This window comes from Capsicum annuum, chromosome 1 (genome assembly GCF_002878395.1).
Source record: "Capsicum annuum cultivar UCD-10X-F1 chromosome 1, UCD10Xv1.1, whole genome shotgun sequence".
Lineage (NCBI taxonomy): Eukaryota > Viridiplantae > Streptophyta > Magnoliopsida > Solanales > Solanaceae > Capsicum > Capsicum annuum.
In genome coordinates, this window is record NC_061111.1 from 173,800,508 (window position 1) to 173,872,596 (window position 72,089).

General features: G+C 35.1%; 1 protein-coding gene and 1 long non-coding RNA gene across 2 annotated transcripts; both read right to left on the reverse strand.

Annotated features, from left to right (window-relative positions):
- Positions 1 to 34,282: 34,282 nt before the first annotated feature.
- LOC107841636 (DUF21 domain-containing protein At4g14240) lies at positions 34,283 to 52,542 on the reverse strand. Its single transcript, XM_047407826.1, has 13 exons — positions 52,177 to 52,542; positions 45,277 to 45,353; positions 44,661 to 44,744; positions 44,458 to 44,571; positions 37,995 to 38,078; positions 37,807 to 37,878; positions 37,590 to 37,657; positions 35,817 to 35,904; positions 35,654 to 35,727; positions 35,230 to 35,575; positions 35,087 to 35,133; positions 34,924 to 35,005; positions 34,283 to 34,675 (listed from the first exon to the last, which is right to left on the reverse strand). The coding sequence occupies exons 1-13, from the start codon at positions 52,409 to 52,411 to the stop codon at positions 34,565 to 34,567; spliced, it is 1,482 nt and encodes a 493-aa protein (XP_047263782.1). The 5' UTR covers positions 52,412 to 52,542; the 3' UTR covers positions 34,283 to 34,564.
- LOC124896282 lies at positions 46,363 to 52,166 on the reverse strand. Its single transcript, XR_007052660.1, has 2 exons — positions 46,607 to 52,166; positions 46,363 to 46,467 (listed from the first exon to the last, which is right to left on the reverse strand). It is a non-coding gene; the product is annotated as an uncharacterized LOC124896282 (long non-coding RNA).
- Positions 52,543 to 72,089: the final 19,547 nt, after the last annotated feature.

Consider the following 72,089-nt stretch of genomic DNA (forward strand, 5'->3'; position numbering starts at 1 on the left):
CATTTCTAGGGGATTATGAACATGTAATACCTATGTATTTTTACATGATTTCATTTTCAAGTAATAAGTCCGTCAGACCATGGTTTTATTATCATATTTAGAATATCATGTTCATGTTGAGGACTTACAAGTACATTACCATGTCAAGTTAAACAAATTATAACACCAGTGTTCTTCAGTTGAGAGTAACTTAGCACCGAGTGAACACAAGGATGGTGGCTCCCCCGTTAGTTAGGCATGAGTCATTAGTAGCAGTCCCTAAGTTCCAGACCTATGGTGCAACCATAAATTATGATGGGTCCCTTGTTAGTAGAGGCGTGACACCCTCATCCCTTGGGACATCATCCTTATGGATCAACATTGTCAGTCATGTATTGGTACCTCTGGGAAGGTACCAGCACCCTTCCAACTGGGGTTACAGGTTGGACCCTAATAGCTCAAGTTAGGGCATATCGGTTGTAGTCAACTTCCACAGTTTCAGTCAGTATTCATGTTATGGGGAGGGTATTTAAGTCATTTTACCCTTACTTTGCCTCACCCATAACACGAGATTAAGGTCCCAAAAGGACAAAACCACTCATCTTTTCACAAACTCTCTCAAGAACAAAACCCTAGCTTCTTCAAATTCAAGTTCAAGATTCAAGAAATCACCAAGAACTTACAAAAATTCATCAGTTAAGGTATGTTAGATGTTCATTCATGGGTCCTTTTCATCCATCGAGTCCAAGAATCCATTTTAAAGTTTAAAATCATGATTACATGTTTTCATGAATTTTATCCATGAACTTCTATGAAATTTTGATTTTTATATCATGTTTACATGTGTTTTTGTTGGAATTAGCCTTTGACCCATTTGAAGGATGATATATGCATATTAAATCCTTAACCCATGATTTTTTATTGAAATTATGTTATTATGCAATATTTAACTAATCCCATGCTTTAACTTTATGACCCCCATGTGTTTGATGAAATTCCTAAGAGGTGAATTTTAAACAATGACTACTTATCATGCTTTTGAAGTTTTAGTATGTTTCTACTGGTAATGTTATCGAGTCTTGGGGGATATGAATACCTAAAAACTTAGTTATTTACTTAGTCTCAGTATTTTTAGAATAATTTCGAATATATTAGAGTATTATCAGTTCAGTCAATTATCATATTAGTAAGCTTAGTTCAGTCCAGTAATTAGAGTTAGTCTAGGTAGGAGTAGGAGTTAGCACTGAGCAAACCCAGGGACAGGGACTTACCTTCCAGTTGAGGGTGTGACCTTTAGTAACAGTCCCTGCATTCCAGAACTACGTAGCCAACATAGGTTGAGATGTTAACCTGCCAATTGAGGGTTGACATATATATCACTAGAGCACCTGCCAGTAGAGAGTAACTCTTTAGTCCTTCAAGACTTTACTTTAGTGGATCCACACAGCCAGTATTAGTACCCATGGCATGGAATTGACACCCTTCCAACTAGGGTCACAGGTTGGACCCCAATTAGCTCATATTAGGGCATGTCAATTAGATGATAGCTCCTACAATTTTAATCCAGACTCAGTTCAGAAGTTAGTTCAGGTTTGCTTGATTATAGCATACAGTTTATCAGTTAAATTAGTATTCAAATTTCAATATTTCAGTTTACAGACTATTCTAGTATCATGTTATAAGCTTGTTCATGGATCCTCAGATTTTATAGCTTTCATGCATCCCATGTATCAGTTATCTCATGATATTTATTCAGCCAGTTATTATTCATGTACATGAGCCCATACATATCAGCCTAACCCTATCTAGCTTACTAGTACATTCAAAGTACTAACTACATACTCGTTTCTTGTTCTATGATGTATCATATCATAAGTTTAGATGCTCAAGTTCCCGACTACACCTAGACCTCCCAGCATATCAGTAGCAGTAGCAGTGGTGAGTCCTCATAGTCCGAGGATGGATTACGATATTTTAGTAGTTCAGTTCCGTATTCAGTTAGAGTTAGTTAGGGTCTATCCCGTCAACACTTATTCAGTTAGTTTTAAAGACTTTCAGACATTTCAGACAATTAGTTAGTTGTCAGTTTTATCAGTCAGTTTTTAGCATTTTTGCTTATATTTTAGACTTGTGGATTTTAGTTGTATTGTTTTCAGTATTGAAACCTTATGGCATATTTAATTGTTTCCTCACATGTTCATTATCAGTATATTATTCACTTCTCACAGTATGTACCAACTCATAGGTTAGCTTGTGGTCTCTCAGGACTGTAAGCACCGTGTGGCATCCAGGGTATACTCCCAGAGTGTTACAAACTTGGTATCAGAGCCTAAGGTTTCAAAGTTTCCTAGGGAGTCTGAAAGCCATGTTGAGTAGATTTTTGTACATGGGTATGAAGCGCACCACACTTATAGACAAAAGGCTACAAGATGTCTTAAGAAAAGTTCCCCTTCTTTCAGTAGTCATATCATGCAAATAAGCATAATCTTAATTTTAACTCTCTTTCTAATTCAATCATCTTTCCATTTGTAGAACGTGCCTCCCAAAAAGAATAACAGAAGGAGAAATGGAAATCAGTCTGCACCTCCACCTGTTCAGGAATATCCCCTGAATGAGCATGTCTCTCTCATGCCAAATTTAGAGTTGTATTCACTACTTTATCTCACTCAGTACCAGCTCAGAATAATTAGCTAGCTACTATCCTAGTCTTTCCAGTGGCTAATACTGTTGTAGCTAGGATTCAAGACTTCACCCGAATGAACCCTCCTTTGTTTATGGGGTCCAAGTCTGATGAGGATCAGCAGGAGTTCCTTGACATGGTTCAGAAGGTAACTAACATTATGGGTGTGACTTCTAGTGATAGTGCAGAATTGGTTGCTTACCTATTGCAAGATATTGCTCATGCCTAGTATAAGTAGTGGAAGAGAGATAGAGGCACAAATGAAGGGTATGTTGAATGGGAAGAGTTTGCTACAGCCTTTATAGATAGGTTCTTTCCCTTGGATTTAAGGTAAGCTAAGGTGCAGGAGTTTATAAATTTGAATCAGGCGAACATGAGTGTGAAAGAGTATCCTCTTAAATTTACTCAGCTAGCCAGGTATGCTCATAATATGGTGTCTGATGACAGGTCTAGGATGAGTAAGTTTGTTTTTGGGGTAGCTAATATCATGGTCAAGAAGTGTAAGACCATGATGTTGATTAAGAAAGTTGACTTGTCTAGGTTAATGGTCCATGCTCAATAAATTGAGGAGCAAAAATTTAAGAAAAGAGAGACAGAATAAGAAAGCCAGAACAGATAGCTTTAGTTTTTCTCCATCGAGGTCAGAGGGTGGTAACCATCCTCAATCCCATCAGAAATCTTCATCCCCAACTCCGTCTTCAGCTAGTGCACCAGTGTCGAAGTTCAAAAGTGATAATCAGGATAGGGCGCCAGGCTTTAAGTCCCAGGACAGTATGAATAGTGGTCATACAAATCCTCTTTGCCAGAAATATGGTAGAAACCATCAAGGTGTGTGTAGAACTGGAAGTGAAGTATGCTTTGGGTATGGTAAGCTAGGCCATAGAGTCAGGGATTACCCAAATAGTTGACAATAGGGTCATTCCATTCATCCCCCAGTTCCATTCGGTCGCCTGACTTAGTAGGGTATCTCTTCCAGCGCAACCAATGGTTAGGGTCCAAATAGATTGTATGCACTTTAGTCCCGACATGATCAGGAAAGCTCTCCAGATATTGTTACTGGTACGTTATAGGTTTTTTATTTACATGTTTTAGGTTTGTTAGATCTCAAAACTTCTCTTTCTTTTGTAACTCCCTACATAACAATTAATTTTGGTGTCAGTCCTGAGACTTTAGCTAAACCATTCTTAGTGTCCACCCTAGTAGGTGTCTCTATTGTATCCAGGTAGGTATACAAGAACTTTTTGGTCACAATATCCCAGTAAGTCACCTCAGTTGATCTTGTGGAGTTAGAAAAGACTAATTTTAATGTCATTCACAACATGGATTGGCTCCACTCATGTTATGCTTCAGTTGATTATAGAAATAGAGTTGTTCATTTTTAGTTTCCAAATGAACCCGTCCTTAAATGGAGGGGTAGTACTTCAGCACTTAAGGGTCATCTTGTTTCGCACCTTAAAGTGAGAAAATGATATCCAATGGGTTTGTCTACCACCTTGTTTGAGTTAAAGAATCTAGTTTAGAGATTCAAAATCATGAATCAGTTTCTATAGTGAGGGAATTTCCAGATTTATTTCTCAAAGATCTTCTCGGAGTTCCTCCCAAAAGGGAAATTGACTTTAGAATAGACCTTCTTCCAGATACCCAGCCTATCTATATTCTGCCTGACAGAATGGCTCTCGAAGAGCTTAGGGAGTTAAAATAATAGTTGAAAAAACTCTTAGATAAGAGATTCATCATGCCCCATGTTTCCCCATGGGGCGCTCCAGTCCTTTTCGTGCATAAGAAAGATGGTTCACTTAGAATATGCATCGATTAGCGTCAGTTGAACAAAGTTACAATCAAGAATAAGTATCCACTCCCCAATATTGATGACTTGTTCGATCAACTTTAGGGTGCAAGTTATTTCTTTAAGATAGATCGCAGATTTGGCTATCATCAGCTCAGAGTTAGAGAATATGACATTCCAAAAATAGCATTCATAACTCGGTATGGTCACTTTGAATTTCTAGTCATATATTTTAGTCTAACAAATGCCTCAGTAGCTTTCATGGACGTGATGAACAGAGTGTTCAAGCAGTACTTGGACATGTTCATCATAGTCTTCATAGATGATATCCTTGTCTATTCCCATAATGAAAATGATCATGCCGACTAACTCAGAAGTGTATTGCAGACTCTTTGAGCCCATCAGTTGTTTACCAAATTCAATAAGTGAAAATTTTGGCTAAGTTCAGTAGCTTTCCTTAGCCATATTATTTTCGATGATGGCATTAGAGTTGACCCTCAAAAGACCAAAGTAGTGAGAAACTGGCCCTGACCAATTTCTCTATCAGATATCAGGAGCTTCTTAGGTTTGGCTAGCTATTATTGATGGTTTGTTGAAAAGTTTTAATATATTGCATCCTCTATGTCTAGATTGACTCATAATAAAGTCAAGTTTCAATGGTCAAATTTTGTGAGAAGAGTTTTCAGGAGTTGAAGATGTGACTCACCTCAACCCTAGTTTTAACCTTGCCAGATGGTACAGATGGGTTTGTTGTTTACTGTGATGCTTCCAAAGTTCATTTGGGTTGTGTTTTGAAAAAGAGAGGTAAGGTCATATCCTATTCCTCTAGATAGCTTAAACCTCATGAGAAAAATTATCCTACCCATGATCTTGAGATAGCAGCTGTTGTGTTTGCCTTACAAATTTGGAAGCATTATCTATATAGAGTGAATGTTGATATGTTCATGGACCATAAAAGTTTATAGTATGTTTTTTTACTGGGAGAGTTAAATCTCTATCGAATAAGGTGGTTATAATTATTGAAGGACTATGACATAAGTGTTTTGTATCATCCGAACAAGGCCAATGTAGTGGCAGATACCTTTAGTAGATTATCTATGGGTAGCGTGGCTCATATTGAGAATGATAAGAAAAAGTTGGTTTAGGAGGTTCATCAGTTGGCTAGGTTAGGCGTTCATTTGGTTGACTCAGCTGAGGATAGTATTTGGGTTCAGAATAGTTTGGAATCTTCTTTGGTTTTTGAAGTAAAAGTAAAGCAAGATAGGGACCCCAGTCTAGTGAAGTTGAAGGAGTCGGTCAAAGATCGAAAATTAAAGGTTTTCTCCCAAGGGGGAGATGGCTTGTTGCATTGCCAGGATAGACTGTGTGTCGTGTGTAGATGGTTTGAGACAGCGAATTCTCTCAGAAGCGCATGGTACGCGTTACTCTATTCACCCAGGAGCTACTAAGATGTATCGTGATTTTTAAGGAAATTTATTGGTAGAGTGGCATAAAAAGGGATATTGCAGACTATTTAACTAAGTGTGCTAATTATTATTAGGTTAAGGTTGGGCACCAAAGACCTAGTGGCATTATACAGGAGTTCAGCATCCCCACTTGGAAATGGAAAGAGGTAAACATGGACTTTGTGATATGGTTGCCTCATTCACGTCATCAACATGATTTGATTTGGGTTATTGTAGATAGAATGACCAAATCAGCCCATTTCTTTCCAGTCCATACTTCTTATTTAGCCAAAGATTATGCCAAGCTCTATATTAGAGAGTGGGTTAGGTTGCATGGAGTCCTGCTATCCATCATTTCAAATAGAGGTACTCGATTTACCTCTCGCTTTTAGAAAGGTTTTTATAAATATCTTATTACTCAAGTTCATCTCAGTACAGCCTTTCATCCTCAGACAGATGGTTAGGTAGAGAGGACCATTTAGATCTTACAGGATATGTTGAGATCTTATGTTATCAACTTTAAGAGCAGTTGGGATGATCATTTGCCATTGATTGAGTTTCCTACAATAATAGCTATCATTCCACTATTTAGATGGCTTTATTTGAGGGTCTGTATGGGAGGAGATATAGATATTCTATTGGTTTGTTTGAGGTAGGTGAGACTATATTGACAGGTCTAGATTTAGTATTTGATGCATTGGAGAAAGTTTAGGGAATCAGAGAAAGGCTTAAGACAGTCCAAAGTCGCTGGAAATCCTATGCGAATGTGCGTAGGAGTGATCACAAGTTCACAGTTGGAGATTTAGTTTATCTAAAAATCTCTCCCATAAAGGGAGTGAAGAGAATTGGCAAGAAGAGGAAGCTTAATCCTCTATACGTTGGCCCTTATAGGATCTTAACCGGCTTTGGAAAAGTAGCACACGAGCTTGAGTTGCTTATAGATTTAGCATCAGGGCACCCAGTGTTTCATATTTCTTTGTTGAAAAAGTGTATTGGTGATCAAGCTGTCAATGTTCCTTTATAAAGCTTAGATGTTTAGGTTAACCTTTCTTACAAAAAAGACCCAATCGAAATCTTAGATCACCAAATTTGTAGACTAATGAGAAAAAAAGTTCCCTTGGTCAAAGTTCTTTGGCGGAATTAGTCCGTTAAGGGAGCCACTGTAACGCCCTAAATCTGGTACTTGAAATGCCACATGGTGCTCATGACCCCAAAGGACCACAAGCTAACCCATGACTGATATCTGTAACTGAGCACTACATAACATACTGTATAAATATGAAAAAAAAGGCTGAAAGGCCATAAGGTTCAAAAATCTAATAAAACATAACATCTGGAGATATGGTATATCAATACTAAAACAACTGAAAAACTATCTGAACATGCTAGTCTAAAAGCCTCAAAACTGTCTAAATAAGGAGTTGATGGGACATATTCCCAACTAACTCCAACTGCTGAAATAAGCTAAGTACTAAAAGAATGAAATAGTCAAAAAAATAACATCCTCGAATGATAAGGACTCACTACTAGTCTGTTTGCTGAATGGCTGATCTACTAAGGATTCTCTAGAGCTCGTGCTTATGAAACTATGGCATAAAACACTATAGCATAATTGTGTCAGTACGATTAAATGTACTGGTGTGCAAATGAGGTAGGCTGAATGTAAGGGGTTTATATGCATGAACAATACTAACAGACTGAATAACATGAGCGCGATAATACATGCATGAATACGTGAACTGTGACTGAGATCATAACATCACTGAATCTGAATACTGATAACATAAGTTCCATATAACTGATTTACTATTATCGGAATGATAGTGTTTTACAGTCCTATTACTAATGGAACTAGCTGAGTTTCGTACTGAACTGGGCAATTGTATCTGACAGTCTTGAATTCTATAGAACTATCTGAGTTCTATTACTGAGACTAAGATTGTAACTGTGGGAAGTAGCCATCTAACCAACATGCCCCAAATAAGATAATAAAATTGAGTTGGGGTCCAATCTGTAACACCAATTGGAAGGGTGTTAATACCGCGCCACTGGTAAGGACAAGCTGTGAGTAATCCCTCATCTAACAGGTACTCTAAGGAGATTGATGGGACCCTTATATAACAAGTTAATCCACCTCATCTACTCTTAACTAGCAGGTTTGATGTCTAAACCTACGCTGGCTACGTAGTTCTGGAGGCAAGGATTTCTTCTAAGAATCACACCCTCTAATAACAGGTGAGTTCCTATCCTTGGGCTCACTCAGTGCTGAATCTTACTCCCATCTGAGTAGACACTGAACATAATTAACAGAACTGACTAGACTAAGTTCACTGAGTTCTATTGACTGATGGAATATTACTGAGATCTGATAATCGACTGAGATTACTAAGATTACTGAGTTTTCCGGAGTCATGAGACTGACTGAATTCTACAGAACATGGCTTGACTGAGAGTATCTTGAAAACTGAAACTGGCTCTAGGCACACAACTAAATTTTCAAGTACAAGTAACCCAGGACTCAATAGCACAAAACTGATAAGACATGACACTTCTTGACACATGACCATAGTTAACAATTCATAGTACAATCATTGTGGATTTTCATAAGGCACTTGATTATCATGGTTTGGTATATGAATGGGAATGCATATAAACATGTCATAATTTTATAGGCTAATCTCAAGAATAATCCATCAGATAATTTCAATGTACCACAATAACATAGAAGTCATTTTCAACATAAGGGTACAACATGGGTTCATCAATTTGGTCATAATTGAGTCTTAAAGCATGAATCTTGTTCTCTTGGGCATTTTATCAAACATATTGCATGAATAACCTTAGGCTTAGGCATATACACTAGTTCATACATCATGGTTGCTTTAATCAACTCCATTTAAGAGTTTCCAACCCACATACTAGCATAATTTCATGAAAAGTACATAAAGACTCCAATTTGGGATTCATACAACCACATCAACATAATTAAAATCAACCCACCATATGGAAATCACAATTTATGAGTTTAAAATGGGATTCTTGAGCTTAATGGGTGAAATAAACCTATGAATCAACACTTTACATACCTTAAAAACTTGAATCTTGAAGGAGGTTAACTTTTCTTGAAGGTTCTTGAATAGTGACATTTTGATTCTTGAGTTTCCTTGAAGAAGGGTTTGAATCTTGTTCTTAGGTTTTGATCTTGAAATAAACCCTAATTTTGATGTTATAGAAGAATGAGGAGTTATGTGCTTTGATTTTATGTAATTTGGAGTTAAAAAGGGTGGGAAAAGACCCAAAAAGCCCTTTAAAACATCGTTTCAACACTGTTCCAGACAAAGTTGACGGTCTGGGTGATGGACCATCACTCTAGTGATTGACCATCACTCCAACCATCAGTTTTAGGCCAAAAAAAATCCTTAATACCTTAGTTACAATGGCCAAAGTGATGGTCCATCCCTGACTTTATGGCCCGTCAGCTTGCCCATCCCTCTTGGGCAGCTCGGATAGCTCTCAATAAAATGGCCATAACATTTTACTCCGATACCAAATTTTTGAAAAATTGGTATCATTAGAAAACTAATTCAATTATCTATATGATATTGATCATGAGCTCAAAAATTCAAAGTATAACAAAAGATATTCCCATTTGAAGTTGACTATGACAATATCCTTCTCAAGAGTTCAATCGGTAAGGGATATTTTGATTTGTCTAATAGCTAGGACGTATTTGAGGCCTTAATATACATCAAACTTTATCATAAAACTACCAAACCACTATAATTTATTTCTCATGAGATTGAATCATGGTTTTACTATCGGTTGGGATTCTCGGGGTATTACAGCTACTTGGGAAGCAGAAGTAGATATATGAACTAAGTTCCCTCACTTTTTCTTTGCAAACTCAAATTCAGTTCAAGGTAACAGTTTTCCCTTAGATTATCTCTTTTCCATTCTTAATCCTAGTCATATGATCATATTCATGTCATTGCAAGTGTTCATAAATCAGTTTAGTCAGTCACCATGTTCTGACTCAATCATGTAATCGTGTTTTAGTTGTGCTTATTTAGTATGTAATCTTAGTACCTCCATAATTCTCAACTTAACCAGTCTTATTCAAGGATGAATATTTCCAGGGGGGAGATATTATAAGACCCCATAAGATCCAAGCTTATTTTAGCTCACTCTTGCATGCTAAAGAGGTACAAGACTTAGAAATTTCATGAAGTGTTAAGAATTAGTCATTTCTAAAGCCTCTTAAACTTTGATGATTTTAGTTCTGACCTTTTCGGCCTTAGAACATCAATTTTTAAATTAATTCATGATTGGGGTGGTTGATACCATGTCTTGGGTAAGTTTCAGATTTTTTGGACAAGGTTCAAACCAGTGAGTTAGCGCGATATGGCCGCAGAACACCACTTATTGCATTGGTGGGGCAGCACATCGCCTAACGCATCAACTGAGTGATGCGATGCATCACTTACTGCATCACTAGCCATATTTAGATTAATTAATTTTGGGTATGCGGGGGTATTTGAGTCATTTTCTCCTTACTTTGCCTCACCCATAACACGAGATTAAGGTCCCAAAAGGGAAAAATCACTCATCTTTTCACAAACTCACTCAAGAAAAAAGCCCTAGCTTCTTCAAATCCAAGTTCTAAATTTAAAAAATCACCAAGAACTTACAAAAATTCATTAGTTAAGGTAGGTTAGATGTTTATTCATGGGTCTTTTTCACCCATGGAGTCCAAGAATACATTTTAAAGTTTAAAATTGTGACCTTAACATGTTTTCATGAATTTCATCCATGAACTTCCATGAAATTTTCATTTTTATATCATGTTTACATGTGTATTTGTTGGAATTAGACTTTAACCTATTTGAAGGATTATATCTGCATGTTAAATCCTTAACCCATGATTTTGTATTAAATTATGTTATTATTCCGTGATTTAACTATTCTCGTGCTTTAAATTTATGACCCCCATGTGTTTAATGAAATGCCTAAGAGATGAATTTTGAACAATGACTACTTAAAGCTTTTGAAGCTTTAGTATGTTTCTACTGGTAATGTTATCGAGTCCTGGGGGTTGTGAATACCCAAAAACTTAGTTGTTTACTTAGTCTCAGTATTTTCAGAATGGTTTTGGATATATTAGAGTAGTATTGGTTCAGTCAGTTATCATATCAGTAAGCTTAGTTCAGTCTAGTAATCAAAGTTAGTCCAGTTGGGAGTAGGATTTAGCACCGAACGAACCCAAGGATGAGGGCTCACCTGTCAGTTAAGGATGTAACCTTTAGTAGCAGTCTCTGTGTTCTAGAACTATATATCCAATGTAGGTTGAGATGTTAACCTGCTAGTTGAGGGTTGACATATATCTCACTGAAGCACCTGCTAGTAGAGGGTGACTCTTTAGTCCTTCGGGACTTTACTTTAATGGATCCACACAGCCAGTGTTATTACCCGTGGCATGATAATGACACCTTTCCAACTTAGGTCACAGGTTTGACCCCAGTTACCTCATATTGAGGTATTTTGGTTAGTTGATAGCTCCTACTATTTCAGTCTAGACTCAGTTCAGATATCAATTCAGGTTTCCTTGATCATAGCATACAGTTTATCAGTTAAATTAGTATTCATATTTTAGCATTTTAGTTTACAGATTATTCCAGTATCATGTTATATGCTTTGTCATACATTCTTATATTTTACAGTTTTCATGCATCCCATGTATCAGTTATCTCATGTTATTCATTCAGTCAGTTATTATTAATGTACATGATCCCATGCAGATCATCCTAACCACATCTAGCATATCAGTACATTTAACGTACTAACTACATACTCAATTCTTGTGCTATGATGTACTATATCATAGGTTCGGATGCTCAGGTTTGTGATCGTACCTATACCTCCCAGCGCATCAGCAGCAGTAGCAGTGGTGAGTCGTCATAGTTTGAGGACCGATTATGGTATTTCAGTATTTCAGTTCCGTTGTCAGTTGGAGTTAGTTGGGGCCTGTCCCATTAACTCTCATTCAGTCAGTTTTAGAGGCTTTCAAACATTTCAGACAATCAGTTAGTTGTCAGTTTTATCAGTCAATTTTCAGCATTTTCACTTATGTTTCAGACTTGTGGATTTCTGTTGTATTATTTTCAGTATTGAAACCTTAAGGAATATTTATTTATTTCTGCACATGTTTGATATCAGTATATTATTCAGTGCTCACAGCAGGTACCAGCTCATAGGTTAGCTTATGGTCTCTCAGGACTGTAAGAACCGTGTGGCATCCAGGGTGTACTCCTAGGGCACTACACTTATGTCCTCAGTTTTAAAGCATGTTTTAAATATTTCCATGATTTAGTGCATGTCCTCATATACTCAGTACATTCCAAAGTAATGACTATATATATGCATTTGTGGATACATTCCATCATGATGTAGGTACCAGATATAGTCCATACACCAGGGTCAGATAGTTCTCAACATTTAGCCATCAGGTGATGAGTTCTTTTATTTCAAGAACTCAATTATAGTTAATATACTTTATTCTTATCATTCTTATGTATTGATTAGTGGTAGTTGGAGACATGTCTCAACTGCCTATAGTCGGTATGATAGAGGATTTATAGATAGTCAGTTAAAGTCCTGATATGCAATTTAAGTTCTTTCTTTAGTTTTATCATGTTGTAAACTTTATCAGTATTATATTTATTTCAGTTATGTCATGATTATGTTTCTGCTCAGCAAATTTAGTTTTTATATAATTTAAATCAGTAGCTTAAGAAGTATGCCAGTTTGTGGGTTAGTTTGGGATCACTTGTCGTTCTAAGAAATGTGTTACGACTAGGGGTAGCCTTGGTTCATGAAAAAATTTATATAAGAGCACAAAGTTCAAGTGTCCTAGGGTGTCTATAAAGCTATGTCTATTAGAGTCTTGCGGAATGGCACAGAGATATTTGTACTTTTCTTCAAGAGGCTACAGGGCATTTAAAAAATATTTTACACCTTTTAGAAACTTACATGGATTCATGCATTGCTCCATTCATGCCAACTCTGCCTTATTTCCAAAGTAATAAAAATAGTCAAGTTTAAATTTCTACCAATAGAGCTTTCTCAAACAGTCCCCATAGACAGTTATGAGGTTCCTTGTTGGCATAAAAATCATCCCACCAGTGCCTTTGTGTTCCAAAGTATGAAAGATTTCAGTCAAGATCATGAAAAATCGTGCACTAAATCAAAGACATATGTGCCCTCAGATCCCTTTTCAGATTCCTATGATAGAATATAACCTAGAGTTAGAAGCATAAACCTAAAAGTTTAATAGCAGTAAAGTGAGGATAGCATTTTCCGGATTTAGTAGATTATGTATCCATGGGGCTAGTTGTATGAAAGGTGAACTAGTAGGCTTTAAATAGTGCATTCAAGAATTTAAGTTTGTTGATTCAAAATTTAATATGATGATGTGGGTATGATCTATAGGTGTACCTAAGGTGATATGGGATTGTATTATTTCTATGTTTTTAAATTATATGTGCTTAAACGGTACCCTTGAGTTGCTAAGTGCAAATGAGGCTAGTTATGTAGTATATGGTGTTCCTACTATCTAAGTTATGGGTTATAGGTTGTGATGTTGGGGCATGTTAGTGTAATGGTAATTCTCATGGTTTAGGGAAAAATATAAGTTTAGAGATGTGATGTTAGTAAGCTATGAAAGAAAAGAGGTAGATTATGTATTTAGTGAGGCAAGTATGTTGTCGAGAAGGGTATAAGTATGTGATAATTACTAAAGCTAAAGAAAGTTAATGATAGTATATATTAAGGGAGTTTTCAAGAATGAAGTTAGTATAGTTCATTAAAAGATTGGGAATATCCATGTTAAGTGTTAGAATCTAAGTTTGAATCTTGGATGATTGAGCAAATAGAGAGAAGAGTTGAAATTCTAGATGGTGTGAACTCATGGTATGGTGATACTCCTGAAAATTTAAAGTAGTAAGTGTTTAAATTATAGAATAATGACTATTGAGGCTATAGAAAGTTTAGAGTTCTACTTTAGAAGGAAGTACTAGCTGCGGGTTTTACACTTTTAGGTATAATCTTTCAAGATGAGTTTCTTCTTTATGTGTGTTGTTATATTTCACACTCTAGAGTAGAGTGATTGTAGTTCAACTTAGAATTTACTAAAATGGTCAACGGACTTATATTGATGGTTTAAATCTAAGGGGGAGATGATAGAACAAGTAACCAAGTTAGGCTCTCAAATTCTAGTAGTGATGCCAGTGTGTTGAAGGGCATCATTAAGGGAGGAAGATGCCCGAATCATTCTTATTTTGGTACAAATTTTGTACTTTAGTTATCACGATATCTACTCAAGCCTTACAAGTCAGCTCTGTGATCGTAGCTCATCTTTATGCACTTTCTATAGAGTCATGTACGCTTCTAGTTCCTCGAATAAGAAGTTCCAGTTCACTCAGGAGTCCAAATCATATTCCATAAATTAATGAACTCTAAACTCAGGTCATGCAGATCATGACTCATGTACTCATGTTTTACAGTATGCTCAGTTCCCATAACTCATGGTGCACTCTTAATGATTAGCGAAATTCAGATTATGGCATGTATGTCCTCAGTTTTGATCTCTTTAATGAATCCACTATCGTTGATACTCTATTACTGAAGCCTTAGTTAAGTGGCAAAGTTATGTATAGTATTTTTTCATTCTTCAGGTCCTCAAGTTCTAACCTTTAAGTGACCTCTCCTTATGTAAAGTAGTGGTGATAAAAATTGATGAACAATGGTTTAGATAGTTGAGAGTAAATATTCCGTATTATGAAAAAATTGTTGTATTCTTGTTTTATCTAAGGCTACAAAGTTAAAGGATGATTGAAGCAGAACTTTAGATATATGTCATGGTTAGTTGAGAATTCCATATGTGTTTTATTGGGGATAGTGCATGGGAGTTGTTGTTGACAAGAGATATTTGATAATATAGTAAAAGTTCCAAGGTGGGTTGGTTGACCAGAAATTTATATATGGTTATAATGATAGGCTTGAATGTCATATTGGAATATAAGTGGACGGATGTGTTGTGCGCTAGTAAATTCCTGGAAAGAGGTTGAATTTATTAGTTGAAGTGGTAAGAAGAATTATGCTTGAGATGAGAGCTGTGAAACATATATAGGGTATCGAATTCATGGTTTAGACTAGTAATATGGTGTTATGCGTTGCACTTTGTAATTTCGAGTAGGCTTGAACATGGTGAGAGAATTTAGTTTAGCTCAGACTTTAGTAGATGGAGTTATCCATGCCCATGTGAGAATTATAATTTGAATGAAATGAGCATGGTATATAAAGGGAATAGTATAGTCGAGGGAGTATTTGTGAAGTGTGGCTAAACTTGAAAGTTAGCAGTTGCATTGCATAAGACATAGTAATCCTATTCTATCTTATGTTTCATAGTCCTATATTCCATAGTATAGAGTTATAGCCATATTGCGATTCCTTATTCAGATTTCTTACTCAGATCATGCCCAAGATTCTTTGCTCCCTAATGTTATTAGAACTTCTTAGCAAAAGTGTTAAGAAAATACTCCAGTTTAGTATAAAATTTATGTAGGATTAGTCTATATATCCAACAATTTAGTTTAGCAATCAAATAGATAAGATCATATGGTTTTCCATCTTTCCATCTAGTCTTACAATCCAAAGTTTCATGAGTATAGCTATTCCATGAGGTAATTCATTCACGTCCATTTAATTTGTGTATTCAGTTTAGTCTATGCATCATGTCATCGATTTAGATATTTATTCATGATTAAGTTCATAAGTTTTCAGTGAATTATCTCAGTTTTCCAAGTATTTCAGCCCAGCTATTGTAAGACCCCTTGTACGACCTCAGACTCATTGTCTCATGATTCGTGCTTACATAATGTACTTGGCGATGCCATGAAGCCCTTTTTTTTTATTCCTACTCATGTTTCATTGAGACAGAATCCTTAATGTGAAGTTACATACATTATTTCATACTTCTAATGTTTCAATAAGTTCCTACCCATCATTCAAGGATGAATAATTCAAAGAGGGAGATAATGTAACACCCGTACTTTTGGGCTAGAATTCGAACCATCGTTCTATTTGTATAAGCTCTAAACCAATGATTCCCATGTTAACATAAGTTTCATGATCATTATCCTAGTGTTAAGAGTGCTTATTAAGTGAAAAATGTTTATAGGAAACATTTAGAGTAAAGTTGAGCTAGGAGCCTTTGATTCGGCCAAATTTTGGTATTCGATCCTACAAGGGTAAACTTTGAATGTGTATAACTTTTGAAATATGTGTAATTTTCAGATCAACAACAACCAAATTATAGATAATTAAGTCCTTTTTCCAACGCATCCGATTTTTCCTTAATCCGACACCCGGACGAAAAGTTATGAGCATTTTCATGAGAAAAACTAAGAGTCCATGATAGCTCCGCGATGCGGACATTAGGCTGTGTATTATCCTCCGCATCACAGAGGATATATTTCCTTAATACATAATTACAATCCCAAAGGGAGTTTTAGTCATTCCCCCTTTCCCCCAAGCACCCAAGTGATGGATTAAAACTCCAAAAGGGCATTATTTGCCTACTTTTCATGAGATCAACTCACGTAAATCCTTACCTTCTTCCCAAGAACAATAAAGTCAAGCTTTCTTCCCCAAAAATCAAGAATTCAAATTCCACTTTCAAGCTTTCTTTAAGAAGTCATCTAATTAAGGTATGTAGGGTATTCATCAATAGGTTCCTCACACAAATTGAGTCCCAAAATCCCTTTTTTGTTCAAGTATGAATTTTTAATCTTCTTTTGTGAAATTATCCATGTAAATCATGAATTTAATCTATGTCTTCTTCAAAATTTCAATTCAAGTCATGTCAACATGTTTTCCGTGTAAATTAGGTTATTTCATGTTTTAAATTTCAATTACCCATGTCGTATTCAAGTGATTTCATGCTAAATCATCAAGTTATGTATTAAACCACATAAATATGTTGTCCTCTCACGTTTACACATTCTCATGTTCAAAATTCATGTTTCTCACTTATTTATTGAAATGTCTTATATTTTGGATCTTTGAACTATGATTTCATACCACTGTTTTAAGCGTTGTTATTGTATTTTTGTGATCGCTCAGTGTTGGAGGGTTATGAACACCTGATACCTATGTGTTTTTACATGATTCCATTTTCAAGTAATATGTCAGTCAGACCATGGCTTTATTATCATATTCAAAATATTAGGTTCATGCTGAGCACTTGCAAGTATAGTACCATGTCTTGTTAAACAAATAATAACACTAGTGTCACTCAGTTGGGAGTAACACTTAGCACCTAGTGAACGTAGGAATAGCGGCTCCCCCGTCAGTAAAGAGTGAGTTATTAGTATCACTTCCTAAGTTTCAGACCTACGACACCATCATAGATTATGAGGGGTCCCCTATCAGTAGAGGCATGACACCCTCGTACTTTGGGACATCATCCTTGTGGATTCACATCGTCAGTCATATTGGTTCCCCTGACAAGGTACCAACACCCTTTCAGCTGGGGTTACAGGTTGACCCTGATAGCTCATATTGAAGTATGTCAGTTGTACTCAGCTCCCACAGTTTCAGTCAGTATTCAAGTTATTTCAGTTCAGGTTTGCTTGACCAAGTAGACATATTTTAGTATTTATTCAGTCAATTTTATAATTTCAGATATTCATATATTAGTTATTCAGTCATTCAGATCATTTCAGTATATGTTTTTCTTGGTCTTGCATTCTCAATTCTACATGTTCAGGTTTTCATGCTCAGTATCCATACATGATCCTCATTATGGTTTTATAGTCTGTTCAGCTTTACATGAGATTTACATACCATATTCATATTTTACCACTTCCTAGCTTATAGAATTATTTGCAGCTCATGATTTATAAATCTCTCTATGACTTATAGTTTTCACGTATAGCCATATTTTAAATGCATGTTCAGAAAATAACTTATGTCCTAAGTTTTAAAGCATGTTTTAAATATTTTCATGATCTAGTGCATTTCCCCATATACTCAATACATTCCAAAGTACTAATCGCATATGTGTTTGTGGCTACATTTCTTCATGATGTAGTTACTAGATGTAGTCCATACACCAGGGTCAGACACTTCTCAACATTCAGCCAGCAGGTGATGAGTTTTCTTATTTTGGGAACTCCAATCAGTTGTAGTTCATGTATTGTATAGTTATCATTCTTATGTATTGATTAGTGTTTGTTGGAGGCATGTCCCAACTACCTATAGTCAGTATAGTAAAGGCTTCATAGATAGTCAATCAGAGTCCTGATATGTAATTCAAGTTCTTTCTTCAGTTTTATCATGTTGTAAACTTTATCAGTACTATATTTATTCAGATTATGTCATGATTATGTTTCCACTCAGCAAATTTAGTTTTTATGCAATTTAAATCAGTTGCTCAAGAGTATGCTAGTTCATGGGTTAGCTTGGGATCACTTGTGGTACTAAGCACCGTGTTACGACTAGGAGACAGCCTCAGGTCATGACAAATATAATCCAATCTTATTCTTGAAAATAGGTTCTCAAATCCCATTTCAAGGAGCAAATCTATAAGGTTGCCTTTTGTTCAGTTTTTCCAACGGCTAGTAGTATTCCAACCACTACTATTTAAGCAATAAAGAATAAGGAAGAGACATACTTTTGTATAAACCTTCCATATTTCTTTTCTGTACTTTACTCAAGCATTGTATTCTCTTGAGGTTTATTCTATATTCAAAATAAGAGGAGAGAAACTCATTAGTTGGTGAAGCATTTTATCAAAAAGTGAGAAAGAAGAAAAGAGTGTGAGTTATAGCCAAAAAGCTTAACTCAATTGTTGTAATTTGATTTGATAAACAAAATAACTAGTATAATTCCTTGCAGCCCAAGGGGACTGGAGTAATACCTATTAGAGGCCCCAACCAATATAAAATATCTGGTGTTATTCTTTTTTAGCACTTTATTTCTGCACTTTACACTACTGCTTTAATTGTCGACTATCTGTCTAAGCGAGTCAACAATCAAATTGAAAAAGAGTAGTTCAACCCCCCCTAAATTAGTATCAGAGCAACGACTCATTCTTATTTGCTTAAAACCAAAGTGAGAAAAGATCATGGCTCTCTACTCTCAAAAAAAACCTCTCAAACCAGACCTTCTTACTTCAACGAAATATTTTTCTCATTGAAAGATAAGGATGGAAACCTTCATCAAATCCTATGATGTCAAAGTATGGAATGTGATCAAACTCAGTGATCTTCACTTATCTACCAATAAATACATAAATATAAAGATTAAAAGAAACCTACGAATAGTGAAGCATCTGTGATAACATTCCAACTCTGGAGGACTATAATGATGAACAAATGGAAATTTTACAGATTAACTCAAAGGCCAATAATATGCTATACAATGCTATCAGTGGTAAGAATATTAAAAGATCTCATGTTGTGAAACTACTAAGAAAATGTAAGATAAATTAGAAGTGACCTATGAAAGAACTGAGAAGGTCAAACAAACACTTGTAAGTTTATTGGCATATGACTATGAACTTTTCAAGATGAAAGATAGAAAGTCCATTGAAGAAATATTTTCCAGATTTGGCAAAGTTATTAGAGAACTCAAAGTTGCAGGAAAAACTTATCTTGCAGCAGATCGGATCACCAAGATTCTCAGAAGCTTACCTACTTAATTGATTTCTAAGGTTGTGTCTCTTAAAAGTATGAATTTAAACAAGATGACCTATGATGAAATTAGATGAGATCTCATTGTCTTTTCAAAGGCTCACTTGAATAAAAAGTAAGAGTATCAATTGCAAAATGATAAAAAGAAAATTATGGATTTTAAAGCTACGGATGAGGAGGAAGATGATACCTTGTATGGAGATGAACTTGATCTCATCACTAAGACAGTTGTTGACAATTACAGAAGATCCAAAAATTAAAGAAGGGAAAAACCAAATACTCAAAAAGAAAGCAAAATGTTAACTACAACAGGAATGAAATAAGTGTTATAATTGTAGTAAGTATGGCCATATTGATTATGATTGTCCAAAAGCTAGAATTGGACCCTCCAAAAAAAGTTTGTCACGACTCGAACCAGGGGCTCTGGCCGTGACAGACATCCCAAGCTAACAAAGGCCCGAGATGGCCCCGTAGACTTTTATCATAAGCATAGTAATATTAAAATAAAGGAATACAGAAGTCAACTCATAAAATGAAAGAGTATGATAAGTAACAAAAGGGCTATTTAAAAGTCAAATCCAAATCCAAGAACCACAACCCAATACTGTTTATATGCCTCTATCCAAACATCTACTAAGTCGATACATGATCCCGACTATGCTAGAAGAAAAAAACCAAAAGTGCTAAAACTAGCACTAAAACCAAAAGGCTAAAAGGAAGAAAGGCCTTACATATTATAGAGGGTCTACCACTTTGCCAGTTGTCCAAAAATAAACATCGAACCATCTAGCACTGCACGGGTCACAAGTAAAGGCCTCCAAACCTATATTATGAAATAATATAGAGTCCAAGGATGATTAGTACGACGAGTACTAGCATGCAACCCAGGAGAAGGATAAAATATGTCATTTTCCAAAATCATTCATAAAACATATGCTCGATAACCATCAAGATAATAGGATATCAGCGTAGGTGCAAAGGACATAATGCATGACCATTTAAAATTTAATCTTGAACTATATAGCTTTCACCATCATCTAGTAACCACAGGCTATAAGGGTCTGGCACTCCCCAACCAGCAGAACCCCAAGCTATGTTGGTCACACATACTGAGGTTAGGCAAAATTCACCAATAGACTAGACTACCATAAATGTTGTCCTCATGTTAAGGACTATCCTCATGTTAAGGATACTATCTGGTCGTCCAGTTAAGGTACGACATCCCTATGTTAGAAAATATAGGTTTTGGGCATTGGTCATGAGGATTTACACCTTCATGGTGAATGTATATAATTCTCTTTAAAGCTCAATTAAAAAACTTTCCTCATGATATTATCATAGAGTCGTTCATTAAGGCATATTCATGTTGGTATCATCATACCAAGACTTGCAAGTTGTCATATCATGTCAAGAAAATATTATCATAAAACATTAAAGACTCCTTAACCCCATCATTCAAAATCATCATCATATTCATCATTAAAGTGCATAAAAATCTCAAAACAAGTCATAATTCTCAACACATTTGATAATTCAAAAGATGGTGTATCATCTTCGTTCATCATCTTAATTCAAAGCTTTTTCAAAGGACTTGAAAGTCATAACTTCAATCATTCATAATAATCAATACTTCAAGATTCAAGTAATGAAAGGCATCCTTTCAATCATTATGTTCAAATAATCAAAACCCTTCACAAGTGGTTAGAAATAACATGTAAAAAGAAGAAAAATCAATATTTAATATGTGTAATGAAAATTCCAAAACCAACTTTAGAACATCAATAAAATAAGTAAAAATGTTGCACACTTTAGAATAATAATTTAAGTAGGGAGTGTTCAACATGCCCATGTGATTGAGGAATTTTGAGGACGAATTTAAAGTACTGAGAGTGGAATTCTTGGGAAGAACCAAAATTGTTGAGTGTTGAGTATGGTGTTAATCCTAGATAACTAATGGAAAATAAAGGTTAAAAGATGTTTAAGGTCATTTAAAAGAGTAAAGAACCAAAAAGCCCTCATCACAAACCCAAAAAAAAAATTATGTTTTGGACCCTTGGGCGTGGCACACCCTTATCATATCGGACCAAGGGTGTGGCACACCCTTATCACCGAGCACCAAGAGTGTTGTACGCTCTTATTATGGACCTTCACTAGTTTTACGTAAGAGTGTGCCACCCTACTGTGGCATGCCCTTAACATGAACCGTTACTGTTATGGCCCTAATATGACCCAAAACGCAATCCAAAAATTCCAAAAATCTTCCTAAGGGTCCAGTTACCTACCCATATCATAATTCCCTTCAAAAATCATCATTAAACACTAAGGAGGTACCAAATTAAATTATTTGAAAAATCTAGGGGTTGACATAGTTATGTTCATTTTCTTGTTCCTTAGACCCCGTAACACCTGGGGTGTTACATTATTCCCCCCTTAGGATCATTCATCCCCGAATAAGAGATTAGGACACACTTAGCATGATATATGAAAGGACATAGAGGAACTTAATAGCAAATTTTAAATGCCCTAAGAGAAAGAATAATATTCATACCTCATGCACTCTCGCCCAATATTGGAAACAAGAATGGGTATTTAGCTTTCATATCCTCTTCTGATTCCCATGTAGCCTCATAAACCTTTTGGTTTCTCCACAACATCTTTACCAAAGCTATTTCTTTAGTTTGCAATTTTTGAACTTGTCTATCCAAGATTTCTATTAGAATTTCCTCATAGGACAACGAATCTTTAACACCTAAATCCTCAATGGCCACCACTAAGGAAGGATCACCCACACACTTTTTGAGCATAGACACATGAAAAATAGGGTGAACCAAGGCCAAGTTCAATGGTAAGTCCAATTTGTAATCAACCTCTCCAACTCTACTCAAAATTTTATATGGTCCAATGTAACGGGGACTGAGATTTCCCCTTTTCCTAAATCTCATAACCCCTTTTAAAAGAGAAACCTTCAAGAACATCCAATCGTCGACTTCAAACTCCAAACACTTTGCCTTACATACACACAAGACTTTTGGCTACTCTAAGCAGTATTAAGTCTTTCTCAAATTACCTTTACTTTCTCCATCGCTTAATATACCAAGTCGGGCCCAAACAACCTAGTCTCACCCACCTCAAACCATCCAATAGGAGACCTACACCTCCTACCATAAAAATCCTCAAAAAGGGTCATTTGAATGCTAGAATGATAGTTATTATTATATATGAACTCAATCAGTAATAAATGATCAACAAAACTTTCCTTAAAGACAATTACGCAGACCCTTAGCATATCCACTAAGGTCTAAATAGTATGCTTCGCTTGTCCATCCGTCTGATGGTGGAAAGCAGTACTGAGGTTCACTTGAGTAGTCAAATACTTTTGAAAAGAATGCCAAAAATGAGAAGAAAATTGCGTACCTCGGTTAGTCATAATAGACACCAAGGCTCCATGCAACCGAACTACCTCCTGAATGAATAACCTTGTATAATCCTCTTCTGAGTAATTAGTCCTTATAGGAAAGAAGTGAGTGGACTTGGTCATTCTATACACAATGAACCAAATGGAATCGTATTAATTCCATGACTACAAAAGCCAATAATAAAATCCATATATATCATTTCCCACTTTAACATTGGTAGAACTATCTCTTGAGAAGTGCTACCTGGTCTAAAATGTTCAACTTTGACTTGTTGACAAACCATACACTTGGCAACAAAATTTACCACATCTCTCTTCAAATTATTCCATCAATAAATTTCTTTCATATCATGATACATATTTGACAAACCCGAATGAACCATATACTTGGACATATGAGCTTAGGTCAAAATCCACTCCCGCAGCCTATCTATATTAAGAACACATAACCTCCCTTGGTATCTTAAAATGCCATCTCCCTCAATTATGAAAGCCATAACCTTCTGCTGACCCACATCATCCTTGATTTGCGTAAGTATATCCAGAACCTGCTTCTCCTTAATTCTTTCCCTAAAGGGTGACTTAGCCACTTCTTGGACAATAACTCTCCCATCATTAGAGTCTAAAAGGTGAACCCCCCAAGTTGGCTAGCTGGTGAATATCCTTTACCACTCCTCTTTTCTCCGTCTCAACATGAGATAAGTTTCCCATGGACAACCTTCTAAGAGCATTAGCAACAACATTAGCTTTACTTGGGCAATAGTACAGGCTTATGTCATAATCCTTAAATAATTCAAGACACCGCCTCTACCTAAGGTTCAATTCCTTTTATATGAACACATACTACAAACTTTTATGGTCTAAGTAAATATCCATATGCACCCCATACAAGTTATGGGCCAAATCTTTAATGCAAACACCATATCCTCCAACTCTAAATCATGAATTAGGTAATTCCTCTCGTTCACCTTAAGTTGCCTAGAATCATAAGCTACAACCTTTTCTTATTACACCAACACATAACCCAACTCCACACAGGATGCATCACAATACACCACAAACCCTTCAGTACCCTCAGGTAGGGTTAAAATAGGAGGAAAAGTCAATTTATCCTTTAATTTCACAAAACTACCCTTGCATACATCAGACCATAAAAAGTTTACCTTTTTCTGAGTCAACCTCGTGAGCGGAGCAGCAATAGACAAGAAACTCTCCACAAACCTCCTATAGTAACCTGCCAAGCCCAAAAAGCTCCTAATGTTTACTGGAGTCATGGGTTTATTCCACCTCTTAACTTCCTCTATCTTTTGTGGATCTACTTGAATTCCTTCACTAGATACAACTACCCTAGAAAAGTTATAGCATTTAGCTAAATTCACACTTAAGAAAATTTTGCATACAATTTTTTATCCTTAAGGGTTTGCAACACAATTCGGGGATGATTTGGATGATCCTCCCCACCTTTGGAATATACAAAGATGTCATCAATGAAAACTATAATGAACAAATCCAAAAACTATCTGAATACTCAGTTCATAAGGTCTATAAAAGCAGTTGGGGCATTAGTCAATCCAATAAACATGACCAAGAACTCATAATGTCCACAACAAGTTCAAAAAGCAGTCTTGGTATTATCATTCTCTCTAATCTACAATTAATGGTAACCTAAGCAAAGATCTATTTTGGAGAAACACTCGGCACCCTGAAGTTGATCAAAGAGGTCATTAATTCTAGGAAAAGGATACTTATTTTTCATAATAACCTTATTCAAATGATGATAGTCTATGCACATTAAGAGAGACCCATCTTTCTTTCGCATGGAAAGTATAGGAGAACCCCAAGGAGAAACACTAGGACGGATGAGACTATTATAAAGGATATCCTTTAATTCCTCCATTAGTTCTTCCATCTATATCGAAGCCATCCTATAAGGAGAAATGTAAATAGGGTGAGCATCTGATAGAAGATTAATCCCAAAGTCCATTTTTCTATTTGGAGGGATCCTAGGAAGATCATTAGGAAAAACATTAGGAAACTCATTAACCATATGGACAGATTGCAAGTAGGGGATTTTAGAGTTAGAATCCTTGACCCAAACTAGATTCTACAAACATCATTTGGATATCAACTTTTGAGCTCTAAGATAAGATATAAACCTCTCTTTCAGCACTAGGGAACTTCCCTCCCATTATATAACTGGTTCATTAGGAAAATAAAAAACGACCTTTCAGTAACTACAATCCAGAGAAGCATAGCACGAATGAAGCTAATCCATCCCTAATATTAAATCAAAATCTACCATATCAAGTTCTATTCAGTCTACCAATATTTACCTATGAAATATGGACAAAACACAACCCCTATAGACTTTTCTAGTAACAATAGACCCATCCACTGGGTAGAAAATAAAAAGGGATCAAAAATACTTTCAGGACCAAAACTAAAGTGTACAACCACATAAAGAGTCACATAAGATAGGTTGAACCAGGATCCAACAAGACATAAATTCATGAGAGAAAAGTTGCAACATATCGGTGATGACATCGGGGGATGCCTCAGATTTTTGATGAGTAGAAAGTGCATAAAGGAAATTTCAGCGATTTTTTGTCCCTAAAGTGGCGCCCTTAACTACAGAAGCCTGGGTAGTGGCAATAGAAACCTTATTAACCCCAGTCGTCACCTTAGCTAAAGGGAAATCTTGCTAAATATGCCTTGGCTGACCGCATCCATAGGACACGCTACTTCTGAAATAACAGAAACCACAATAAAGCTTTCTATAAGTGTGAAAAGGTGATTAAGGTTGGGCCAACTGTGCTACACTAGCTTAATATTGGGCACCTTGTGCCCTAGGATAATTTGTAAACTAAAAATATTGATAATTTTTAGGCTTAGGAGCAGAAGCACTAGCTGACGAATAAGAATTTGCCAATTCTTCTTCTTAGGCCATTGTCTACCTTCTTTTTCATTGTTTTGTTAAGTTTCTATAATGTCGGATTTTCATAGAGACATAATCTAAAATGCGAGTAAGCTAAGAGATAGAGAATTTTCATAGTAACTAGACTCTCTAGAAGGAAATTGAACACAAAAAAGGAAAATATTTCTAAATACCTCGTAGCCAACCTTTTACAAGAGTGGCATGCTACACACTCATAAATGGGACTCTACTCAACATGGCATATAGATACCCTAGGACTTTGAACTATGTTGTGATACCAAGCTTAGCAAAATTCGAATTAGGGGCCCTAGCCGTAACGGACACCCCAAGCCGACCAAGGCTTGAGATGGCCCCTTAGCCTTTCATCATAATCATAGTAATATAAAAAGAGATAATGCGAAAGTTAACTCATAAAATGAAAGAGTTTAATAAGTAACAAAAGGGAAATTTGAAAGTTAGATCCAAATCTGTCATGACCCGAGGATACACCCTAGTCACGATAACGATGCTTACTGTCACAAATGACCACAAGCTAACCCATGAGCTGGTACCTACTATGAGCACTGAATAAAGTAACAAAATACATATGTGCGAAAATCAGCTATCAATGCCATAAGGTTTAAATACTGAAACACGATTAATCATAGATTTAAAATGTCTGAAAACATACTGAAAAGACTGATAAAATGACTAAATATCTGAATATCTAAAAAGGCTCTAACTGACTAACTGTGGAGTTGATGAGACAAACACCCAAATAACTCTGACTGAATGGAAATACTGAACTACTGATATAAACTAAAATAAAATAATTATGTCCTTGATAGATGAGAACTCACCACTGCTGTTGCTGCTAAAGCACTAGACTGTCTAAGTACGGTTGGGAAACTGAGCGTCTGAACCTATGATATTAAATATCATAGCGCAAACAAAGAGTATGCAATTAGTACTTTGAATGTACTGGTATACCAGATGAGGCTAAGCTGAAATGCATGGGTTCATATATATGAAATAATAACTGACTGAATGACATGAGGTAACTGAATATGAGTGCATAAAAATTGAAATACTGAGAATGCAATACCAAGCATATAATATGTCTGAAGTAATCTGTAAAATTGAAATACTGAAATCTGGTAGCTGAATAGCTGATAATCTGTATGCTGTCAAGCAAACCGGAGCTGAATTCTATAATGAATACTGAACTGAGACTGTGGGAGGTATCATCTAACCAACATTCCCTAATCTGAGCTAATTGGGGTCCAACCTATAATCCCAATTAGAAGGGTGTCAGTACCGTACCATAGGTACTAACAATGGTTGTGTCAACCCTAAACTAGCCGGAAGATATCTTGTCAACCCTAAACTAACAGGAAGACTCATGAGATATATGTTAACCCTAAACTGACAGAAAGACATCTCAACCTATATTGGCTACGTAGTTTTGTAACTCAGGGATTGCTATTAAGGGCCAAACCCTATACTGGCATGAATGCCCCATCCCTGGGTTCACTCGATGTTGAATCCTACTCCCAACTGAATGACACTGATAACTGGACTAAACTAAGCTTAACTAAGCAAACAACTGATTATGATAACTAGCTGGATGACAATGCGCATGGTTTGTATGAAATCATTCTGAAGATATTACAATTATGTAAACATCTAAGTATCGGGTATTCATAACCCTCCAGCACTTAATAGAAACATCAATAAGAACATATATAGCTTTAAAACCCATAATAAGGGGTCATTGTTCAAAATCCAATACTTACACATTTCATCAAACACATGAAAAGTATGAACTTAAGCATGGGAATGGGTAAAGCATGCGATTAAAAAACTATTTACAATACTAAAACCATGAGTTAGGGATTTTAACATGAAAATTCCATCTTTCAAACGTGTAAAGGCTCATTCATCAAAAAACACTTGTAAACCTAATTTATAATCCAAATTCATAAGAGTTTCATGGAGATAATTCATCATAAACATGTAAAATTCATAATTTAAAACATAAAAATGTATTCTTGGACTCCATGGGTGAAAAGGGCTCATGGATGAACATCACACATACTTGGAATTACTTGACTTTCAAAGAAACTTGAACTTTGGGGCTTTGGAGATGACTTGAAAGAAAACCCTAATTTTGTTGTTCTTGAGAGTAGAGAGTGTTATGGCTTTTAAAACTAATTAATAATGGATAAATACACCTATTTGGTGCTTTAATATGTGGGGGTAAGGTTTGAGGTAAGAAAAATACAAAAATACCCCTCCGAAGCTGAATAAAACTTTTTTGAAATTTTCTTTAGTTAATGACTTGGCCGATGGCTTATCAACTGGTTGATAGCCTATCATCCTAGTCATCAACTCCCTTTCATGTTCTGATTATGGGTGATGACTAGGTTGATGGCTTGTCAACTGGTTGATAGCCTATCAACCTAGTCGTCACCTTCTTCAGAGTTACTGCCTAAGGTTGACGACTTTATCTGATGGCTTATCAACTGACTGATAGACTCTCAGCCTAATCGTTACCTTCTTCAGTGATTCTAACTAAGGTTGATGACTTGGTTGATGGCTTGTCAACTAGTTGATAGCCTATCAGCCTTGTCGTCACCTTGATGATAAATGGATATGCTGAGGTAAAATGGATATAATTTCCCACTCTGATATCAGATTAAGGTTAAACCAGATGCATTGGAAAGATAACTCAAATACCTTTCCTTTGATATATAGTAGGAAACCTGAACCAATATATTTTAGGATATACACTCATCTAAAGCTTACCCTAGCTGGAGCATTCATCAAAACTCTATCGATAAAAAAGTCCTTAACTCATCTTTGAGTTAGGAGGATATTATGACCTCGATCAATATACAAAGATATCCCCACATCATATATTTGATAATCACACATATATATACATAGAATAATTGGGTTCAATTCTATATGCATAGGAACAATGATTTAAATTCTAGCCCAAAAATGTGGGGTATTACATTATCTCCCCCTTGGGAACATTCATCCTCGAATAAGACTAGTTAGCTGAGAATACTGGAAGAAATGAGATTATATACTCTAGAAACATGATTGCATAACTGAGTCTGAGCATGATACATGAACTGAACTAATTTCGTCAACACAAGCAATGACATGAGAATGTTTATAAGGCTGAGACAGAAATGAGAGAGTCAACTTATGAGTAACCATTACCTTAGGTTGGATATGGTTTTGTGAAGAAAAGTTGAGAGGTTTAGGACATGAAAAACTTACGTATTACAACATCTCCCCCTTAGGGTCATTCGTCCCCCGAATGATACTGACTTGGCTGAAATACTAAGAAAAGACTGAGATGATGCACAGGACACTTACGAACTGAATTATGACTGAATATCTGAATCTGAAACATGATGCATGAACTGAACTGAATTCTCAATTTACATGTATGCAAACAGAATACCACATGGAATAGCCATATTCATGAAACTTTGGGTAGTAAGACTAAATGGAAAGATGAAAAATCATAGGAAATTGTCTGTCTGACTGCTAGATTGAATTGTTGGCCTTACGAACTAACTCATACTAAAAGCTTACACTCAACTGGAGAATTTCTTCAATGCTCTTTCTAAGAAGTTATAATAACATTAGAGAGCAGAGAATCTTGGGCATGATCTGAATAAGACATCTGTATAAGGAATCCCAACATGGCTATAATATTGTGACATGGAACATAGTCCTACGAAACATAAGCTGGGGGTAGAATTGTTATGTCTTAGACAATGCAACTGCTACTTTCAAGTTAGATATACTCTTCAAATACTCCATTAACTATACACTCCCCTTCAATAATGCACTTTACTTGAGGTTACTTATAATCTTCACATGGGCACTGATAACTCTATCTACTGAAGTCTGGGTTGAACTGAATTCTCTGGCTATGGGTTCCTCCTCAAATATTATATTCTAATCCAAATCTGCTAAATTACATAAGAATCATTGGTATGATACTTCTTCAAAATCGATACATAAAAACTAGATGCACAGCTAAAAGACCTAGAGGTAAAGCCAACTCATATGCCTCTTCGCCCCCTAATACGCCGAAGAATCTCAAAAGGCCAATGAACCTTGTCTAGGCTTTCACTTCTTTTCAAACCTCATCACACCCTTCATAGGTGATACCTTCAGTAAATCCCTCTCACTAACCATGAACTCTAAGTTACGAACTCTTCGATTTACATAATTATTTTGTCTAGTCTAGGCTAACAAAAGTATGTCAAATATCAACTTTCTCTTATCCATAAGATCCTTCAACAAGTATGTATAGATGGCCCAACCTCAAAAAGAGTCAAGCCATCTAATCAGAGATCTACATTTTCTCCCATACAAAGTTTTGAATGGTGCCATATGAATTCTAGAATAATAACTATTATTATATATAAACTCCGCTAAAAGCAAGAATTGATCCCACTAACCACCTAAGTATCTCACACTATCTCAAAGTATGTCCATCAATACTTGAATAGTCTGCTCTGTCCATTTCTCTGTGTATGAAAGGTTGTACTCATATCTAACTGAGTGCGCAATTCTCGCTGCATAGAACTCTAACAATATGGTAAAAACTGAGTTCCTTGATCTGAAATAATGAAAATGGACACACTATGCAACCAAAACATATCTCAAATGTAGATCTTAGCCAACATCTCTACACTATAGTTAGTCTTGACTAGTATAAGTCAGTTGAATAGCCTACCCACAATTACCCAATAAAGTCAAACTTTTTCTAAGTATGGGGAAAACCAACTACAAAGTGCATAGTAATACACTCCCATTTTCATTCAGGTATAGACATCTTCTAAATCATACCATCCAACCTTTAGTTCCTATTCTTCACTTATTGACAATTCAAATACTTAGTCAAAAACTCAACAATGGACCTCTTCATCCTACTTCACCAATAATGCTACTTCAGGTTAGGATACATCTTGGTTGCACCCAAATGAATACAATAGCTCAAGCTATGAGCCTCCTCCATGATCATTCTAGTCAAATCACCAACTCTAGGAACACAAATTCAATCTTTGATCCTTAGAACAGCCTCCTGGCCAAGAATTGCTTCCTTAGCTTCATCTTTCAACATCTTGTCCCGAATAATACACAAATTTTCATCATTAAACTGTCTATTCTTAATATGCTCCACCAACAAAGATTGCGCCTCAACACAAGCAAGAACTCTACAAAGTCTCAAAAACATCAAGTCTCACAAAACTATTGTCCAAACTCTGAATAGTCATAGCCAAACGTCGCTCCTCTTCCACTAACAAGGCAAGACTATCCATGCTCATCGCCATCCTACCCAAAGCATTTGTCATCACTACATTAGTCATTACATAGTCTTTCAACAAGTCCAACCACCTACATGGTCTCAAATTTAAGTCCTTCTAGTTGCATATCTACTGAAGGTTGTGATGATCGGTGAACACCTCAAAATAAGCTCCATGCAAGTAGTGCCGCCAAAACTTCAAAATAAAAACTACCACTGTCAATTTCAAGTCATGGGTGGGACAGTTTTTCTCATGGTTCTTCAACTGCCTCAAAGAATAGTCTACAATCTTTCCTCTCTGCATAAAACATCATCAAGACCAAATCTCGAAGTATCACCATAACATCATGATTCCAGTTTTGGATCGTGATAGGTTTTCTCATTTGGTAATTAAGATTGTATAAAAATTGGAGACATTTTGATGGTTTTCACAACTTGCGGAGTTTTCATGCTTATGAGAATAAAAAAACAAAACTAAAATATCCTAATTGCATGTCCAAAATAAAACTTCTACCTTATGTCAATCTGATTCAAATCATCATTTCATATTGCATGGCCAAACACGCTCCAAGAATATATACGCGGAACAGTTTAATGCAAGATATAGTTATCAAAGATACTATCAATAATTTAAGAACAAGTTTATTTTCATTTCCAAGTGGCCGTTACGATGTCTTCGTCAGTTTGATAAATTATTACTGTAAATCATTTCAGTTTCATAATTTAATCATATTTGGTACTCTTTACCTAATTTAAGATTTGATTGTTTGATTTGTTACCCATTTTCTTATCTGGTAGGTTAAATGGGTAAAAGGGATATGGATTAAATGTCTTTTATCTTACTTCCTCCGCTTTTACCGCTCATTTTTAATCATTAAGAAAACAACGATTGGTATAATACAACAACAATAACTATAATATACTAAGTGTATTTCCACAAAATGTGATCCGGAGAGCATAAAGTGTACGCAGCTCATACCACTACCTCAGATGAAGCAGAGTTTACAATATTGCCCCTACTAATTAATATTTTATAATAGATATTGAAAAATGATTAGAGATTAAGTAATAATGCTAAGGGTAAAACATGAAAATTTGTTTGTTTTTTCTTAATTTATCAAAAATGACAAATAACAATGAAAATTAAATTAAAAAAATAGTGAGAAGTAAATTCGAATAAAAATAGTAAAAAATAGGTAACATGGCATGTCAGATGAGTGCTTTCTATTTTCGAATCAAATAACAATAATTGGGTGACTTTGTTGTCTTAAAAAAGTGATTTTGATAAATTATTTTCGTAAGTCGGGTGACTATCCAAGAAATTAACTCGGATATAAGGAGGAGAATATGTCTAAAAAAGAGAATGGAAAATGAATCAATCAATCTGAAAAGAATCCATATTCCTTTATTTTCATACGTCGGGTAACTATCCATCTATGCCTTTTGGAATAAGCAAAGGGACTAGGGCACAAAGATGCCTAAGAACATTTTCATATTGTAAGAGATATCAAAGTTCTCGAATTTTAAACCGACGATGACGATTTTATTCTTATCTTCCCATATATTATTCGCTTCTCCATAGTAAAAAGATCATATTTCTCGAGAATATTTAAATAGTAGCATATCTCAATATATTCACAAGGTGTTGAAAAAATACTTATAAAAATGTGACAAAATAAGGGCTTCTTGTACAAGAATTAAGTATTGAAATACAGTATTAGACAAATTTGGTTGAGTCACTATTTTGTGGAGTCTGGCAGGGAGACAAGCTGATCTCACTCTGCTTATTCTTCTATACCCAAACTAGTAGGGCCCTTTACAGCCTGGCACATACTCACCAATCAACAAACAACATCTGTCAATTTGTTACCACAAAATTCGTATTATATTTTTGTTGGTGTTAAGTTCCCAATATATATCTTGGATATCAAATACAATCTTTATTAGTTTCTCCGTTCATTTCTTGAATAGCCAAATTTTTAACAAGCTTTTAGTGGATCATGGTGAAAAGAGACTTACTATTGCCAAGAGAATTAAAGTTTAGGTCATGGCAAAAGTGTTGTAAGTACATTCAAGAACAAAGAACAAGGCTTTATATCATTTGGAGATGTTCAGTGACACTTCTACTTTGGAATGATAAAATGATTGAGCATTTTGATGAAGAAGAGACTATAATATAGCAAACTTTATATCTTTGGGTAAGCTTTTTAGTAATTAAGGCATCTTCTTGTTTATTGGCACAATCGAGTGTCTTTGTAAAGTTTAGCAAATAATAGTCTTTAAGTTTATGTAGTGAATTCAAATTCTGAAATCCTCCCCTTTCCCCACCGACATTTAGAAATTCTCAAGCAGGTTCAAAAGGTGTTTACTGAAGTTAAAGACAACTCTGTAAGCCAACAAAGTTAAACTAAAACAACTCTCACGTTCTGAATCAGAAAAGACTTGCTCACATCCGGCGTTTACATGAACTCAATGAATATACACGCATGTTATCCTTAACCGTGGTTAAGTGAATACGCATTCTGGACGCTGTGTTGTCAGATAACCATGGTATTCTAGTGTAATTTAGTGCAAATACTAGGTGCAGCTAAGTTTTTACAAACCATTCCACTAAACATTGGTTCAAACTCAATGTTCCAACTTATTACAGTATTTCAATTTGTTTCAGCTTCTTTACATTTTTGGTGGAGAACATGAGAACAGATTCAGAAATTCCAGCCCCTTTTGTGTCTGCCATTATTTTTATCTTGTTTGCATTTACCTATCTTTTCAATTTGGAGCAACTATTATGTACACAAGAGACCTTCCTTTAGCCCTATTGTTTAAGCGACTCAACACTAAGAAAAAAATGAAAAAACTGTCTATTAGATGTATGATTTCTATAGGTGTATTAATTGATAATGTTGCATCAAATTAACTTGTTATATCTTCTTAAAGTCACTGAAATTTTAAAAATATAACCTGCAGAATATAATGAAAATGAGCCAAATTTTATCTCATTTCTTAGCCAAGAATAGGAGGTTTATTCATGGTTACTATAAATTTGTCTTTACAACGCAGCAGGGAAATCATAGTATTCCCATAGAATTAATAAATCTGAGATATTTCACCAATAGTGGGAATGTATTCACATATATAAGTATATCCTCACAAAATTATATGAGCATATTGGACAAGCATTCTTTTTTTCCTTTTCCACAGCATTTGCAAACCCTCTCTGGATTTACAAAACAGTAAAGCTTCAGCACACTAGTTATCTCTTGTTGTCAAGAAGAGGCTCTCTAAGACTGCCTTGTAATCTCCTTGGGGTAGAAGGTTCCTCACTGGACTTTTTGGGGCTCTGTCCTTCCTTATTTTGGCCTCCCTGAAGCATCAAATGAAAAATCCGCTATTATCAGGAAAACATTTACCTTAAACTACATTAGGTAAAAGAAAGATACAAGCAAAAAATATATGCATTAAAAGCTCATGCTCCATGTAATCATTTACAATAAGTTGACGTCAAAATGCGAATCCAGTTTCTCGCAACCTTAATTATGTATTTTAGAAATCTCACATGGTGAACATTGACTTTCAAGAAAGTTTCGTCATATAAAATATATGTACACTTACAGCTGCCTTTTGGGCTGTTAATCTACGAATTGATGGAGCTCGTGCCACAACTGAAGCAGCTGCTGCAGCAGCCACACGTATCCTGTTAAATTCAATGTCAGAATATCCTCTTGATATATGTAACACTGCTTATATATAACTAAGTTCTCGAAGTCTGTTCCACCTTCTATGTACATCAACATACTCATCGGTCTCGTCTACTATTTCCTCCTGCATCATGACCAGTTTTAAGATAACGTAAGTACCATCTTTTATACCAGATATGGAGAAGAGGATGTAGGAAAACAAAAGGATGCCATTAGATACCTGTAAAAGTTCTTCGAATACATCTTCCAATGTGATAATACCTATTACTTCACCATCCTCAATATCATCTGATGACTGAGCATTTGTAACTGCATCAGCGGATGCTGTTGAGGTTACTGTTGCTGGTACTGCAGGTTTTTCAATATCAACGACAACGCTATCTGACTTATCATTCTTTGTTTTCAGAGAACTTCCACCAGTGACTGCAACTTCCTGAGATTTCTCTTCCTCAATAACCAAGGGAGCTTTTTTGCTTTTTCCTTTAATCTTCACTACTGCAGCCATATGACTGCTACCCTTTTGGAACTCATTTAGTATGTCATACAACGGCATATCAGCAGGAACTCTGAAAGATGTATGAAGAACGACATTTCGAGCTTAAAGTCACAATTGTAAAACATATAATGGAATTAGACATTAATACCGTGGAATTCTTCGAATTGAAACAGAACTAACTGGTGTCTCTGTTTCTGGCCGCACTGTAAGAAGACTTTTTACCTAACATTATTCAAATATCAAACCATCATGACTTCAAAGAGTAGCAAGATTACAAGCGAAATGTGATTTGAAGGCTATGCAAAACTCACCAGAAGAAGACCAATAATATTCTTTGGATTGCCAGAGTACACAGGAACTCTGCTATGACCCCTAGCAAGAACTTTTCCCATTGCCTCCCTATGAAGGGGAAAAAGAACGTGGTTTAATAACTTGTTAGAATTTAATTCAATAAACATATCTAATATTGTGTTCCTCATATGGCTAGATGCATTCACTCTATATTCTTCTCTATATTCTTACAAGTATTGAAAAAGTAAAAGTGAATATATGACTAACTCTTCAACAACAATGCATCCATAGCTATGTTGCTCAGATCCTTCAAAATCCATACCGCACCCGTGTCATGTGGGATCCGCACTGAATTTGGTCAACCTAACTTGGGTCCTTTTACTGTACTAGGGCCAAACCTATAGGCTGATTGTGTATTTGGTGCAATTTTGGATTTACGCCATAGGTTTATGTGTCCTAGAACACTCAGCTATTATACGAGATAACTTATCAATAAAATATTAAAGTGCTTGCAAAGAATTTAACTATATTAGCTTTAATCTAATAACTTCAATTAATTCTCGAAATATGTACTTGTACATGTCGTAACATACATTTACTGGTTGTAACTCAATACCCATAGACATACTCCTATCCTTTTTCCTTAGTCCTTTGATTTAGGTGATGACGAATTTGACTTCTAGATCCGCCCATCCGTTGAGTGCCCACGCCCATATCCGAGCAACATAGATCCTTAGTCACGTTCCTTTCAGGAATCTTACAAATAACAAATGCAAGTATAACCATTTGCATGAGGACATAACTACTGCATCCAGCTATGAAGGTATCTCATACACAACTCATCAGGAAAGAGTACACCTCACTTTTTTGGAAGAAAAAGAAGCCCAGGCGTAAAAACGATTATTGACAAAACTTAACGATTAAGCAAGGAAAATAATAAGAATAGACAAAATGCCTATAATTTCAAGTCAACACCTAGGGTTCAATTAGAAAGGGCTCCTCTTAAGCCTCTAATTAAACTTCCATTTCATCCCCCAACTAAAGGAAAACAAAAATAAGAGAAAAGATGTAGAAGAGAATAAGCCTTGATATGTAAGGTAATGGCATATTAACCCAAAAATCACTTTCATGTAAGCATTGAACATACATTTGGTAAACTTAAGCAGTGAAATTAAAGCATACATGGATTGCCTGATCAGAAAAGGAAATATATGACATGCTACCAATAAACTATTCCATTTTGAGTTCCAAGCATTACTGACGGAAGCATTGTGCTAACTCTCAATTGTTTAAACTGATAACAGAACAAACACTATATTCAGAAGCTAACTATCAGCACAAGTGTTTGAGTGTAGCACAGGAAAACTTACTTATTGGTTGCTTGATTTTCATAAAGTAAGCCACAATCAGCTGATCATGAGAAGCAAACCTACTCATTATTGTGACGACAAAAAATTAAACGAAAACTGTAGGGCATACATCTGACAGAGAAATATCAACAACAACAACAACAACAAACCCAGTGTATTCCCACTTAGTGGGGTCTGGGGGGGGTAAGATGTACGCAGTCCATACCTCTACCTCTGATGAAGTAGAAAGGCTGTTTCCGAAAGACCCCCGGCTCAAGTTACGAGATATCACACAAACACATAGTACAACACAGAAGCAGATGACACTTGGAAATATCATTCCTTGGAAACCCATTATCTGATATGACACTTCACAGGATTCGAAGAGCAGAAGACTAAGTTTGATAAGTTAAGAGCATTGCAGACTAAATGCCCAACACTCACCAGTCCAGCTTTGAATTGACATCCAATGAAAATGTTGACTCAATGGGCGTCATTGCCTCCTCAGCAGTCTATCAATAAGACAAGAAGAATAAAGAACAAATGAGAAGATGATTATTACAGCATCCTGTCTAAAAGAGAGAGGGAAAGTAGAGACTAGAGGGTTGAAGAAACTACAGGCTCAGATACTGACATATTGAATATGTCAGAAATACACTACCTTCTCAGTCAAATCCAGTGCTCCACTAATTATTGTTGTTTCATCATGTGTAAGTTCACCACCCTTGCCAGCCTGCCAAAAATTCTCAATAGTGAATCATGGTTTATGAAATGCCCAAGGAACTTGTAGCTTGGTAACAACTAGCTAGACATTCAAATTACTCCATTAAATCAAGATACAATTCAAACCTCTTGGCCATGAATAGAAACAAGGGCTTTCAGCTGAGCACGTCTGAATAGCACTTCATTGTGTCCCAATAAGCAGTCCAGGATCTGGAAAGACCAGCCAGCATAAACGAAGTCAGAGGTTCTACCATTTCTAAGAACTGGCAGCCTAATCTAGAAGCACTTAAGAATTTCACCGCAGTCAGGAGAACAACACTTAGAGAAGTTTTTATATATTCTAGGTAGAGAAAGATTTAGATTTCATTTCTTGATTAAGACCACTATAAGACAAAGTAAAAATGTCATAGACAAATGTTATCAGTCTTACTAACTAGCTCTGGACAGAGAAGAGGATTGATAAAATACTAGCTAGATTTAAAGTGCAAAGACACTGAAGAATAAATTCACCTTTAGACTTTAGTACTTCACATGCCATCAAAATCATATGAGACTGGCTTGACTTTGCTTAAGAAGAAGGATTCATTGAAATAGGATGTTAGATTGACTATGAAAAAATCAGATCATACGGTAGGCATTTTTGTTTCAAGCCTCCTTTATCTAAATCTCTTTTCCCTTCCAATACATTGTTGCGCATTGATTTCACAGCATGCCACAAATATAATCAAGTAACAAGTCATGTCTCTAGCCAAATCCCAAACATATGCCAGCATTTAGCCAAAAAGAAATGCACATGTCATCCTCGGACAAGTCCTGTGTTGAAGTATGAAGAGAAGAGTGGAGCAGTGTTGAAGTATTGTTAAATATGAAGAGGAAACAGAACAGAGAAGAGACAAAAGTAGACTAGTTCAAAATTCTGTTACAACTGTCTAATAGGTAGTTACTCAAAGGCTACTAATGGCTAGTTAGTTAGTTAGTACATTCACAAGTCTATAAATATAGATGCCTATGTACATTGCTTGATGATGAAATACAACAAAATTACTCCTTCTCTAATAATCTCTCCTTCTTCTTTATCTCTTGCTTCTTCTTCTTCTTCTTCCTAATTTGTTCTTCATTCTCAATTACTGTAATGACATGGTATCAGAGCACTACTCACTAGAAAACTAGTAGAGCAAGATCGATTCTGGTGTATTAGTTGCTTCACAGCAAAATCAAGAACTGCTAATCTGCAACAATGGTGAATCAAAATGCTGTTGTAGATTCTGGTGAGGCTTCCAGGATTTACTCCAAGAACATTGGATTACAATCATCCTCTCTTTCTTAGTCCCTCTGATGTGAGTGGCATACGAATCATCTCCTTCCAGTTAACAGGAGTTGAGAATTTCTCAATCTAGTTTAGATCAATGTGTATAGCTTTACTAGGGAGGAACAAGTTGGATATGGAGGATAGAACATGCTCTAAAGACAAGTTCTCTACTGAACTAAGCAATCACTGGAAGAGAGTAAATGCAATTGTTCTGTCATGGATCATGAACTCTGTTTCTAAAGAGTTGCTTGGTGGAATTATGTATGCATCTGTGGCTAATGTTGTCTGGAATGAACTATTTGAAAGGTTTAACAAGGTGGATGGGGCCAGAACATTCAATCTGCACAAGGAGATTGCTACATTGTCTCAAGGTACAGCCTCAGTATCTGTGTATTTCTCCAAACTCAAAGATTTGTGGGAAGAGTTTGAAGCTCTTGTGCCAGCACCTGGATGTAATTGTGATAAATCAAAGGAGTGTCTCTTACATCTGCAAAAACTGAAGTTCCAGTTTCTTATGGGTCTGAATGAGTCCTACACACAAGCAAGGAGCCAAATCTTACTTATGACCCCTCTCCCAACTATTAACCAAGCTTATGCAATGGTAATAAGTGATAAAAGCCACAAATCTATTGCAAGTCAGGTAGGAATTCTGGGCATGAACCTACAAGTATAGGCAACAATCTTTAACAAGTCATGTATGCGAGAAATGGAGTAGGTGGAAGCCAAGGTCACAAATACAAAAGAAATGTGCAAGTGCAGTGTGATTTCCGTAAACTCAAGGGGCATACCAAAGAAAACTGTTGGAAGTTGGTTGGTTATCCTCAAGATTATAAGGCTAAAAAGAAGCTCAGGCATGAAGGATCTAACACAACTTATAATGTAGCCTTGGAGTCTTATGAATATGCAGTTGATCAAATGGGTTGTTATACTAAAGATGCAGGACAATCAATAAGTGCAGATAATCAGTTGGCTCAACTAAGTCAGATTGGAAATACAGCATTCACCAAGGAAAATATGAGAAAATCTTACAACTGATAAACAAGAACAACACTATTAACACATCTACTGAGTCTGCAAATGTAACAAGTGCAGGTACTTCTGCTTGTTTAGCTTCTTTTGGTTCACAGAAATGGATTATGGATACAGGTGCTACTAATCATATGGTTGGTAATTCAGAGTTGTTACTTAACAAGACAGCTATAGAATTACAAAATCCAAAGAAAGTGTACCTACCAAATGGTGATACTACCATGGTCACACATGTGGGAACCAGTTGTCTATCAAATATAAACACCATAACAAATGTCTATCATATCCCACGGTTTTCATGTAGTCTTCTATCAGTATCACAAGTGACAAAGGAATGGCATTGTTCAGTGAACTTCTTCCCAGATTTCTGTGTTTTCCAGGATCTTTATACTGAAAAAGTGAAGGGGATGGGGAAACTTGATGAAGGCTTATATCTACTTGAAGATCAGCCAAAGAATGAAGTTGCAGCAGTAACTAAAGCAACTACTGAAGTGACTATGGACAAGACACAAGCTGAAGTGGATTTGTGGCACCAAAGGTTGGGATATGCTTCAACTGGAGTGTTAAAGAGGATTGTAGGTTAAGAAGTACAAGTGATAGAAGATAGAATAAAGCAGTGTAGCATTTGTCGTAGTGTTAAACAGACTAGATTACCATTCTGTCAACTAATATTCAAAGTACTTGTTGTTTTGATCTTGTGCACATGGATTTGTGGGGACCTTACAAAGTACCAACTATGAATCGCAACAAATATTTTCTAACAGTTGTTGATGATTTCTCAAGGTTTACTTAAGTGTTTCTGATTAAGCTTAAGTTAGATGTTTTCTTTCAAATACAACAGTTTCTTATGTATGTCAAGACCAGTTTGAGAAGACAGTCAAGGTGATCAGAACTGATAATGGCACTGAGTTTGTTAACTCATTATGCCAAAGCTGCTTCAAGACAATGGTATAATCCATCAAACAACATGTCCATATTTTTCTCAACAAAATGGTGTTGCTAAGAGAAAACATAGACACATCTTAGAGGTAACAAGAGCTGTCAGGTTTCAGGATGAAATTCCAATAAGGTTCTAGGGTTATTGTGTTCTAACTGCAGTTTATATCAATTAATAGACTGCCTAGCTCAGTCATTAAGCTCTTAACTCCTTATGAGAAGTTGTATGGTAAGAGGCCAAACTGTGATCATCTAAGGGTAATGGAATGTCTATGCTATGTCAAGGTGCTAAATGAGCATGATAAACTCATGATTAGAGCAAGAACAAGTGTCATAATGGGATACTCTAGCACTCAGAAGGGATACTTGGTATATGAAATATATTCTGTGACTAGAGATGTGTCTTTCAGAGATGTGTCTTTCAGAGATGTATTTTCATTCAAACTTCTCAAACATCAAAATCAATCACTATTCCATATCTTTCTTGTGGAAGATCAAGATTAAATACTAGGTGGTGAAGAGACATGCCTACAGATCCCAGTAACCATGGCACCTCAAGGGGCTCCCTGTCAAGTGAGCCAGCAAGAACAGCTACAGTAGGATCCTAGTCTTGCACAGCCCATAACTAAGGTATATCAAAGAAGGTCAACTAGAGGTCCTTCTGTTCCATCACAGTCAGAACTTGTAACTCAAGTATATCAAAGAAGAGCAACTAAAGGTCAAGGGGTCCCTAATCCAGCTAGTCAACATGAGCAGCGAGGACAGGTGGTTCCTGCTCCTGCACCTACAACTGTTGGTTTTCAGGACTAAAGGAAGTCAACCAGAGGCAGAAAGACACCAGTTTGGATGAATGATTTTGTTTTTAAGACAGCAAAGAAGGTACCTCATGCTCTTGCTAATCATGTGTCATATGATAAACTCTCCTCTACATATAAGGACTATGTGCTGAAAACCTCTTGTGTCACTGAGCCTACAAGTTACAATGAGGCCTGTAAAGATCCTACATGGGTGGAAGCAATGAAAAATAAGATAGATGTACTAAACTCCAAGAAAACTTGGGAGATTGTTCCTTTACCTAAAGGGAAGAAAGCTATTGGTTGCAGATGGATCTACAAAGTGAAGTATAAGGCTTCAGGTGATGTTGAAAGGTTTAAGGCTAGGCTTGTAGCAAAAGGGTATGGACAAAGAGAAGGAATTGATTACAAAGAAACATTTTCACCTGTTGTGAAGAAGAAAACATTAAGGACTATACTTGTTACTGCAGCTAGAAAGCAATGGTTTATACACCAAATGAATGTCTATAATGCATTCTTGAATGGTGATCTCAATGATGAAGTTTACATGGACCTACCTCAGGGATTTGCTAGTCAGGGGAAGACTGCAGTATGCAGACTACTCAAATCCCAATATGGACTAAAGCAAGCACCAAGGCAGTGGAAGACAAAGCTATCAGAAGTATTGTTAAGGTCTCAATTACTGTAATCAAGAAGTATATCACGTGTGCACTTTTGGCAGCAAGTAATATGCTTTAAGAAATATGTTCAAAATGTGTCATTTATTATTTCTATTTAATTAGTCAAAATATTTGTTTAAGATCATATAGTATTAGACATCTGAGTAAATAAAATGAAAAAGATAAACCTTTATGAAGGACACTCATATTGAAATATAACATTAACAACAACAGCAACAATAACAACAATCTATGCTGCTCAGACTTGGGTGCGGGTATCCAACACAGGTGCAGATCTAGTGGTCGGATTCTTCACCACATAAATTTAGGATTCAGACTATGAATCCAAGTGCAGATACGGGTGTTGGAGTATGTCCAATAAATGTATATTACGACATATAGAGTATACATTTTGACTAGTTAAAGTTATTGAACAATAACAACAACATACCCAGTGTATTCCCACAAAGTGGGAGTTAAAGTTATTGAACTAAAACTAAAAAATTAATCTATACTTCTCTCGGTCACATAATGTGGTCAAAGTACCCAAGGTAAGTCGATCAAATCCTGTATGGATCCCACACCTACACCCACACTAACACCCATGTTGTGTCGACATGGATGAGGCAAGGATTCTCAAGAGTCCGCGCAACATAGACAACAACAACAACTACTCGTCAATAGTAAGCTAATAGGGTCAGCTATATGAATCCTGATTATCCATTTCGCTCTATTTGTACCATATTCTGGATGGAACATACCATAAATTGAGTCAAATAAACTCCACTTGAATAGGAAAAAAACATCATACCATCAACACAATGTTTCTTTGAGATCTCGTCTTTATGATAAACTAAATTCTACAAGAAAGAACCATATAAACATTAGCATTAACAACAACAACTATGCGTCAATCTCAAGCTAGATGGACAACTAGAAGAATCCTCATTATCCATTTCACTCCATTAGTAACACATTCAGTTTAAACATAAATTGAGTCAAATTTAACTCCACAGGAATACGAAAACTACATCAGTACAATCAACAGAATAAGTTCCACAAGATCTAGCCTTAATGGTTGTTAGAGTGGGTAAAAGTCCCACATTGGTTGGAGAATGGACTGGCGGTTTGCTTATATGGACTTTGGGCAATCCTCCTCTCATGAACTAGCTTTTGGGGTTGAGTTAGACCCAAGTGCCATATCTTTACATGGCATCTGAGTCAGGTCCATCGCCGTTTGGGATCCCATCAACGCACCAGTTGGGCCTTGGGGGAGGGGGGAGGAGGGTTAGAGTGGGTAAAAGTCCCACATTAGTTGGGGAATGGACTGATGGTTTGATTATATGGACTTGGGCAATCCTCTATGGACTTGGGCAATCCTCCCCTCATGAGCTAACTTTTGTGGTTGAGTTAGGCCCAGATGTCATATCTTTACAATGGTCAACTGATTTCTACAAGAAAGAACCCTGAATCACATACAACAACGTCAGGATTATATAAACATATGCCGTCAAACCAAGATCTATTCTTGGTTACTGTAGCCTTGGAACATCTGTATTAACCTATAGCAACTTCTTGGACATACAGTACATTACTAATGTCATTCTCAAAATCATTTAAACCTGATAAACCCTCTTTTATCCATTTAGCTTTGTATCAAACCAACAATAGCCATGTGACTAGAAAAATGGCTTTAAATATTTCAGATACATTCTTCTAGTGATATTAATTTAAGTCAACACATTCGTTTAGGCTAAACCGTTTTGCCACTTCTCTTTGGATAATTCCGATGATCTCAAGGAAAAAGTCTTACTTATCCAGCTATATCTTTGAAGCAATTGCTCAAAGACTGTAGTGGTTACCTTGCCTATGGGGTAAGCAATTGGGTAGCATAGAACCATCAGAATACGAACAAGCCACACAAGGCTTGCACCTACGGCAAGTCCATATCTGGTGCATATGGCTTGAGGAATAACCTGAAACCAAAGAATGGCAGGAGCATCACGGCATCACATATAGCTCTTAAATATTAAGATACTAGTTGAGGCCAAGCAGTAGATATTACCTCTCCAAATGCCAAAACAAAAGTTACTGATAGTATAATGGCCACATATTGGTTGAAAATTTTGTCCAGGTATATAGGTAGTGCCTGAAATTGAAAGAATGAAAAAGAATAAATAAGTAAAGATCCTTATCACCTCAATTCATTAAAAAATGCATGCTTCTACCAGTAAATAAATTACACAAAGACATTTATTTTCTCCACATTTGATCTACTTTCATCAATCATTTTTTCTTGAACAAGTATCCCTATTCTCTCATTTGATTCATTAGTTTGATTCAACAACTGTGTCTCCTTTAGATATTTCCCACCCGCTTTACTTTAGCTGGGCTATGAAAGTGCATCTCGTTAGTTTCTAGTCTATCATCATATCTCTTTGCTTGCACATCACCGCATTCAAAAAATACATCAGTGCCTAAAACTTTATCATTTTTTTATGAACGACAATTGTTCCAATTTAATAAATAAAATGTTTATAAGTTATTGCATTTTCTCCTGCTCACCCCCTCTACTCACCTTTTCCCAACCCAACCTCCTCTTCCTGTTTCGTGTAACAGTTTGTAAACCTAACTGCAGGCATCCTAGACTGAATCAAAAAGCAAGATATCAGGGTTATTACCTCCATCGAAGCAGCATTACATAGAAGTAGGGTCACAAGAAGCTGGTGCTGCTTCTGAACAACAGGAAATATTGTAGCTGCAAAGATAGCAATCAGTGAAAATGAGAAATATCCATGAATGAACTTCCCTCAAAAAGGGAAGCAACCAGCAGATAACAGAAATAGTTAAAGGTTTTCCTGTATTTACACTTTGCCACATGGATACATAGCTATATATCATTTAATCAGTCCTAATTTAAAGTGAGATTTGGAATGATACTTTATTCTGGAAATGTCTGATTCATTTCAACTTGTAAAGTTCCATGAAAGGAACTATCAGAGAGAGCAATACTGAGAAGAAAAGAAGGAAACTGTTTTATTAAATGAAACTTGAGAACAACCAACTCTACTCATAGTATATATACATGTACTCTTAGCTGTAACTACACCTAAATAACTCTAACTCGCTCCAACTAATGAAGTAACTAACTGGCCAGCTGGAAATTCGTCGATTAATCCTCAACACCCCTCCTCAAGCTGGGCACACTGAAGATGTTGATCATGCCAAGCTTGGACAAAAGATGAGAATGCTGTAGACTGCTCAAACTCTTAGTCAATAAATCTGCCAATTGTTCAAAAGAGGCTAAGTAACAAGTGTTGATTACCCTTGTTGAAGATTTTCCCCGATAAAATGACAATCTCTATCAATGTGTTTAGTGCACTCATAAAACACAGGATTAGCTGCAATTTGCATAGTTGCCTTGCTATCAAAGTAAAGAGGAACAGGAAGCTGCACATCTAGATTCAGTTCTTCAAACAGACCAAATAACCATACAATCTCAGCTAGTGCAGAGGCTAAGTTTTTGTACTCTGCTTCAGTAGAGCTCCTTGATATAGTAACTTGCTTCTTTGACTTCCGAGAAATCAAGGAACCTCCTACTTTAACTAGATAACATGCGACTGATCTCCTAGTGTTGGGACAACTAGCCCAATCTGCATCACAATACACTATTAATTGTTGTGAGAGGTTGGATGGCATAAAAATACCTAGTCATGGACAATGCTTGAGATATCTGACCGCCCTTATTGCAGCCTCCATGTGGGATGTTTTTGGACGATGCATAAATTGACTTAGACACTGAACAGGAAAACAGATGTTTGGCCTTACTGTTAGAGAAGTCTTCCGATGAGTCTTTGATAATTGCTAGGGTCCTGTAAAGGTAGATCGGTAGATGTATTCCCAGTATGTTCATCAAAATCAACTGTAGTGAACTTAACATTGATTTCCATGGCTGAGTGAACTGGTTTAGCTCCCGCCAGTCCAAGATCAGAAATTAATTCTAAAACATACCTCCTTTGGTGCATCACTATTCTTGTTGAATTGCGAGCAAACTCAATGCCAAGAAAAAACCTCAAATCTCCAAGATCCTTGATCATGAAATTAGTCTGCAACACTTGCTTTGTTTCCATAATTAATTGAATATCATCACTTGTAACCAGCAAATCATCATCATAGACAAGTACCACCACTATCTTCCCTGCCACCTTCTTTGTAAATAAGGAATAATCATAATGACTTTGAGAAAATCCTGCTATGATTATTAAGGCAGAAGTGAACTTGATGTTCCACTGTCTAGAGGCTTGTTTAAGTCCATAGGGACTTAAACAACCTGCAGACCTTTTGTGGATCTCCATTTGTATTAAAACCTTGTGGGACAGTTATATACACTTCCTCATTCAGATCACCTTGTAAGAAAACATTATTAACATCCATTTGGTGTATTTCCCATCCTTGAGCTGCAACCATAGAGATTACAGTTCTCACTGTAACCATTTTCACAACTGGTGAAAAAGTCTCTTGAAAATCCAATCCCTCGTTTTGATTGTAACCTTTAGCAACAAGTCTTGTCTTGAACTTATCAATTGTCCCATCTGCCTTGTATTTGATCTTGTAAATCCATCTGCATCCAATTGCTTTCTTCCCCTTGGGCAAAGTGACAAGTTCCCAAGTCTTATTATTTTGCAAAGCTATAATCTATGCCTGTATTGCAGTCACTCATCTACTATCAACCACAGTTTCATCATAAGATTTAGACTCAGTTTCCAAAGAAAATTTGGAGACAAAACTTTGATATAATGAGGATAAGCCTGCATAAGAAATCACATCAAAAATAGGATATTTGCAATGGTGAGAACTTCTAGGCTTCACTGGCTTGACAGTCTTTAAGCCAAATTGGAGGCCATACAGTCCAGCCTGATCTACTGGTAGGAATAGGAGCATCAAGCTCAACCACATCTACTGGTGCTGCAGCTGTGTTTTGTAACTCAATTTAAGGAACCACATGTGTTGCAGATTCCAGAACTACATCATTATCTGAAGGAAAAATACCATCCTCTAGAGGAGCAGAAGCAATGGGATGAAATATACCATCCTCAGATGTATTATCACATGACTGCAATGAAAAAACAAGTTCATTAAACCTGATATCTCTGCTCACAAATATGTTGTGAGTGTTTAAATCAAACAGCTTGTATCGTTTGTGATGAGAACTATACCAAGACGAACTGACTTAACAGCCCTGGCACTAAACTTATCATGCTTGGATAAGTTGGTTGCATAGCATTCACATCCTATCACTCTGAGATGTTGTAGATTAGTTTCATGATTATATAGCATTGCAAAAGGTGACTTGTTACCCAGCATACTATAGGGAATTTTATTGATGATATACACAACAGCCTCAACACAGTCTCCACAAGACTTTGAAGGAAGAAATCCTTGAAATTTTATTGCCTTGGTAGTTTCCATAATATGTCTATGTCTTCTCTCCAGAACACCATTTTGTTGTGAAGTGTAAGGGCATGAACACTGATGAATGATCCCATGGGACTGAAACAACTCACTACAACTTTTATTGACAAACTTTGACCCATTGTCAGTTCTCATTACCTTACTTTTGCAATCAAATTGAGTAGACACCTAGCAACAAAGTTTCTAAGAAAAAAATGACATCAAATTTCAATCTCATAAGAAACACCCAAGTCCACTTGGTATAATCATCAACAATGCTGAGATAAAATTTCATACTATCATATGTTTCAGTTTTATAAGGCCCCCAAACATCCATATGCAACAATTCAAACATAATAGTAGTGGACTTAGTATTGCTAATAGGAAAACGCACTCTAGTTTGTCTAGCAAGTGGGCATACATCACAAGAATCTAAGTGAAAATCAGAATTATTCTTGAAACATGTAATCCTTCGAATGACCTTCATAGGAACATGACCTAATCTCTGGTGCCAAATTGTTCCATCTGCTGCTCCATGTACGACCAAAGATTTTCTTTGAACTTCATCATAATGTGGTCTCTTCCTTTGCAGTGTGTCTAACCCTTCATTTTCATTACCAATCGCCCTCACTTTCCCAGTGAGATCCTGGAAAACACAGAAGTCATGGAAGAAAGAAACACAACAATTCATCTCTCTAGTTATCTTGGAAACAGATAAGAGATTGAATTTAAAACCTGGGACATAGAGTACATTAGTAAGGTGTTCACCACCTTTAAATGTGCAATTTCCAATAGAAGATACTTGTGCTATTTCTCTAGTGGGCAATTATACTAAACCAATATTCCCTATTTAAGCATCAGGCAACAACAATTGTGCATCACTAATCATGCGATTAGTTGCTCCAGTGTCAACAATCCAAGCATATTTATCCTTACCAATGTAAGGGACATTACCTGCAAGATTTATATTGGTTCTAGCCATACTGGCATTTGCTTCACCAAGCTTGGAGTGTCGAAGAAGATCCTCAATCTGGGTTAATTGTTCATGAGTAAAAAACCTAAAAGTACCATTACCGTGATTTTCATGTACACCTCAACTTATCTGATCAGGCTCATGAGATAAATTGTTGCCTTGATGAAAACCAATTGAGTAATTAGTTCCAGTCACTATATTTGCTTTCGTTCTACCTTTAAAGGCGGCGGGATAGCCAATCAGCTGATAGCAGTTCCCTTTCACATGACTACGAGACTTGCAATGATCACAAATTTCAATTTGTAGCATTGATCCCAAGTGTGACCCTTCATGTGGCAGTAATCACAATAAATATCTATGCTCGTCTATTCTGCATTCCTCCTCTAGCTGTGAACAATGTTGTAGGATCCATGCCACCACTGGATTGAAAATGTCCAGTTGAAGAATTGACTAAGGATGACTTTTGATTTTCATCCTCAATAATCACAGCATAGGCTTGATTTGCAGTAGGAGGAGTAGATTTCATCAAAATCTGACCATGGGCATTGTTATATCCACCATTGAGTCCCATTAGAAACTGACGGTGGAGGCACAATCGACTCATACTCGTCCCAAAGGTCCTTCAACCTAGAGTAATAAACAGAGACTGGCAAGGTACCCTAAACTAATGTCACAATCTCTTTGTGAAGATAATAAATTTGAGACAAATTCACCTTATTAAACTGTTCTCGAAGATACTCCCAAACTGAGCTAGCACTAGATTTGAACAAATTCCAAAAAGCAAATCCTTACTTACATTGCTCATTATCCAAGAAATCACCATCGCATTGCATCGTTCCCATTGATTCACCAAATCAGCCCCAAATTTGTCACGAGTGATGGATCCATCAATGAGGCCTACTGTTGTGGACAGCGAAAGGCCACAAGAGGCGACAAGGCCCCATCTCGCCACAAGGTGAGGCGAGCGGCGAGGCGATCGCCTTTTGAATGTGTGGCGACAATTAATACAAAAAATTAAAATAATATATAAATGATCAAAATTTCAATAGCACTAATATATTAGAAAATATTTCAAGTCAAGAATTAAAAATAAATAGTGGTAGATAGATACTAAAAGTCTAGAACTTGAATGACTCAATAATCCAATATTCATAAAACAAGCAATACTAAAACTTTAAAGTTTATTCTTCTTCAAGATTTGCATAATCTTCAATTCTAACATGCATTTCATTATATTGCCCCTCATCTTCTTCCTCTTTGGATTCTTCATCAACTAAGGCCCGAGTCTGACTTGAACTTGTCGTTTTTCCCTTGTCATACTATGTTATATAAGTTATTACAAAACATATTTACATAATACATTTATGCAGTGTTTACAGCTTACTGTTAGTCTGTTACAGTGAGTTAGTGACAGTGTGTTGTAACACTGTATCACTATCACAGAATAGCAGAAGAAGAGAAAAAGTGGAAGAATAAAAACAGCATGCCAATGTTCAGCTGTCTGATTAAGAAGAAAAAGAAGAAAAAAGAAAAAAGTAGAAATCAAGACTTACCGGAATAGGGGAAGTCGCTGGAGTAACATCGCCGGAGTTGAAGTCAAACTTGTAAGTTGTGAGTAGGTAGCAGTCGCCAATGAGTAAGTTGGTATAGTCAAAATATGAAAATAAGCCCTAAAATTAACTTTTAACCCTAAAACCCTAATTTTTTTAAAAAGAAGTAAAAAAGGCGACGCCATCGTTGCCTCACCACGTCGCCTCGCCATGTCGCCTTTTGGATTTCACCTCGCTACGATGACAAGAGGCGACTATGCCTCGCCTTGCCTCACCATTTTCCATTGGCGACGTGGCGAGCGCCTTTTGCAACACTGCTGAGGCCAATTTTGTTCTTTGTCAAAAGTGCAAGTCGCATTGGTCTGCCCCAAAGTGTTTAATTCCCCATCCCAGTAAGCTCAATACCAACTCGTACAGACCAGGTGTATCCGAAGCTCCCAGAAACAACGGATGATTATGGTCAAATCGTACATTAGCCATAGTAGAACTTTCAAAAAACGCGAAAAAATGTAAAATTGGGTTAATAGGAATGAAGAATCTCTCAATTTCCTGCTTAATCGGAACAAGGAATCCTTAGATTTTACTGATATGGTGGCTCTGAGACCATGTAAAGTTCCATGAAAGGAACTATCGGTGAGAGCAAAACAGAAACGAAAAATGAAAGGAACTATCGCTGAGAGCAAAAAAGAAACGAAAAGAAGGAAACTGTTTTATTGAATGAAACTTGAGAACAACCAACTCTACCCATAGTTGTAATATATACATGTACTCTTAACTATAACTACACCTAACTAACTCTAACTAACTCCAACTAATGAAGTAACTAACTGGCCAGCTGGCAATTAGTCGATTAATCCGCAACACAACTCAACATCTCAACCAATAAAGGACTAAGCTCCAAAATCACTTTAACATACCAAACTTGAAAAGTAAAAAAGCATCAAAATTTCTAGTACAAAACCAAACTTTCCTAACATAGGTATGTAGTGATCAATCAATAATTATTGTTTTCCATGCTTCAACCCCAAACTAATTGCGGCCTACAATATGAATCTCTATATCCATTACACAATGTTCAAAATTACTTCAAACACCAATTTCCCCTACCATAGATGCATTCTTATCGATCAATCAATCAATCAAATACGCCTCAATTCGATATTCAGTACACTCTATTCAAACCCATTTCAAAGACAAACAGAATAATTAAACAAATATAGACACACTAATAAAGATGTTGGTTTTTAAAAAAGAAAAAAAAAAAATAGATGGCAACAAAAAGGGTTAAAATGATTCTCACTAGATTGAAATAACTTTCAATAGCTTTCAATTATTTTTATTAAAGCATTGGTGGACTTTAAATAGCCAACATAAAGCACATAATCCGCATAATTTGAAATTCAAAAAAGGCTAAAAACTCTCAATAACTAAACACACCCAACAGAAATTTAAAATTTAAATTCATCCTAAACTAGAAATCTTATTTTCCTAAAAACTAGTGCAATAATTAAAAGCAATTTTCAACAAAAGATAACAAGAACTTCATCAAAAAAAAAAATCTTTATTTATTTCTTTAACAAGTATTATGAAGAAATGAAGAAAGAAACCTGCTTGTTTTTTCTCAAGAGGGGTACCACTACGTTGAAGGATTTCAAGCTCAACAAGACCCAAAGACATGAGACCCAATGTTAAACCAGACATAATTCCAGCAAAAAGTACCAAAAAACATGAGATCCCTGCGTACACAAACCATGTTACTGTCCCAAATGCTATTTCTGCACCTAATGAATTTGGTTCTCTCATAGCCATTCTGGCTATTTCCACTGCATTCAACACCTGCATTATTCTTGACAAAATCCCAGACACCGGAACACTGTGATGACACAATGGTTATGTGACTCCTGGATATTTTTTTTATTTTTTTTTTGTTATTTTATTTTTCTATTTTAATTGATTGTTGCAATGTTTTTTTTGATATATTTTTATTATTTATTAAAGTATTGTATTTGGAAATCTGGTCATTGACACGTGGCAAGAGGTGGAGGAGTGAATGAGGAAATAGAAAAGTAAACGGGTGGGTCCGTTTCTTGGATCTGGGTTGGCCTGTTTTATTGGGTCATCGTGTATGGGCCTATACGATGGATGCCTTGTTACTTTTTTCTTCTCCTTTTTTTAAATAGTCAATCAACTAAGGGGAAGTTTGATTTGGAAACAAGTTATGATGGGATTAGTTATAATGGGATAAATTATACTGAAATTATTTTTTATTGAGTGTTTAGTTTATTGTATTGAAAGTAATATGCATGATATGATTTCTAAGAATAAATTAAGTGATTACAAAAATAACCTCCATCTTATTTAACTCTTTTTTATATAATTTCTTTTCAAGCTTTAAATATTTATTCTTAAAAATAAAACTTTTATCTTATTTAGCTTTCATTTTTTTGTGTGTCTTTCCATAATTATGCCGTATGTGTTTTAAAAAAATCTTACTACATCTTATTTAGTTTGAAATAAAAACTTCCAACTTAAGTTTGATAAAGTAAAAGAAGATTTATTGTTTATTTCATTCCATTTAAACATATATCACTCATATAATAAATTAAAATTCATTTTATATATACCATATCAATTTTCAAGTGATTAAAAAACTATTTAATTTAAATATATAATTCAACAATGGTGTTGGTATTTTTATGTGAGGTGGGTCAATGAAAGCAGATAATTGGAGATAATGATAGAATAAGAATTTTGAATTTTAGATTTAAATTTTTGATAAATTATTATATATTACTAATAAGTTTTTAATGTAAATATAAAATTTATGTCAAAATTATTAAGTATTTAACTTTTATTAAAATTCATAATTAAAATACTAATATATATATATATATAGATAGATAGATGTGTGAAATGAAATCATAGGTTTTGAGGGTATTTTAGTCATTATATAATTTTATACCAAAGAAAAATAGTCTTGGGATTGTTATCCCACCAATTGGGTGGATAACTTATCCCGGGACTAATTATTAGTCCCGGGATAAGTTATCCCAAACATTTACAACCAAACGAGTGGTTTAAATTTTTATCCCGGCATTATTAACTTTAATACCGCAAACCAAACGGCCCCTAAGAGTTTTTGATACCCTATCACTTTTTTGGGATAGAACTTAGAAGGGTAAAAGTTCGCTCAAATGGTATTTACTCAAATTATTTAAATTGATTATTTATTTTACTTGACTCATACTTAGAGGTGCAAGCTAAGCCTGCATTTGTTTTTTTTAAATATTCAGAGCTCTGAATCTTAATGCACATCTGAATGATTAAGATGTTGTCTCTGGATCTGAAAATTGAATGATTAATACTGTTTGTTTTTCAACATCTAAATGTGCAAAAAAATTGAATTTGCATATATAATAAAATAAAACATACAATTCAAACAAAAAACTAATTATATATCAGAAAAGTATGTAATTTAATACAACAAAAAATATTATTTGATTGAAAAAAAAATTATGTTTGTTAGTGATAGTGCAGATGGTTTATAATGGTGGTTTCGGTGACAATGATTGATATTAGTGATTAGTAATATTAGTGGTGATAGTTGTGATGGTTGGTATTGTAGTGATTGTTATGATGGTGACGGTTGATAGTGGTAGTGGTGGTTGTGATATGACGTTGTTTGATGTTAGTAGGTGGAGGTGTTGATTGTGATGACTGAAAAATAAATGCATGATGGTTGACGATGTGTTGATGCTAGTTGGAGATTCTATTAGTTGTAATGGTGAAGATGGTTGTTAGTAGATATAAATTGTAGTGATGATAGTGATTGAAGTGATGGTAAAGGTGGCGTTGCTAGTGACAATGGTGGTAGTCACCGAAGAATGTATGGAGATTGTGATATATTAAAGGTAGTTAGCGGTGGTGTTAGTTGTGATAGATGAGTTGGTCGATGATAGGGATTGATCGGTAGTGGTTGATGATAGTGATGTTGTTGACGGCAGTGGTGGCGGTAAATATAATTAGAGTAATAGAGGTAGTAAGTGTGGTTGTAGTTGACAATAATGGTTGGTAGCGATATTTGTTGTCGATGGTGAAGGTGGGTGGTGGTTGACAATGATGGTGGTGGCAGAGGTGGTAACTGATAATTATGAATAGAGTGGCGGTGAATATTATTCAACAGCAGAATACCTCTTCAGACCTATTAAGACTTAATGCAAGATCTGAATGATTAAGACCTATTCAGACCTACTAAGAGCCAAAATCGTAATGAAAAACAAATGCACTTAATGATCAGAAGTCTAAATCATTCTGATTCAGACCTCCATTAAGTGCAAACAAATGAAGCCTAAGTCTTTTTTTTTTCCTTTTTTTCTTTTTAATATTGGTGCATAAGTTAGAGCATGTTTTGCTGCGTTTATAATTTTATCTTATAATCCTAAAGTCATAATTTAGGAATTCTAACTTATTGCTTTGACTTATTTCTATCTTTTTGGCTTAACAATAAGTGTTAAAAATATTTTTACCCCAACACTACAAAAATACTTAAAAACACTTAAAATAAATTAATTCAAAAAAGCTCTAAGACCCATTAAACCACGACATTAGAGATTAATGAAAATATATTTATTTGCAAAAAAGAAACATTGTTTGGATGAAAAATAAAAGTCAGAATTTTCTCCAGAAAATAAGACTCCTACATAATAATGAGAAGAAAAGGCAGTGTTAATTTTCTCATTTAGAGACTTCGGGTATGTTTGGTATGATGGAAAATATTTTTCATGGAAAATATTTTCCTGGAAAGAGTTTTTATGGAAAATAAGTTGATTTTCTACTTGTTTTCTCACGTTTGGTTGGCGAGTGAAAAAATATTTTTCGAAAAATATTTTATGGTGTTTGGTTGGTGAGTAGAAAATATTTTTTAGAAAAATATGTTCTAGTGTTTGATTGATGAGTGAAAAAATATTTTTTAGAAAATACTATTAATTGTTAATTAGTATATCAGTGTCTCTAGCAACTCAACAATTTGTAAGAACTAATTTAAGCATAGCAAATAATACCAATATCGAGTCCTAAAATATTATAATCACTAAATTTAATCAACTACTAATTAGCAAATATAGGAGACCTTTTTCAATATTTTGTTAGGACAATCTTAAGATACTACAATCAATAGAAATACAACGGAGCGACAAGTTTATTCAACCTTGTGAAACAAGCTACATCAATGGCAAACTAAAATGTGCAATTAGCAAAAGTAACATAGGTAAGTTTTCCTCTATGCATATGGAAATAACAACACATTCAACGAATATTGAAAAAGAAAAAAATTTGAGCTTCACTATTTTTTATTTCAAATAGTGAAAAATTGAAGCAAAGCACAGTGAAAAACACTTTATAGTAATGTGAATTTTTTGAGAAATGTGAATATGAGTGTTGTTGGGGTGGGAAAGAGGGGTGGGGTGGGGGCATAAGTCACAATTGTTATTTTTTCGGAAAATGATTTTCCTTGGCCCATAAGGGAAGTCATTTTCCCTCAAATGAAGGAAAATAGGTTGTTATGGAAAACATTTTCCCAACATTTAACTACAATCAAACAAGGAAAAATAAGAAAACATTTTCCATCATACCAAACACACCCTTCATAAAGTATTTTGATCAAACTTACCATAGAACATTCAATGTGTTGACCATGACTTGTCTTTTCCCGATTAAGCTCCTACATTGTGTGGTCAAAATTGTCTTGCTTTTCTTTGAAACAACCTAAGAGGTAGGTTATAATTTTTGTCTCTCTTAAGATATTAATTTCCACATAACAGTTACGTGTGTTAATTTATTATTCTGTACTTTACTTTTTTGCACTGTCACTCAAAGAAGTTGAGTTGATTCTTTGAGACAGTCAATCATAACAAAATAACAAATATATTTTCATGTACCTCGATATTTGGGTATCAGTACTTATCCTATTTCTAGAAACGGTAAATATATTTGCACAAATTCAACTTTTTTGTGGCAATGTTGCAATATAGTGTGTGTGCTCCCCACCCATCAACTTTCACTATCTAAAATATCCTCCAACTTTTAAAATCATCCCTTGAAACACAAACACTACCCGAGTTTTCTAAACCCTGCCCAAGTAATTAATAATCTAGCTAACACATACAGACACAACTATATCCAAGACTACTCCAATGTCAGTTGTCTAATCCCAAAGGCTCTCTTCCATACTCATTTTCTTTCTTCCATTGCTTGTCCAATCCCAAAGGCTTCCCAAGTATCTTTTTTCTTTATATACTTTTCTCCTCCCATTCTTTTGTTCTTTCATTATTTTACTTTCTCGGAGTTTGTTGTTCATTCTCAACAGCAGATCATTTTATACTCTCTCTTCCTCTCTCTTTTGTTCACTTTATATTATTGGTGAATTTTTATCTCATGAAAAAGTATTTGTTTTTAAGGATAAAGAAGAACGGATATACTCTAGTTGGCCTGAACGTGCGAAAATGACAATGGGAGTGAGTGGAAGCAATACCAAAAATATGAAATGTATGAAAAAGCTATTGAAACTTTAGAAGAATGGAATCTTCATCTTCCATTAATTGAATTGAAAAAAGTGAAATTATCTAAGAAATCTTCTAAGAAATCATCCAGTCATTCTGGGGTGGATGAAAATAAAACTTTGCTAGCCATCTTTTTGGCTGAAGTTATGCTTGAAAAACTATTGAAAGACTAAAAATGGTGTTGTTACTATCATTTTTTTTTCATGAAATGTAACTTAGGTTTGGGTATTGTTTTGGGCCTGATTTCATATTTTTGTCATATGAATGTTGTTTTGGGCCTGATGTTTTGATCCTGAAATATAATTTAGGATGAAGTCAATTTTTGCATCCTATGAGAAAAAAATATAATTTATTTTTAAAAAAATTGGTAGATAGTAAAACATTAAATGCCTCCCACATTGTTTACAAAGGTAATTCGATATAAACAATAATCCATAAAAGAAATTCCTCACCTTTTACTTAGTTTTTAAATTACTTCTTTTTTGTACAGTTCATTATTTTTCATGCATTTTGAGAAGTATTGACAATTTGATACAAATAGACTTATTTCTTTTTCATTAACACTTTGAGTGCTTTTATTCATTGTTTTCATTTATTTATTAAGATATTTTACAATTTAAAGTGTTGTCATATTTATCGCATTCAATTATATATCATGAGTTACAAAAAAAGAAAAGGGAAAAAGTCATTTTCATGACTCACAAATCACACCCTCTTCATCTTCATAATTTTTACTGTTAATTAGAATTAATAATAATATCAAATAAAAATTTGATAATTTGTTGGTCGATCTTTACTAAACTGATTTATTAAACTTTAGCCATGAACTTCACAATATCCTTCTTCATGCCACTCCACCAATATTGTTGCCTTGGGTCATGATACATCTTAGCTGCTTCAGAATGAATGGAATATCTAAACAGTGAGTCTCCTCTTAAATCAATCTAATCCATCCACTAACCCTCTACACACAATCTCGGCCACTAATCCACAAAACGTCATTAGAATCAGGAGGTGCCGCTTAGCCTTACCATTCAAAACCTTATCGTGAATCACCCTTAATCTATCATCATCAAATTGATACTCTCAAATCTACTCCATTAAAGAAGATCTAGCCTCCACAAATACTAAAAAAATGCTCGGGTAATGAAATTTCAAGCCTAACTAACTGATTAGACAAAATTTGAACCTCTAAGGCCAAAGGTCGCACTTGAGTCTAGAGATTAGTCAAACTCCCCATACTCATCGCTTTTTGGTTCAAGGAATTTGAAACTACATTAGCCTTGCCCAAATGATAAAGAATGGTATAGTCATACTCCTTAAACAACTCAAGACATCATCGCGATCTCATATTAAGCTCTTGCTGGATGAAAAAACACTGAAGTCGATATTGATCGAAGAAAATCTTATAATGGACTACATAGATGAAGCTGAGGCAGATGTATCCACTAGGTTTCTCTTGGAAGGGTAGTGATCCACTACATTCACTGATGATTCGGGGTGTTTAGGTGAATGTTTCGACAGAAACTATCTCTCGGTTCATACATGGTGCTAGTTTAAGCTTTCCACCGACACTTCCAACATTGATCATTGGATCAAGGAGATAAAAATTTTGAAAACTAAAAAGATTGGGATGAATGAAAAATATATGCATTTGAAGTGGATTGATGGTATTATTGTTGTTGTGCCCATCCTTGCAGATTCCGAAGGCTAGATTGAGCTTCACCATAAAGGCTTATTGGACACTAGTTCGCCATCAATTGATCCCGACAGCTGGATATAATATTTTGAGCAACAACAAGGCTGCTTTACTGGTTGGTATTATGGAGGGCTATAAAATCGACCTATCCAAGATTATTGGTCGAGAGATCTATGATAGGGTTGTTAGCACCAACACTAGACTAGTTTTCCCTTGTTTATTGACTCAAATATTCTTAGGAGAGAGGATGCTTATGCTTTTAAATATGTATAATTTTGTGACAGTCCACTAGACCACTGATTTAGGATTAATTCAGGATAAGGCCAAACCAATCTCTAAGGCCAAGGGGTGTGTGACATTACAAATAGTTTTTCAGTCTGGTATACACATAGACATTGACCCACTTGGTTTTGCTGACCTTGGAGACACACCAACCGATACTGCATGATCCAAGCCACATATCTTTACTGATTTTGTGGCTTCCACATACTCTAAGGCACCATCAACCCTATCCATCGACCCCATCTCTCTTCCTTGAGACCATCTACACCACGTGTATATTCATGTGGATATGTTGGTCTAATAGGAATTTTTTATTGATATGCTGAAACGCCTAGTCACCCTTGAGCTGAAAGTGACAAATGTCAAGTAGGTGGGTGCAACTTTGGGTGAAGAAAGTGATTAGGGGTGAAATATAGCGGATGTAGACGAGGTTTGATAGTTCTAAGTGAAGGATTAATAAGAAGCTTGAAGGGGTATAGGCATCATATTTGGCAGGTATCCATGAGTATTTTGGTGTTTTACGGGCTGCCATTGAGTTTATGGTTTCATGGCTATTCCCACTTTTTCCTACTTCCGTGGTGTTAGTTATTGAGAAGATTTAGGTTGAGGATGTGCCCAATATTTGGAGCATAAAAGAATAGGAAAACAGATACTGAAGAGGTTCATAAGAGAGTGAATAAAAAAGATGAGGCATGAGAGAGAAGAGATAAGAGCAGTCCAAACAGTTAGCCAGCAAGCATCGTAGGACCATTTGATTGAGGTCTATGAGATAGTATCAGGAGCCGATAGCTTTCAAATAGATGAAAGAGTAACTGCAGGTGATATAATTAGGGGTACAATTTTGACCCCCGAGATTTCTCCGCCATTGAGTGCATGGTCCACCACCGGTGCCCACTTTGATTTGAGTGCCCCGACCACCGCTACGGACATTATTGCTGAGAGTGAGGCCCATTCTGAGGCCCCTATTGAGGAGACATCATGATTCAGTGCCTAGGGCGCCCAGGTATGTCTTCACTCCCTTGTTTTGATATTTTAGCTATGCACTGAGGACAATGCATCTTCTTTAGTTGTGGGTGGGGATGTACCACAGTCAAGGGTTTTTGTTGTCGTATTTCTTTTCTCATTGGTTGCACTATCTTAGTTAGAACAGACATATTTAGGTGTTTTTAGTGTTTTGTGATTTCTTATGTTGTGTTGTGTGTGTAACTTGGAGTAAAATAAAAGAACTTTGTGTAGACTAATTTATATAACCATGTTTACCAAATTTTGATTTGAGATTTGAAAATGGTACTCCTCTAATTTTTTTTGTTATGATGTAGTATGTGCATACACTGAGTAATAACTAATGTAGGATCTAGACATGGCATTAGAACTTGTGATTGGATAATCTGGCTTGTCTAACATGAATTGAATAGGTAGCGATATAGATGAAATCCCTATGCCATGAGCAAGAAAGGTACTTTACCTAGTCGATGTGTGTTGTGCAATCTAGAATTTGCTTGGTTAGTCTCATGACAAGCTGTAGGATAGAAGGTTAGTAAAGGATCATAGGTTGTGTTTGAACTAGTCCACTTTATCCTAAATATCCAACCAAAGGAAATAAGTATACCTTGATCTCAAATTTGAGCCTTTAATTGACCTATTCTTTCTTTTTAACTTATTCACCTTCCCGTTTAAAGTACAATGAACCTATTTTGGCTTTGGTTCCTGCTTGGAAACTATGTACCTTAACTTAGACAAATCGCCTAAGTTGAGGGTGGCTATTATAGGGGTGCGTAGCTGAATGCCGGTATGACTAAGAAAGTTAAGAAAGAAGAGAAAAAGGTTTGGCATGGCATGAGCAATTTGAAAAAAAAAAAAAAAGCAAATTATGTGTATAAATAATAAAGAAGAAGTTAAGCTAAAAAGAAGTCGCGCCCAAACCACAAAAAGAAAAGAAAATAAAGAAAATGGAGAAAACGAGAGAGGCTAAGTAAGTGGAGCCAAGAGTAGTATAGTTCTAAGGAGGATTAAGTCACTTAAACCAAAAAGTATCCTACCTATCCCCAAGCCTACATTATAAGCCTCATAAAGACCTATAGTGATCCTAACTTGACTACGTGAAAGCTGAAGCATAGAAAATAAGGGAAAACTTATGGTATCAAACACACACAGCGTGAATTCTCTGTAGGAGTAAGAGACTTAACACAGTCCCTGTGATGGATATTATTAGTTCATGTACTGAGTGATATGGGACTTCGTTGATGTGAGGACGAAGGGGTTGTAGTTTGATTATTGCTTATTTAGGTAGTGAAATGATTGCTACGCTAGGTTATCTGTTCACAATGTAATGGCATATCCTGATCCCATTGTGTTGAAGTATTTGTATTACATATGCACTGCGGTGAGTTTCTTTTTGAAAATTTTTAGAGGATGTTGAATATTTATATAGTTTACATACGTGGTTGTGAATGAGTTTTAAGGAAAGAAGATTTGCCTAAGTGATTTTATTTTTGCTCTAGAGTTAAGCTCTTAGTTAAAATGGGATTGTTGTTTGCTTAAGGACACTCAATCGTTCTAAGTTAAGGGTGTTGATGTGTCGTTGAATTACGACACTTAAGACATTTAAAATAAGGAACTCTTGCAAATCCAAAGGTATTTTTATCTAGAAATAATGTGTTTGTTGAGTTTTCTAGGAAAACAGGGTTGGAAGTGAGTGGAATGGAACAAGGAAGAAAAATGAACCAAATAGCATAAGATTGCCTAGATAAGGAATCATTAGGTCACGCTTGACTCATCGTCCAGGTCGTAGCTAGACCAGTGCACAAAAAGACTTAAATTATTGAAGGGCAAAGAGACTATGACTCATAGGGTCAGACTACGATTCATAAGGAGAGGCGTTCTGAGAAAAATATGCAAAGTGCTGAAAGGTGCAATTTGATAGCAGTGGAGATGAAAGATAGTGACGAGTTGCAGGGTTAGGATAGGACTCGTTGTAACACCCGCTTTGAGCATATAGAGAAAAGTTTTAAAACTTGGAATATCTGGCTGGGACCCAATAAGTTAGGTAATTACTTGTATAGTGACCTAACAAGTCGACACCAGCCATAGAGAATCTAGATGATGAAGGCAATAGAAGGATGACAATAATTCATCGTCACTCTAGATGACTCGTTACCTGAGGCATCGTCACTGCCAACCTATGTAGTCCTGTTTTGTTTAGGAAAAGTGTGTTGTAACTATAAATATCCCTTTGATGTTTTCTTATTATTTTATGCACTTTACATGCTTTTGACATTGTACACATTTCAAGTCACTACACTCAAACCATTTTCAAATAGCTAATTGACATTTTAAGTCTCTATACTTAAACCATTTTCAAGTAACTACATTTAACCATTTTCAAGTCACTAGTACACATTTCAAGTCACTACACTTGACAATTTTCAAGTTACTAATTCTCATTTCAAGTCACTACACTTAACTATTTTCAAGTCACTAGTACACATTTCAAATAACTATTTTCAAGTCACTAGTACACATTTCAAATCACTACACTTAACTATTTTCAAATAATTAATTCACATTTCAAGTCACTACACTTGACCATTTTCAAGTAACTACTTCACATTTCAAATAATTATACCTAACCATTTTCAAGTAATTACTTCACATTTCAAATAACTATACTTAATCATTTCCAAGTCACTACACTTAATTATTCATTTCAAGTCACTATACGTAACCACTTTCAAGTAACTAATTCACATTTTAAGTAACTACGCTTAACCATTTTCAAGTCACTAGTACGCATTTCAAGTCACTATACTAAACTATTTTCATGTAACTACGCCTAATTATTTTCAAGTCACTAGTACACATTTCAAGTCACCACACTTAATCATTTTAAAGTCACTAGTATACATTTCAAGACACTATATTTAATTATTTTCAAGTCACAAGTTCATAATTTCAAGTAACTTAGTTCACATTTCAAGTAACTACACAACCATTTTCTAGTCACAAGTACACATTTCAAGTCACTACACTTAACCATTTTAAAGTCAAAAGTATACATTTCAAGTAACTACACTTAATTCTTTTCAAGTCATAAGTTCACAATTTCAAATGACTACACTTAACCATTTAAAAGTCACTAGTATACTTTTCAAGTCACTACACTTAACCATTTTAAAGTCACAAGTATACATTTCAAGTAACTACACTTAATCATTTTCAAGTCACAAGTTCACAATCTTAAATGACTACACTTTACCATTTTCAAGTCACTACTATACATTTCAAGTCACTACACTTAATCATTTTCAAATAACTATTTCACATTGCAAGTCACTACACTTATATAACATTTTCAAGTCACTAATACACATTTCAAATCACTGCACTTAACTATTTTCAATTCACTAATTCACATTTCAAGTCACTATACTTAATCATTTTCAAGTAACTATATATCTATGCTACATTCTATCAAAACACACTTAAACATAATTTTCAAGTACCTAAATTCAAAACACAAGTCGCTAATTCATAATTCAAATAACTACACTTAAACATAATTTTCAAGTCATTAATTCACTTTACACGTTACTAATTCACCTTTCAAGTACCTAATACATTTTCAAGTCACTAATTCACTCCTCAAGTGACCACACTTTAGTAAATTCAAAACACAAGATCACCTTTCAAGTACCTACACTTACCTATTTTCAAGTCGCTAATTCACTTATCAAGTGACCACACATTACTAAATTCAAAACAAAAGTTCACATTGCAAGTACCTAAATTCAAAACACAAGTAAATATTTCATAATCCAAGTAACTACACCTAAACATTTCAAGTCACTAATTCTCTTCACAAGTTACCAAACTTGACTAAATTCAAACCATGAAGCATACCACATCTAAGCAATTTAAAATACTCATTAAGAAGGTTGTCAAACCGCATCTAAGCATACCATAATTACAGAAAAAAGGAAGCATCATTCTTGCACCAATTAAAGGAAAAAATTTTATAACATAACAAGAATAGACATGCCATGGTATTCACAACCAACGGATTTATAAAGTTAGCCTAGCAAATAGAATAACAAAACCCCTAAAAAGCGGTCACAAACATTAAAAAAATGTTAATGAGAGCTAACAGGAACCAGGAATTTTCGTATAGGTGAATCTAAACACATAGACACACATGAAATTTCAAGGATCAACTAAAAATTCATAATCAAGTTTCGTCAAGTTCAAATCTAAAGAAAATGTCAAAAAGAAAAAGGAGTAGAAGACGATGAGAACCTTAAAAAATTAAAACAGAAAATCAAACCTTGGACGGATTCTTAAAAATCCGTAATGAAAATTACATGTTCTCCGGCGGGTTGGACTGGTTTTTGTCAGAAATGGGTAGAGCAGCTGTTTTTTGGCTGGATGAAAGGCGGGGGCGGTATGGGTTTATTGGTGCAGCTGGGTAGTGGTGATTGCATACCTATCAGTTGCATAGCTGTAGAGCTTTTAAGAATGGGAGATGGTCGGCGGAAACAGTGATGACTAGGCAACGACGGTGTTAGCTCGACTGGTGACGTTGTTGGTGGGGTGAGAAAGAGGAGAGGCATCGGAGTAGCGGCAGCGTTGGTGGCGTGGTTATCTAGAAAAGAAGAAATGGGCGGCTGTAATGGTGGATTTTAGAGAGAGAAAGAAGAACGTAGAGAGAAAGAGAAATAAGTACGGTTGTTATTGGTAAAAAAATGGTTAGGGCTTGGGTTTTGGTATTTTAAAAAGGAAAGGGATGGAGAATCAATATCAGCCATTGGATCAATTGATCTATGAGATTTAAAGTAATAAGATATTTAAAATTGGGCCACAATTGAATTGAAGAGTTGAAATTAAACTTAAGTGGATAAAATCTAGGCTAAAATTATCATAAATTGGCAAAATTAAGTTAAAAATAAATAAGTTGAGAAAATTAAATAAACAAATAATAAAAAAAAGGGGTTGCTATAATAAAATAAATAATAATAATAATAATAATAATGAAAACTAATGAATATATTTGTAAATTGAGAGTGTGCATATGATAAATATTAATAAAATTATGTAAAATAAATAAATAAATAAAATATTATATTTGAATTAATAAATTATAAAAAATGATAATAAAAAGTAATAAAAAATATTTTGTATATTTTTAAATCATGGGTACGACACGTCGGTAATTATATAATACAAGAATAATGTGTAAAAATATTAATATTTGAAATTAAATAATTTTGATAAAATTGCAGCCTTAGAGAGCATTGGGAGATCAAAATTGGGTGTCAACAATGCCAACTTATGGTTACACAAGAAAACTATGGCACAATGAAAAACCTATGGAGATATTAGTTCAAAAAAGAAAAACTATCCAACTTCATCAGTAAAGCAGAACTACTCTATTTTTACTTAACAATAAGTCGTTTTGCATTTTCGATCTCGACAAATAATGTCCCATGCCCTACACCTCTATCCATCTCTCCACCTTACCAGTCTTTGTCCACCATAGGATTCAAACCCGTTATACTATACTACCTTTGTTGTATCAGCAAAACCCTGGTCTTGGAAATCATAGTGTGAGGGTAATTACAAATTAAAGAAAAAGGGGCAATTATAAAGGGTTGGGTTGGGTCGAACATAGGTATTACAAAATTGTTGAGAAAAATAATTATAAGTGGTCAATTTATTATTAAAAAATATTACTGTCAAAAAGCAATCATTTGTGGTTGATTTTTATTTTAAAAAATAAAATTTTAATAACTTATATAATATTTATAATAACATCCAAATAATTTAATGCAATGTATATATAAATCAGATAATTAGTTATTTTATCATCACATTAACACGAGTAGTGTATTCCCTCAATCGTATAATAATATCAATGCATTTCATAAACTAGGATGAATTTTTGGTTAATTAGTTTTTAAATACGATATTATATATATACCTCATAATACAACATGTTAATCGGATAAATTTTTGATTAATTAGCTTACGTTATTACAACTTCAACAATACACCCGTGTCTACATTGACATAATTAGTATATGTATTTCCTCAATAGTATGATATCAATGTATTATTCAAAATATATATTTTTATATATAGATTCAATTATCTAGCTTTTGATTACTGCATACGTCACCACACGAGATACACGTATATATACATATATTTGATTGACTATAAGCTTCCAAATACGTACTATATACATCACATACACGATTTTACTACCCCATAATAATATACAATGTATTTCACAGATACTCAGATGAATTATCGGTTAGTTTATCTTATGTTATTATACCTTCACTACATAATATATATATATATATATATATATATATATATATATATATATATATCTAAGGCTAGGGAGCGGAAGGGTCGGGATCTGGATTAAGTAAAGTGCATTAAGGGGGAAGATGACAGAGTATTGGTGGAGGACGCCTTCATTAAGAAAAGATGACAGTCGTATTTTCATAAGCTCTTGAATGACGAGGGGGACAGAGGTGTTGTGGTAGGGGATTTGGAGCACACTGGGGAGTGTCGTAATTTCGGCTATTATCAATGTTTTAAAGTAGAGGAGGTCAGCGAGGCTATTCGCAAGATGTGAAGGGGCAGGGCGACGAGGCCCGATGAGATTCCAGTGAATTTTTGGAAGTTTTCTAGCGTGGCTGGGGTGAGGTGGCTGACCAACCTGTTTAACAACATTTTCAAGTCTGCGAAGATGCCTGAGGAGTGGAGATAGAGCATGATGATTCCATTATATAAGAACAAGGGTGACATTCAGAGTTAAAACAACTACTGGGGTATTAAGATGTTGAGTCACACGATAAAGATTTGGGAGAGGGTGGTGGAGAAGAGGTTGAGAAATATTGTGTCTATTTCAGAGAATTAATTTAGATTTATGGTTGGTCACTCGACGACTGAGGAAATTCACCTATTGCGGAGACTGGTAGAGTAGTATAGAGAGAGGAAGAGAGATCTTTACATGGTATTTATTGACTTAGAAAAGGCATATGACAAGGTCCCTAGGGAGGTTCTTTGGAGATGCTTGGAGGCGAGGGGGGTTCCTGTAGCATACGTTAGAGTGATTAAGGATATGTATGAGGGGCGAAGACTCGAGTAAGGACGGTGGGAGGAGATTTTGAGTGCTCTCCAGTCTTGACAGGGTTGCATGAGGGATCAACTCTTAGTCTGTTCTTATTTACCGTGGTGATGGATATGTTGACGCAGAGTATACAAGGCTAGGTGCCTTGGTGTATGCTTTTTGTGGATGATGTAGTTTTAATTGATGAGTCGCGGTAAGGTGTTAATGATAAGCTGGAGGTTTGGAGACAAACTCTGGAGTCTAAAGGTTTTAGATTGAGTAGGACTAAGACGGATTATTTGAAGTGCAAGTTTAGTGACTTGAGGCAAGAGGAGGAGGAGGTGGTGAAGTTAGACTCTCAGACAGTTTGCAAGAGGGATAGTTTTAAGTATTTGGGTCTACGATCCAGGAAAATAGAGAGATTGATGAGGATGTCTCGCACCGTATTGGGGAAGGTTGGATGAAATAGAGGCTCGCTTTAGGGATTTTATGCGATAAGAAGGTGCCTCCCAAGCTTAAAGGCAAATTTTACAGAGTTGCAGTCCGGCCGGCTATGTTGTATGAAGCGGAGTGTTGGCCAGTTAAGACTTCCTATATCCAAAAGTCAAAGGTGGCAGAAATGAGGATGTTACGTTGGATGTGTGGTCTTACAAGGGCTGACAGGGTTAGGAATGAGATTATTCGGGATAAGGTAGGAGTGGTATCGGTGGAGAAGAAAATGAGAGAAGTGCGGTTGAGATGGTTTGGTCATGTGATGAGGAGGGGCACAGATGTCTCAGTTTGTAGGTGTGAGAGACTAGCGTTAGATGGTTTCAAGCGGGGTAGGGTTAGACCGAAGAAATACTGGAGAAAAGTGATTAGACGTGACATGAAGAAGTCAAATCTCACTAGGACATAATCCTGGATAGGAAGGTTTGGAGAAAAAATACTAGGATAGAAGGATAAGGAGGGGGGATGAATCGTAGTCCGTAGTTAGGAGGGTTTTGGTGTCTTTTGTTTGGTAATGTACATTATTTTTGTGGATGTTGTATCTATGTTAGTTTTATGATGTTTCATGCTTTGAATATTTTTGTGTATTGTCCTGTGTCTTGATCCGGGGGTCTATCGGAAACAACCTCTCTACTTCTTTAGAGGTAGTGGTATGGACTGCGTACATTCTACCCTCCCCAGACCCCACTAGGTGGGAATATACTGGGTTTGTTGTTGTTGTTGTATATATAGATACTCTATATATACGTATACATACACGCACATATACACACTATCGCCTATCAAGTTCTAAATACGTACTATATGCATCACATACGTACACGAGTATATTACCCCGTAATATAATGCGACGTATTTCATATACATACTTTGATGAGTTGTCGATTAATTTGATTAGCTTACATTAATATAACTTCAACGTACAGTATATTATTACTTCGATCATTTCAAATCAAGGTATTCAATATGTTCGGATAGATTCTGCTAGTTTTTTACTACATCGTTCATCGATCACTACATCATATATATATATATATATATATATATGTATATATATATATATCAACTCTTCAATACATACTATATACATCACATTCACAAGTATAATACTTCATAATACGACACATTCATTATATTCTGATGAATTATCGGTTATATATATATATATATATGTACGTTACATTATTATAACTTCAAAAGTAGCATAATATTATTACCTCAACTGTATGATATAGACATATTCATTATACAGAGATTATGTTTAACGTAATTTAACGTATATACAATGGAAAATATTTATTTTATATATTGAAACTAAGTAAAAGATAAAGATTATGCTTAACGTAATTTATTTATTTTATTTGATATATTCTTTAGTATAATTTTTTTTTACAAAATCTAAGTTTAATTGATTTTATTATTATTATATTATTTATCGACTACGTGTGATCAGTGTAATTTTTAAAAATAATATATTTTATTTCACATATAATAATTAAAATATATTTTTCTAATCAAAAGTGACCTCAATTGGTTATTTGTGGATTTATTTTTTAATAAAAAGCGACCAGAACTGGTCTCTTTTTAAAATTATTTTCATTTTTTTAAATTTTTAATAGAAAACCGACCACAAGTGGTTGCTTTTATATAAATATTTTGGTTTATTTAAAAAAAACGACCACAAGTGGTTTCAATTTATTTTTCATCAAAAAGCGACTACTAGTGGTCAGTTTCTTAAATAATTTTTTTAAATTATTTTTAATTTAATTTTGAAAATAAAAGCGACCACAAATGCTTGCTTTTTAAAAATATTTTTTAAATAAATTTTTTAAATAAAAGCGGCCACAAGTGGTCGCTTTTTTAAAATTATTTTCTTTTTTAATTTTTAATAGAAAATCGACCACAAGTGGTCGCTTTTTAAAAATAGTTTTAAATTAAATTTTTGAAATAAAAGCGACCGCAAGTGGTTACTTTTTTATTTGTTTTAATTTTTTATTAAACAAATAATAATTAATTTAAAAATGATTATTTTGGAAATTTAAAATATAAAAAGAACCATATGTGGTCGCTTTTAAAAAAAAATTAAAAGATCGACTACATGTGGTCGCTTTTATTGCGACCACAAGCTGTGATCGATTTTTTGTGGTCAAAAAAACTATTTTTTTAGTAATGCACTTTAATCTTCAAAATAAAAATAAAAATTTGAAATAACTGAACCAAATTTATAGAAATCGAATCAAATCGAATTTATTTTAGTTTGATTACGGTTGTCATTTTCGTCAATCCAAAAATTAAAAAATCAAACCGATATTAAACAAGCAAATCAAGCAAACAGAATGCCCACCCCTAATCTCATCATATATATAGTTTTGAAATTACCTAATACTTTAAACTCAATGTAAAATAAAATAATTTTTTATTTTATTTCATGATATTATACCTTATATCTCAGACCAAACGACTCCTAAATGTACATTATAGTGATATATTATATTATCATGCGTAATATGATGCTTTACAATTATATTTAAATTAACCAATAGAAAAACACACTCTATTTGAGTCCTGAGTCGTTCTTCGCCCTATCTTGGGCCAACAAAATTTCACCTTTTTAATTTTTTGGTAATAACATAACTAGTCAAGCTAAGGTTTATTCACCTCGAATATATCTGTGATACCATCTATGTCAACAAACTAATTTTAATTTCTTCAGCATCTTTTGCTTGATTATATGTGTCCATTGATTTAATGTCTAATTTTTTTTTATTTTATGTTTTTTATTCTTCAAGTTTATACTTTTCCTATTTAAATTTTTCAAGTCACAAAAATCCTATGTAAATCATCAAGAAATAATTTCAGCTAAATTTGTAGCAACACAATCCCCCAGTAATTTTTCAAGTAATAATTTCGTAGATAAATCCCTAAGAAATAATTTAAGCTAAATTTGTAGCAACACAATCCCCTAATAATTTTCCAAGTAATAATTTCGTAGGTAAACCCCCAAGAATAAATCCCCAGCAAAATTCGCAAAACAAAATCCCCAAATAATTTCCTAGGTAATAAAATTCATTACATAAATTTCCACCAAAATATCTATGTAAATCTGTAGGATAAATTACTGATACGTTTCCCCAGGTAATGTCGCAAGTAATAATTTTGCAGGTAAATCCCAAGAATAAATCTCCAGCAAAATTCATAGCACAAAATTCCCAAATAATTTTTCAGGTAATAAAATCCATTACATATATTTCCACCAAAATATCTCAACGTAAATCCATAGGATAAATTACCTGGGGATTTTCCTATGGATTTAAAAAATATTATATTTATCCATATACCTGCGGATTTACCTAGAGATAAAATACCCGTCGATATATTTTTTCAGGTAATGTTGCAAGTACAAAATTTGAGCAATATGGCACCAAATTTACTTGTGGAATTTGTTGCACATATAGTTTGCAGGTAATATATTTTAATGTTGATGAATTTTGTAATTTCGTAGGTAAATCCGCATGTATTTTCTGTGATATTATTCCCTAGGTAAAATCCCCATGTAATTTACAGTTTTCTAGCAGTGGTAGAAGCTTGCCGAATAAGGTCAACATTATATTAATTATCCTGGGGCTTTGAGCTAAAAATGACAAAAGAATTTTAAAATGAAGTGTAGCTGACTCAAACTTTAATAATTGATTGTAGGTGACAATTACTTTATTGAGAATTAAGAAAGTAAAAAAAGTTTGAAAATAACCCATAAGTTTTTTAATTTACACTTTGATCCAATGTAAAACCTAATATAACTAGAAACGGAGGGAAAAAAGACATGTTTCTCTCTCTTCTCATTTATTGGAGTTTTCTCTCTCTTCGCGATTTTTGTTGTTCATTGTTGTTGTTGCTTTATTCATCATCTTCTTCTCCATTATCATCATCCTGTTCTTCATTATCATCTCTTCTTGTTCATCATCATCATCTTCTTGTTGTTGAACATTGTTGTTGTTACTGCTACTGTTGCTACTTGATCAAAATTTTTTAGATCAAATTTTATTCGTATATCACTTGAGCATTACTTATAGGTGATTTTAGTAAGTAAAATTGTAATTTTTAGTTGAATTTCTCATCTGGGTGTATCTGCTACTGCAGTTTTTTCAACAATAGATAAAATATGTAACGTGAATCCAATAGATGAGTAAGATTTCGTAACATATATGACTAATCTATTGCAACAGATCAGTAATTTGTTGCAACATATATGACTAATCTGTTGCAACAGATGAGTAATCTGTTGCAACATGCATGACTAATCTGTTGCAATATATTACTCATTTGTTGGAGTCGTATTATAGTGTTGTAACATGAATCCAACATATGGGTTATATG

Coding starts and splice junctions, on each gene's coding strand:
- LOC107841636 (XM_047407826.1), bottom strand. CDS start 52,411: ATGCAGGTGTTGAATGCAGTGGAAATAGCCAGAATGGCTATGAGAGAA. Junction 44,745..45,276: donor GTAATGCTGCTTCGATGGAG/GTAATAACCCTG, acceptor TTTCAATTTCAG/GCACTACCTATATACCTGGA. Junction 35,006..35,086: donor TATGTTGATGTACATAGAAG/GTGGAACAGACT, acceptor TGAATTTAACAG/GATACGTGTGGCTGCTGCAG.